Source organism: Azolla caroliniana, unplaced genomic scaffold, assembly GCF_043228905.1.
Source record: "Azolla caroliniana isolate FFs.n. ecotype wild unplaced genomic scaffold, voAzoCaro1.0.p SCAF_8, whole genome shotgun sequence".
Lineage (NCBI taxonomy): Eukaryota > Viridiplantae > Streptophyta > Polypodiopsida > Salviniales > Salviniaceae > Azolla > Azolla caroliniana.
Window position 1 is genome coordinate 10,615,700 of NW_028230443.1, and position 72,089 is coordinate 10,687,788.

General features: G+C 47.6%; 1 protein-coding gene across 2 annotated transcripts; it reads left to right on the forward strand.

Moving 5' to 3' along the window:
* The first annotated feature begins 21,363 nt into the window (after nt 1-21,363).
* Nucleotides 21,364-24,276, forward strand: LOC147861004 (14-3-3-like protein D). 2 transcript variants are annotated; one of them, XR_015530114.1, is made up of 8 exons: nt 21,364-21,498; nt 21,628-21,934; nt 22,472-22,559; nt 23,003-23,112; nt 23,200-23,339; nt 23,425-23,459; nt 23,960-24,035; nt 24,161-24,276. XR_015530114.1 is itself a non-coding variant. In XM_087323512.1 (7 exons), exons 1-7 carry the CDS (start codon nt 21,426-21,428, stop codon nt 23,960-23,962), a joined length of 756 nt encoding a protein of 251 aa, XP_087179638.1. In that variant the 5' UTR covers nt 21,364-21,425; the 3' UTR covers nt 23,963-24,276. The 2 variants fall into 2 exon arrangements, 1 of the variants encoding a protein (XP_087179638.1); XM_087323512.1 differs by having other exon boundaries at nt 23,960-24,276.
* The last annotated feature ends 47,813 nt before the right edge of the window (nt 24,277-72,089 follow it).

Below are 72,089 nucleotides of genomic sequence, written 5' to 3' on the forward strand. Positions count from 1 at the left end.
GATGTATGCCACATGGTTGTAAGAAATATTTGATTTGCTATTAGTATACCTACTAGCGAGAGCTGGGCAAAATTCCAATATTTCAGCTTGTTTCTTATTGAGCGATGCATCCCCTCTAGTTGCAAACTCTTGGGAAAGTTAATCATGATCTAGAAACCTAAGTATCTGGTTGCAACATTTTCTTGTAGTCAGCAAATGGAAGGGTTGGGGTGGGAATCGACAATGGTTCAATTTAGGCTTAACTAGTTTGGCCTTATCCAAGCTAAACCGGTTAAGCCTAAATTGGTTTGGGGGTTCTCAAACCTGGACCGAACCAAACCAAACCATTCTCTAAAACGATTAAGGCTTAATTGGTTTGGCCTAAACCGGTTAAGCTGAAACCGATTTGGGAACTATTTGGGACAAACCGGTTAAGCTCTATATGGTTGGTTGATGTCTCCAATTTTCTCTTTTGGCTCACAAAACTAAGAATGCAGGATTAATGTTGAAGAAGTGAGCAACAAAAATATCTGGCTTTAATAACTAAAGTAGAAGGATCAACATTGAGGAAGTGAGCCACAAAAATACTTGGTTGTAATAACTAAAGCTTAAGGATGAACATTGAGTAAATGAACCATAAAAGCATTTGTCTTTAATAGCTAATGTTAAAGGATCCTGTTGGGATTTCGGTCCCTCCGGATGGGATGTCCGGAGATGAATGACGGCAATCCCGGTTACGGCTACGGAGCCGGATGATGAAGACCCCGGCTACTGAGCCGGATGATGAAGACCCCGGCTACTGAGCCGGATGATGAAGACCCCGGCTACGGAGCCGGATGATGAAGACCCCGGCTACGGAGCCAGATGACGAATGTACCCGGTGAGAGATCCGGATGCGGGGACATATTTGTGAATATGTTTGCCAAGGGCCCTTGAGGCTATATTTGTAAATAGCCCGAAAGTCATATGTTGTATAAATATGACTTAGGGCAAACAGTTTTATGTTGTTGCTCATTTTTTTATGTTTTCAGCCGAGAGAGCGAAGTGAGAGCAGCCGAGAGAGAGAGAAAAAGGAAGAGGTCGACGCCTCTGTGTATTACCGCCGCCTGTGGCGAAGACAGTGAGCTCAAGGTTGTTGCCTTGTAGCTTCACCCTTGTACATCTCTGTGTATAGTGATAGTTGGAGTTTGAGGACTCCCGTGGTTTTTCCCATTTAGGGTTTTCCACATAAAACACCCTGTGTACTCTTCTCTCTATTGTCCTCGTGCATTTTGTATTTCCTGTTTTCTGTGAGTTGATCCTATTCCTCGGTTGTGGCCGAGCACTGTTTTGCAACAATTTGGTATCAGAGCACGGTTAACACAGAAAATGGAAGGCGGCGGTAGTGGGCCTCCGGGCATGATGGTGTTGAACTCACAGAACTACGCCGACTGGAAGATAAAGATGGAAGACCTTCTCATCGTCCGAGACCTGTACGAACCGATCGACAATGCCAAGATACCCAAGGGGGTAATAGAGTCGGAGTGGAAGCTCCTGAACCGGAAAGCCGTAGCGACGATCCGGCAATATGTCGATGTAAGTGTTCTGCAACATGTGGCGAACGATACGAATGCCTATGAGATGTGGCAGAAGCTGTCCGGACTGTATGAGAGGAAGAATGCTCTGACCCGGACCTCCCTGATGAGGAAGATAGTGAATCTTAAGTACCGGGACGGCGAGAGCATGGTCGAACACGTCAGCACGTTCATGGGATTCGTGAACCAGCTTGCGGCGATCAAGTTCCCGTTGGATGACGCAATGCAAGCCATCATGCTGATGTGTACCCTTCCGGAGAGCTGGGAGAACTTGGTAGTTACTCTCAGCACCTCCTGTAAGGAAGAGAACTTGTCTTTACTAACGGTAAAGACAAGTATTCTAAATGAAGAAGCGCGTCGGAGAGATAAAGAACCGGCCTCTGACTCGAAGGCGTTGCTTACCGAATCGGAACGGGGAAGACAACGGAACCGGAGTCCGCAAAGACGGGAGAAGTCGGGGACACGGTCGCAGTCGAGGGGAAGACCCACATGCTTCTACTGTGGGAAGCCGGGGCACTTCCAGAAGAACTGTCGGCATTTCCGGAAAGACAACGGAACCGACAGTACCGATTCGAAGAAGTCACCGGAGCGAAACGGTGCATACCGGGGAGCCACGGACCGGAGAGGTCCGGATCGGCGAGGGCAGGACCGGAAAGGAACGACGGCACTCGCGGCAAGTGAAGAAGAGATAATGCTCATTACCGAAGAGAGGGAGCTGAACCTTGCCGGTGAAGAGATGACCTGGGTGGTCGATTCCGGAGCGTCTTTCCACCTGACCCCGGAGAAGAAATACTTCTCATCCTACACAGCCGGTGAGCACGGCTGTGTCCGGATGGGAAATGAAGGTACATGCCGGATTGCCGGCATAGGAGACGTGTGGCTGATGACATCAACCGGATGCAAGATGCTGCTGAAGGATGTTCGACACGTTCCGGAGGTTCGATTGAACCTGATTTCGGCCGGGAGGCTAGACGATGAAGGCTACACGGGTAGCATCCGGAACGGTGTCATGAAGTTCAACAAAGGGAGCCTGATAGTGGCTCGGGCCCGGAAGGTCAACACACTGTACCTGATGAATTCACGGCTATGTCCGGAGGAGCTGAACGTGGCAGCTGACACTGCCGGTGAGCTGTGGCACAAGAGACTGTGCCACATGAGCGAGAAGGGGATGAAGAGGCTTGCTGAAGACAACCTGATACCGGTAAAGCACGTACACTTAGGGAAGTGTACCGATTGTCTGGCCGGTAAGCAAAACCGGACCTCCTTCCACTCAAGGCCACCGACGAGACGTAGCGCACCTTTGGAGTTGGTGCACACTGACGTGTGTCAAGTAGAAACGAAGTCACATGGCGGAGCCCAGTACTTCGTGACATTTATTGATGACCACAGCCGGAAGCTGTGGACTGCACCGTTGAAGACAAAGGACCAAGTGTTGTGCGTCTTCAAAGAACTCCACGCGAGAGTGGAAAGGGAATCCGGCCAGAAGCTGAAAGCGATACGAGCTGATAACGGAGGGGAATACCGGGGGCAGTTCCAGGAGTACTGTCGCTCGAAGGGAATCCGGCTCGAGTTTACTATGCCGAAGACGCCGGAACTGAACGGGCTGGCCGAGAGGATGAACCGGACCATAATGGAGAGGGTCCGGAGTATGCTGGCGCATGCGAAATTACCCAAGGGGTTTTGGGCTGAGGCAATGTCGACGGCGACGTATGTGATAAATAGATCACCCTCAGTACCTTTGGACGGAGACACGCCGCAGAAAGTGTGGACCGGTAAGGAAGTGTCCTACCGGCATCTGAAGGTGTTCGGGTGTCTCGCATACGTGCATGTGGCAAAGGACCGGAGAGGAAAGTTACATCCAAAGACCCGGCCATGCATATTCCTCGGTTACGGCGACGACGAGTTCGGCTACCGAGTATGGGACCCGGTCGACAAGAAGATATTCAGGAGTCGAGATATCATCTTCATGGAGGACAAGACACTCGCCGACTGGGAGTCGGAGAAGAAGATGAAGAGCTCCAAGTCGACCGGTGAGGATCAACTCTACGAGGAGCAGTCCCAACCGGCAAGGGACCGGTTAGCACTCGAGGATCCGGCCGAAGACAGTGAAGAAACAGAACCGGCCGAGGAAGACGAAACCGATACCGGAACCGGCCCCGATCCCGAAATGGATTCGGATGAAGAGGAAATGGAGGAGCCGGTTACCGAAGCTCCGGAACGGAGATATCCTCTAAGAGAGAGAAGGGCCCCCCGGAGATTTCCGGAACCAGAGCACGTGCTGCTAACCGACGAGGGGGAGCCGGAGAGTTTTGAAGAAGCAAAGCTTTGTCGAATACAAGTGTATAATGGACGTATTCACACTATCCCTTTGTATAGATCAAGTTTGGGCCATTTGTGTAATTAGCATAAATGGTAGTTGCCCTAAGTCGGTCACTATATATAGTGACCTTGTAACCTTTTTGTAAGGTTTGTTGTATTATTGGTTGTATTATTGTTTCTATCTAATAGAAAGACTCTTTGTGCCTCTCTCTCTCTCTCTCTCTCTCTCTCTCTCTCTCTCTCTCTCTGTGTGCACGATCTCAGAAACTGTCATACGCAGGTTTCAACTAGAATCGAATGCTTCCTGATCTTCCGCATTGACGGCCTTGTCTCTCCAACATTTGGTATCAGAGCTTGGTTCCTCAACCCGCTGTCGGCCGTCATCACCGCCTGCACAGCATTCGGTTTCTTGCGTCATTCGAAGAAGAGAGAAGAAGAAGAAAAACGAGGCTTGCATCTCATCGCGTTAGATCATCTTCGCTTGGAGTAAGCCAGCCGGTTGTACTCTGTTCCTTGTGATCGTAACCGCTCGAGGTGAAATCCCCTTGTGCAACATTGACACGATCGTGCTCCACTCGGTTAAACGGCATCCGAAGAGGTCATCAAATGCTGCTCGCAGCTCATTGTAACCACTCGGTGCAGATCGGTCTCAAGACAACAACCCCAATTCGTGCTTCATCCGGCTGATCGACATTCGGGAGGATCAGTTGGATCCGTCTCTCTCGTCGCTGCAGTCACCCGAAGCAGAATCGGTCCAGACAATCGGTTTCAATAATCGGTACTTCGCATATATATTCGGAAGCGAACCGGGCTCACTCCGACTCGGCAACATTCGGGAAGACCAGTCGGTTCCGTCCCTCAAGTTACCGGAGTCAATTCGAGCAAGTTCAACAATACATATATATCCGAAGCCGAACCGACTCGGGTTCAAATCCGACTAGAACGATATCGGGTGAGCCAACCGGCTGCACTCCAACAAGATTCGTAGTCAAATCCGAACCGAGCTTCGTCAACCGAAACCAAATTTGATGGCATCAACATCCGGCTCGTCAGAAATGAGTCTACGAAAGTTCGATGGATCGAACTTCAACTTCTGGAAGGAGCAAATGCAGGACTATCTCATAGTCAAGGGGCAAATCGATCCCATCGAAAATGAAGAACCTCTAGAAGGATACAAACCAATTGAGTGGCAGAAGCTGGACAGAATCGTCCGTGCCACGATTCGGATGCACCTATCGGAATCGGTATACTTTACGGTGCAATCGTGTACGACAGCATTCGAACTGTGGAAAACACTGTCGGACACCTACGAAAAGAAGGTCGCCGCAACGAAGATGTTTCTGATCCGGCGCCTCTACAACTTGCGGATGAAAGAATCAGATTCGGTTCAAGCACATCTCAATGAGTACGAAAGCATAAGCTCCCAAATCTCATCTCAGGGGACGACAATCGAGGATGAACTCAGAGCAATGATACTCATGAGCAGCCTTCCCTCATCATGGGAAACTTTCGTCACAACCGTGTGCAACGCGTCAACCACGGCTGTTAAATACTCCGAAGTCACGAGCGCAATCCTGACCGAAGCAGCTCGGAGAAAGTCTTTCGCCAAAGACTCAACAGACGACGCTTATGTAGTACAAGGTTCGACAGACCGATCGAACATACGAGGAAGAGATTCCTCACGGCAGCCGAACAATCAGCGAAGACGGAGCCAGTCACGGGATAACCGAATCTGCAACTATTGCAAGAAACCCGGACACATCAAAGCCGACTGCCGCGCACTCAAGAACAAGAACGACAAGTCTCAGAAATCAGACAAGAAGAGTGGCCGGCATGAGGAGATCAATTACGTCAGCTTCTCAGCTGACGTGCTACCAAACGACCCGAATATACTATCAATCGAAAATCCAGTCGGATCAGAAGTTCTCCTCACGACTGAAGAATCGAGCACATGGCTCTTAGATTCGGGTGCGTCATTTCACGTGACTCCTCATCGATCCCAATTTCGGCAATATACGATCCGTCACTCCGACTCAGTTCGAGTCGGCAACTCGCAACACTGCGACATCATTGGAATCGGCACAGTAGAGCTCAACCTTGCAGGTGGCTCTACACTTGTACTTCACAATGTCCGACATGTACCCGAGCTCTCAAGGCCATTGATCTCAGTCGGACAACTAGATGAAGACGGCATTCGTGCCGGTTTTTCTTCGGGAGGGTGGACACTCCACAGGGGGAACCTCCTGCTTGCTAGAGGACCCAAGATACACTCACTGTATCCGTTACATGTTACGCTCAGAGAGGGTAACCTGTTTTTGGTGGATATTCCTGTGTCATCACTATGGCACAGAAGATTAGGACACCTCAGCAAGGCCGGCATCACGCACCTATCTAGAGCCGGATACATCCCTAAACTCTCCTTCTCGGACCATCAATTCTGCGAACATTGCCAGTATGGCAAACAAGCAGCCGCATCACACCCGACATCAGCACCAAGAGAAACGAGACCTCTCGATTTAATCCACTCGGACGTCTGTGGCCCAATGCCGCATCAGTCTCTCGGCGGTGCCTCTTACTTCGTCAGTTTTATTGACGATTCGACTCGAAAGGTGTGGGCTTATCCAATTCGCACCAAAGATCGTGTCTTCTCGATCTTCTCCGATTGGCTCGCTATGGTGGAAAATCAAACTGACCGAAAACTGAAATGCTTTCGGACCGACAATGGGGGAGAGTTCAAATCCGAAGAATTCGTCAAATTCTGCCGACAACGCGGCATCCGACGTGAATTTACGGCACCACACAGTCCGGAGCAAAACGGGATTGCAGAACGCATGAATCGGACAATCCAAGAACGGATAGTTTTCATGCTCCAACACTCCAGACTGTCGGATGGCTTCTGGGCAGAGGCTCTACTCACGGCAGTACACATAATCAATATGTCGCCAAGTAGACCTCTAGGACTTCAAATTCCTCAGGAACTATGGATCGGCAGTAAGCCGAATTACGACAAGCTGAGGATCTTCGGATGCGAGGCGTACGCCCTTATTCCGAAAGATGATCGCCGAAAACTTGCACCTCGGTCCAGGAAATGCATTTTCCTTGGATATGGATCAGACGGCGAAATGGGATACCGACTCTGGGACCCCGAACGCAGACAAATCGTTCGAAGTTCGGACGTTGTGTTCAACGAGTCGGCTATGAATCCATCAGTCGAAAAACCGATCGAAGTCCGAAGGGTAACATTTTCCGATGTGCCGACCCTTCAAGAAGGCCCTGCTCTTAACACATGGTCAGCTTCACGGGTAGCTGAACCTTACACTACCGACTCGGACAACTCCGACTTGGCACAGCAGAATAATTCGCTTTCGGACCATCCGACCTCGATACCCGATACGACCAGTCCAATCATACCTCGACGATCCGAGAGACTGTCGCAACCTCCGGAGAGGTATTCTCCTGGAATTTTCTTCACCGACGCCGGCGAACCGACGTCTTACGAAGAAGCATCGACATCTGTCGATTCAGCCACCTGGCATCTGGCGATGGAGTCGGAAATGCACTCCATTCGGGCAAACAAGACTTGGGATCTGGTCGAATTACCTAAGAATCGACGTGCTCTTCCTTGCAAGTGGGTTTATCGACTAAAAGAGACGTCTGATTCGACCACCCCAAAGTACAAGGCCAGATTAGTTGCGAAGGGCTTCCGACAAGAATATGGCGTCGACTTCGACGAGATTTTTTCACCAGTGGTGAAAATGACAACCCTTCGTTTTCTACTCGGCGTAGTGGCAGCCGACAACTTGGAGCTGATTCAGCTAGATGTCAAAACAGCCTTCCTCCATGGTGATCTTGACGAGGAAATTTATATGGAGCAGCCAAAAGGCTTCGTGGCAACTGGCCAAGAACATCTAGTCTGCCGACTCAGGAAGAGTCTATACGGCCTGAAACAGGCACCGCGACAATGGTACAAGAAGTTCGACGACTTCATCCAATCGATCGGCTTCTCAAAAAGCGATGAGGACCATTGTCTCTTTACCACCACAGCTCAAGATGGATCACCCATCTTCCTCATCATTTACGTGGACGACATGCTAATTTCTGGACGCCACGCGGGCGAACTTGCCGAACTCATTCGGCAACTGCGGTTGAAGTTTGCCATGAAGGACCTCGGTCCGGCACGACACATACTCGGCATGAAGATTAGTCGGCATCGCGATAAACGATATCTTTTTTTGTCTCAGACCGACTATATCGGACGTGTCTTGGAACGCTTCAACATGCAATCAGCCAAATCTGCTTCAACCCCGCTCCCCATGAATCTTCGGCTCTCTCAGCGAGACTGCCCGACATCCGGTTCGGAGGGGGAAGATATGAAGTCGGTACCGTATGCACCGGCAGTCGGCTCCCTTATGTACCTGATGGTCGCGACACGGCCTGATATCTCTCATGCCGTAGGAGTCGTTAGCAGATTTATGCACAATCCTGGCCGATCGCATTGGAACGCAGTCAAGCATGTGTTCAGATATCTGGCTGGCACAAAAGACCACGGCATTCTTTTCGGTCCGAACCGAACCTCAGGCGTAGTCGGTTACACCGACTCGGATTTCGCCGGCTGTATAGACAGTCGGAAATCAACAACCGGATACTGCTTCAAATTCGGCAATGGAGCAATTTCGTGGAAGTCGAAACTTCAGGAGTGCACAGCGACCTCAACGACCGAAGCAGAGTATGTAGCTGCGTCCGACGCTGCAAAAGAAGCTTTGTGGCTCGGCCGGCTGGCGCACACGTTTCGACAAGTCGACCATGACTCGGCCCCAGTTGTCTATAGCGACAGTCAAGGTGCTGTTGCCTTGTCGAAAAATCCGGTTCACCACAACGCCTCCAAACATATCGACGTTCGATATCACTTCGTTCGGGACTGCGTCATTTCAGGGAAAATCGGTCTAGAGAAAATATCCACAACCGACAATGTCGCAGATGGAATGACCAAGTGTCTTTCGGCAGACCGCTTTCGGTCTCTTCGGCATCAGATGGGCGTAACAACAAACCAGTCCGGTTAGAGCCGGACACAGCGCAGGATGGTTTCCGACAAGCGACATCAGTTCCTTAATGATCGGCTTCAACTCTTCCGACCCGACCAGTCCGGTCTTCTGCCTTCGGACCCTGCCGACTCGAACAAAAACTGATATGTCCGAGAACCTAGGTTTATACCTGTAATCTTAGATAACCCATGTATACGCCCATTACGGGGGAGTGTCGAATACAAGTGTATAATGGACGTATTCACACTATCCCTTTGTATAGATCAAGTTTGGGCCATTTGTGTAATTAGCATAAATGGTAGTTGCCCTAAGTCGGTCACTATATATAGTGACCTTGTAACCTTTTTGTAAGGTTGGTTGTATTATTGGTTGTATTATTGTTTCTATCTAATAGAAAGACTCTTTGTGCCTCTCTCTCTCTCTCTCTCTCTCTCTCTCTCTCTCTCTCTCTGTGTGCACGATCTCAGAAACTGTCATACGCAGGTTTCAACTAGAATCGAATGCTTCCTGATCTTCCGCATTGACGGCCTTGTCTCTCCAACAAGCTTGACATCCATAGCCGCAGGTGGTTAAGTGCCATGCAGGAGGAGATGGATTCCCTGCATGAGAACCACACATATGAACTAGTGGAGTTGCCGAAAGGAAAGCGGGCACTACGAAACAAGTGGGTGTTCAAGCTGAAACCGGGAGATGCCGGAAACCCCCCGAGATACAAAGCCAGGATCGTGGTGAAGGGGTTCCAGCAGAAGAAGGGCGTCGACTTCGACGAGATATTTGCCCCGGTAGTGAAGATGACCTCCATCCGGACGGTGCTGAGCATAGCGGCAAGCATGAACCTCGAGGTAGAACAGATGGACGTGAAGATGGCATTCCTTCACGGTGACCTCGAAGAAGAGATCTACATGCAGCAACCGGAAGGATTCGAGAAGAAAGGAAAGGAGCACCTGGTATGCCGGTTGAAGAAGAGCCTTTACGGACTGAAGCAGGCTCCCCGGCAATGGTACCGGAAGTTCGACTCTTTCATGACCGACGAAGGGTACCACAAAACGCAGTCCGATCACTGCGTGTTTGTGAAGAAGTTCGAAGGAGGAGACTTTCTAATACTCCTCCTGTACGTGGACGACATGTTGATCGTCGGACGGGACCAGGTCAAGATACGGATGTTGAAGAAAGCGCTTCACCGAACCTTCTCAATGAAGGACCTGGGTCCGGCGAGGCAAATACTAGGGATGCACATCATCCGGGACCGGAAGAAGAAGCAGTTGTGGCTGTCACAGGAGAAGTACGTGACAAAGGTGCTTCACCGGTTCAACATGTCGGAAGCAAGGCCGGTCGGGTCCACCCTCCCGGCAAACTGCAAGCTGTCCAGCAAGCAAAGCCCCAAGACAAAGGCTGAGAAGGAGGACATGATGAAAGTACCATATGCCTCTGCCGTCGGAAGCTTGATGTACGCAATGGTGTGTACAAGACCGGACATAGGATATGCAGTCGGAGTGGTGAGCTGGTACATGAGCAATCCCGGCAAAGAGCACTGGAACGCGGTCAAGTGGATACTCCGATACCTGAAGGGCACGGCAGACGTGTGCCTCCGATTCGGCTCCGGTAAGCCCGAACTCGACGGCTTTACCGATTCGGATATGTCGGCTGATGCAGATACCAGCCGGTCCACATCAGGGTATGTGATGACGTATGCAGGGGGAGCTGTTTCGTGGCAGTCGAGGCTGCAGAAGACGGTTGCATTGTCAACCACGGAGGCGGAGTACATGACGATTGTTGAAGCCGGCAAGGAAATGATATGGATGAAGGACTTCATTAGAGAGCTCGGTATCCGGCAGGAGGAGTACCGACTCTACTGCGACAATCAGAGTGCCATCCACCTTGCGAAGAACGCGGCCTATCACTCCCGGACGAAGCACATCCAGCGAAGATATCACTGGATCCGGGAAAGGATAGAAGACCAGGAGTTCGTGCTGACGAAGATCCACACGGACGAGAACGGGTCGGATATGCTGACCAAGGTGCTCACACCCGACAAGCTGGAAGCATGTCGGAAGAGGATCGGATTGGAGAGACATCCCATGCCGAAGTGAAGGGGGAGTTTGTTGGGATTTCGGTCCCTTCGGATGGGATGTCCGGAGATGAATGACGGTAATCCCGGTTACGGCTACGGAGCCGGATGATGAAGACCCCCGCTACGGAGCCGGATGATGAAGACCCCGGCTACGGAGCCGGATGACGAATGTACCCGGTGAGAGATCCGGATGCGGGGACATATTTGTGAATATGTTTGCCAAGGGCCCTTGAGGCTATATTTGTAAATAGCCCGAAAGTCATATGTTGTATAAATATGACTTAGGGCAAACAGTTTTATGTTGTTGCTCATTTTTTTATGTTTTCAGCCGAGAGAGCGAAGTGAGAGCAGCCGAGAGAGAGAGAAAAAGGAAGAGGTCGACGCCTCTGTGTATTACCGCCGCCTGTGGCGAAGACAGTGAGCTCAAGGTTGTTGCCTTGTAGCTTCACCCTTGTACATCTCTGTGTATAGTGATAGTTGGAGTTTGAGGACTCCCGTGGTTTTTCCCATTTAGGGTTTTCCACGTAAAACACCCTGTGTACTCTTCTCTCTATTGTCCTCGTGCATTTTGTATTTCCTGTTTTCTGTGAGTTGATCCTATTCCTCGGTTGTGGCCGAGCACTGTTTTGCAACAGATCCTTGGTGAAGAAATGGTGCACAAGACTATGATACAATCGTATCCCTTCGTGACATTATTAGTTTACTTGTGCAAATCTAAATTATGAAGAAACATGAGGTTATAATTTATAGACCTCAAGTCCAACACCTATTCGGTAGGGACAAAGGCTTTGTCGTGATTGTTAGTTCCATGGGTCATGTTGGTCCTTTGTAGATATATTGTTGTCATCATTGGCTTTTGGGACATGGGTTTTGTTTAGCTCAAACTAAAATAGCTAGCAAAATTCATATTCAATTTTAGGACTAATAAGAAAAGTTGATTTTGGTTTTGAGGGATTAACAAGTCCTTACAAGTATTTAGGTAGCAATGGAAGTTTGTCAAGTGTGAGCTCGCAAGAAAATTTGGAAGTAAAACAGAAAAGATGAAAGAAGGATTTGATCTTATAGACCTAAAAAAATATGATGCTACAAGGGTAACCTCTCATCTCAATTGGCACATTGGGTGCCATGCATTTAAATCCTTTCTCTTCATTGAGATTTTTGTGATGAAATTGATACAGTAACAATGATATAAGATGTTATGGGTTTTGGTGCTTCATTCTTTGGTGTCAATCCACTAGTAAAGATAATCCACCCCCACCCCCCTCAAAAAAATAAAATATAAAAAATAATCATGAATTTTTCATCTTGAAGCTAGGAGATAGAGAAATGCCAAGGAATAAATCAAAATGAACAAAATACTACTCTTCATTTGTATTGCAATGCCGCCAAAATTAGGCCAAAACTCCAACATTGATTACTCACAACGTAAGAACACATGATCGATCTCATAAGCCAAGGAAGTTCAGAGGTAAGCTAACACGCTTCTATTGTGGAAAGCCTGGACACTTTCAGAAGGAATGTCGACACATGAGGAAGAACAAAGGTGTCGGTAATGATGTCGAACCTAGGAGGATTCCTGATGAAAAGGGCACATCGGCCACAACTACAAGTGCAGAGGAGATCTTGTTCATTTGTGAGCAAGCAAGCACAAATCTTGCAAATGAAGAGTGCACTTGGGTAATTGACTTGGGTGCATCTTTCCACATAACTCCATCGAGAGAGTGTTTCTCGACTTACATAGTCAAAGATCATGGCTATGTAAAGATGGGAGATAATGGGGAGTGCAAGATAGCAGGCATAGGAAATGTATGCCTGACGACGTCGACTGGTTGCCGACTGATGCTGAGGGAAGTTCGACATGTCCCTGATATCAGATTGAATCTAATATCAACTGGAAGGTTGGATGATGAAGGCTACGGTGGTAGCTTCCAAAATGGCAAGTAGAAGTTCTGTTGAGGAAACCTCATAGTGGTCCGAGCACAGAAAGAGGGCACATTATATATGATGCATGCCCGACTGTGCAAGTCGAAAGTGAATGTGATCGCTGACTCGAGTGGAGAGTTATGGCATAAGAGACTCGACAACATGAGTGAGAAGGGAATGCATCTACTAGCTGACCAGGAACTTCTCCCAGAAGTGAAAGGAGTGCACTTGGAGAAGTGTGTCGACCGCTTAGTCATAAAGCAAAACAGAGCTGCATTCCACACAAGACCACCGAGAAGAAGAGAAGTGCCGCTGGAACTAGGGCACACCGATGTGTGCTATGTAGATGCTCCATCACATCCCGGTGGACACTACTTTGTGGCTTTTATTGACGACTACAGTCGAAAGTTGTGGTCTTTCATACTAAAGTCGAAAGATCAAGTACTGTCGTTCTTTAAAGAGTTCCAAGCTAGAGCCGAAAGACAGTCAGGTCAGAAATTGAAGGTTGTTTGAACTGACAATGGTGGCGAATATAGAGGGTAGTTCGAAGAATACTACAAGGCCCAAGGTTTTTGAATCAAATACACTATACCGAAGACCCTTGAGTTGAACGGGCTTGTAGAGAGGATGAATCCAATGGAGAGAGTAAGGAGCATGCTAAACTACAAAAAACCTATTGGGCTGAAGCGATGTATACAACTGTTTATTTGATCAATAGGTATCCTCAGTGCCATTGAGAGGTGATGTTTCATAGAGGGTGTGGACAGGCAAGGATGTTTAATGTATATGCATGTTGCTAAGGATCAAAGGATGAAGCTCGACAGTAAGTCAAAACCATGCATATTCATGGGATACTCAGAAGGATGAGTTCGATTATAGGCTGTGGGACTTAGTCAACAAGAAGGTAATGAGGAGTTGGGACATAGTCTTCTTGGAAGAAAAGACAATTGAGGACTAGAAGCAACAGAAGTCAGAATTGACTTCCCAGTCGACTCCCACTACTACCGACTTAAATCCAGTCGAAGCGACATAGTCGGCTGTTCGAAGACGGCCAGTTAGCACAACCGAATTGAGTCGGCCGACTTGGAGCAACCGACCAATACTAATGAGTCAGAGTCAACAGACATATTGAAGTCAATCGAGGAATACGAGTCAGAATCGGCTAACCCTCAATGACCGATCAACACATATGAACTTGAGCCGAGAGAAGAGTCAATAGAGACGTTCGAACCGAAGCCGACAACGAGCGGAAGGAGATACCCACTTAGAGAAAGGAGAGCACCGACAACATATGCTAGTTAATACATCCTCTTGACTAATGAAGGTGAGCCTAAGTGCTATGATGAAGTCGTTGTTGACGAGCACAAGGAGAAATGGCAGAGTGCAATGCAAGATGAGATGGACTCCTTGCACAAAAATTATACCTACGATTTGGTGGAACTACCAAAGGTACAGAGCACTCAGAAATAAGTGTGTCTATAAGGTAACAACTGGCGAAGTCGACAACAAACCTAGATATAAAGCCTGCATAGTGGTGAAGGGGTTTCAGCAGAAAAAGGGGGTCGATTTCGACGAGATTTTCGCACTAGTCGTGAAGGTGACATCCATCTAAACAGTTCTGAGCATTGTTGTGAGCATGGATCTAGAGATTGAACAGTTGGATGTCAAGACAACATTCTTGCACGGGAAGTTGGATGAAGAAATGTTGAGCGGTCAAGCTCAACCGGGTCCGGATTGGCTAAACAAGCCAGAGCCGGATTGGAGTCTGGAATGAAGAACCGGATCGGTGTTCAGATGGTATCCGGACCCAAGAGCCGGATCGGAGAGCCGGATTAGATTGTAATCGGTAGGCCATTACAGGCCTACAAATCTAGCCTAGTATGTAGGCATATTTTTGGGAGTCAATGTCAGTCGCTCGTATGAGCATTGAAGTACATGTCAATACTTTTGTTAGTCTGTGTAAGGACTTGTATAAAAGTGCTCACAGAGCACATTGTATCTACAGAGTGTTATTATTTTGAAATTGAGTTTACTATTCTGCTCTCTTTGTCTCTCCCATGTAAGGTTTCCATTAAACCCATGTCTATATTCTTTACCTATTCGGATGAGTTGGTTTTGTCTTAGCTTTCGCAATCATATTCTTTTACATGGTATCAGAGCACGAGGGTTGAGAACCTCTGTAGCTGACATGCATTTTCTGAAGACAAACCCTAACACCTGGTAAAGAACAGATAGAAGAAAAATATGGATCGAGGAATGGCTAGCTCGCTCCCGACGGAGAAGCTCGACAAATCCACCTATACATCTTGGTTGTACAAGATGCACCAGTACCTGCTCAGGCATGGTTACTGGAGTTATGTCGATGGAACTAATGATACGATACCTGATGCGGCAAATAAGGACTTCTTGACTTGGGAACAAGCAGCAAGTAGAGTTATGTACTACTTTGCGTCCAGTGTCGGCGATCAACTGCTGAGCCATATCCAAGATGCCAAGACGCCAAAGGAAGCTTGTGGAAATCTGAAGAAGGTCTTCCCTGCAAGCACCACGACCTGGAAGTTGCAACCCCGATAGGAGTTGAGAAATGTCTGACAGAAGGACATGTCGGTGGCCGACTATATCGCTCGGATCAAAGACAACGACGACTCACTTGCTTCTATCAATGTAACCGTCGAGGAAGATGAGATGGTGTAGGTTTGTCTTGGGGGCCTGGCGTCAAAGTTCGGAGCATTCCGGACAACAGTTTGTACATGGGAGAATACGCTGTCGTGAAGATCCGTCACTACGCGCGGATCGTGAGGCGGAACCGCCGGGGTTCTGGACCAGAAGGATTTAGAGTCGATACAAGCTTTGGCGAGAAAGTATTTAAGATAGATTGGGAAAGAGAGAAGATGAGATTACACGATTGATTTCAAAACGAATTTCTTCCTCTTAATTTTCATAAAAAAAAACCATGTTTTTCTCCTCCCCCTTCCCTCTTTTATAGATGCTCTCATGCATATGATGCATGTGAGGGTACAAGACATGCATAAATTGCATGTTTGCCATTTGGCGCTTAAGTATTACATGTGGTGCATGCTAACCATGTCACTCATTTTAGCACTCATGGATGAGAATTTACATGTAAAAGTACAATGATAGAAATATAATTTCAACTAAATACTATGGCTTAATGGTAAGCCATTTGACTCCTAACTTGGAGGTGCAAGGTTTGAATCCATACTTGCCCTCCTAAATATGTATATATTTTTATATATTTATTTTATCTAGTCGCCGGTTCGCCGGATGCCGTCGCCGGATACCGGTGCCGCCGCCGGATACTGCCGTCGGATATCGCCGTCGGATACTGCCGTCGGATATCGCCGTCGGATATCGACGTCGAATACCGACGCCGGATGCCGTCGGATCACCGGCTCCATCGCCGGTCCGGTTTTGGTTGGCCAAAACCCTTTTCGAGTAGCTAGCCACCTCCACTCTAAGTTCAAGTTACCTTGAACTCTCTATGCTCCACACATAAACACAAAGATAATAACTTTTGATCCACATTATATATGATGAGAGCCGTATTTGTCGTGCCTATGTGGGATATCTCACAATTTTCTCTTTTCTTTTCACAAACTTTATACCCTCATATCTTGACATTTAGTTGTCCATTTCTCGTGTAATAAAGTGCATTCGAAACCTCCATCATTTTGTACTTAGATATTAAAAATGTTATCTTCACAATTATTGTATTACATGATTCATACTCGATTTTGTACGTTTTATGGGATTTTCACACTATTGCCGAAAATCTTCATGACAACGCCCTCATTTTTTGACTTACAACCGATGCTCCTAGTAGAGGAGAACCACACGGGTGCGTCAACAAGCACACACACCAACAATAGGATGTTGTACACGGAGGCGGATCGGCCTCGTGGTCATGGCGGACGAGGGGGATTGGCATGCAGTGGATGGCCGACAAGAACAAAATCGAAGGCACAAGGATGGTGCCAACAACAATTCTGGACTCTTCGGATGCAGGGGGAGTCAAAGCGGCGCTGGAAACCGTCCAGAGAAGACCGCGACAGATAGTTGGTATTGTGGTCGGAAGGGCCATAGAGAGCGTGAGTGTTGGAAAAAGCGTGCTGATTCGGACAAATCCAGTTCCAACAAGGCCGGTCAAGGAAGCCGATAAAGCTCGCACTACGCTGAGGAATCGGAAAAATCCGGTTCCGAAAATGGAGCGGGCGAACTCGATGAAGAAGACCACTTCCGGATGAGAGGAAGTGTGGTACGTTGACTCTGGAGCCTCTAATCACATGATGAGTCACAAAGAGTGGTTCTCGTTTCTAGAGAAGCCGGAGCAACTGGGAGTTGTTGAGACCAGAGACAACACTCATCACCCTATCGTGCATGTCAGAGAAGTTCCCTTGAGTCATGTCGGACAAAAGGGGACATTGATGAACGTCCTACACATCCCGACAATCACCAAGAATCTTGTGTCAGTTGGACAGATTGTCGATCAAGGGATGCAGGTTCGGTTCATGCACCTCGGGTGCTTCATCGAAGAAGAGGGCAAAGTCATCGTGCAAGGGCATTGAGACGGGAGGATGTTTATCCTCGAAATGAATGATGTGGGCACCCTTATGTTTGCGAAAGGACAGAAGGTTGAGTCGGACATAGACTTGTGGCACAAGCGGATCGGCCACATCAATTTTTGGAAGCTTCAAGAGATGTAGTCGAAACACGTGGATGCCGGATTGCCCAAGTTTAGTGGCCGGAAAGGCCAAATATGTGAAACTTGCCAACTCGGGAAGCAACATAGGCTTCCCTTCCCCAACAAGAAGAATCAGAGCCAGAATCGGCTTGATCTAATCCATTTGGATGTTTGGGGACCGGCACAAAATGTGAGCATCGGTGGGGGTCGGGATTTTGTCTCCTTCATCGATGATTTCACCTGACACACTTGGATCTATCTAATCGAGAAGAAAAACGAAGTCTTCTCGTGTTACTAGAATTTGAAGAACCTTGTCGAACATGAGACCAGAAGAAAGATCAAGTGTTTGAGATCGGATGGCGGAAAAGAGAACTTTTCTGGCCAGTTCATGAGCTATCTGCAGACAAAGGGAATCCGACGGGAATTCTCTTGTAGATACACGCCGGAGCAGAACGGTGTGGCCGAGCGTTGGAACAGGACGCTAGTAGAAGTAGCAAGGGCGATGCTTGAAGACAAAAGCATACCCAAAATTTATTGGGCCAAAACAATTCGGACAACCGTCTACATTCAGAATCGGATATCGGCCTCAAGGGCAAAGGTGTCGCTACACGAACTGTATTTTGGGTGGAAGCCAAACTTGGCACACCTTCGGGTGTTCGGTAGCATTACATATGTGCATGTACAGAAGGAAAAATGGAGGAAGTTAGATGTGAAAGCTGAAAAGTGCATTCTTGTCGGCTACTCGGATGAACAGAAGGGTTGTAAGTGTTATAACCCCCCGATCAAAAGCGGTCTGAGTTAGCCGAGATGTGGGTTTTGATGAATCGACATCTTGGTACTTCTCTCCACCCAAACCTGAGCCGATTGTTGTAGATGATCCGGTGGAATCCGGAACAGAGAGAAGTGTTGCGGAATCCAAACAATTGGATAGTCCGACTTCTCTCAGGATGTGTGGACCAAATCCGGACTGGTTGAGCCGGAGTGGTCAACCGGATGATGAGCCGGCGAGTGGCGAAGACTCAGCCATGCTCGCCCCATGCAATGAACCAAGGAGATTGTTTACACGCAAAGAGAAGGGGAAGAAGAAGATGTCAGAGTAACTAGAGTAAGACACAAGCCAAGCCGAGTCGGATCAGAGCGAATCCGACTCCAACAAAACCAAAAAGGAACCTTTGAGGAAGAGGTCGTAGTTAGCTGAGAAGGCCACGAACTCGACGAATCTGGAATTACGCCGATCCACCTGCTAGAAAAACCTCGTGAAGAGGTACATGCACAATGAGTATATGGCGTATCATTATGTGTACATGGCAAAGGTGGCAACCGTGCATGAGCCAGAGAGCTACATTGAAGCGGCAAAGGATTTGAACTGGTAGAAGGCCATGGAGGAAGAGATGCACACACTCACGTAAAATGAGACGTGGGATTTAGTGGACGTACCGAAAGGAGTGAAGCTGATGGGTATACAAGGTTAAATACAACACCGACGGCTCTGTCAATGGGTACAAGGTCTGATTAGTGGCCAAAGGCTACGCGCAACAACATGACATCGACTACGATGAGACGTTCGCGTCGTTCGTGAAGATGACGACCATTTGTGTCTTGCTTGCGGTGGCAACGGTGAAGGGGTGACATCTACATCAGATGGATGTGAAAAACGGATTCTTGCAAGGTGATCTTGAGGAACAGGTGTATATGGTTCGGAGTCAACACATCGGTCGTATGTTGATTGAAGAAGTCCCTCTACGGATTCAAGCAAGCCCCGCACACCTAGAATGCGAAGATCACACAGAGACTACGTCAGATGGGGTGTGCTCCGTCGAAATCATACTCTTCTCTCTTCATCCTGTAAGGTCGGAATGTACCGGTTAGTATTTTATTTTGTGTTGATGATTTAATCATCGCCGGCGCCGACTTGGACGAAATCGACCGCATCAAGTTCGAACTCGCGACATCATTTGAGATGAAGGATCTTGGGAACCTTCATTACTTCCTCAGGATCAAAGTGATCCGCACCCTAGAAGGCATATTGATCAGTCAACGCCAATATGTGTTGAGTATGCTCTTCAAATTTGGTATAACGGAATGCAAATCCATCTCGACTCCTCTGGATCGGAATGTGAAGCTTCGCCCCAACTCCGAAACGACATGCAACTCGAAAAGGTTCTGACAAATAGTTAGAAGTCTTATATATCTGAGCATCACCCGACCGAACCTCAGCTATCCGGTTGAACTGATTAGTCAATTCATGGCACATCTGACTGTGGAGCACCTTTAGTGCATGCACCGAATACTCGGGTATGTTAGTGGCACTAAGGAAAGGGGGTTGCTGTATCGGACCGGTGTTGCCGTACAACTTGTTGGCTACACTGATGCTGATTGGGCCGGAAATGCCGACGACCGTAGGTCTACATTCGGATATGCGTTTTCACTTGGGAGTGTCGCGGTTGCCTGGAGCAGTAAGAAGCAACCGACAGTAGCACTGTTGAGCACCGGGGCTGAGTACCGAGGAGCGGCTGTTGCGACATGCGAAGCAATCTTGCTCAAGTGGCTTCGAAAGGATCTATATGTGGAGGTATCCGATCCGATGGTGATCTATTGCGATAGTCTCAGCAACATCCAGTTGGCTAAGAACCCCATCTTTCACACCTGGACTAAGCACATCGAGGTGCAATATCATTTTGTCTGAGAGCACGTTCTCTCTGGTGAAGTGGAATTGCTACATGTTCCGACGGATCGGCATGTGGCCGATATCTTCACCAAACCCCTCGGCTTAGACAAGTTGCGGCAATTTTCCGGTGCATTGGGTGTGCAGTACCTCGATATGCCGAACTTGAGGGTGTGGAATGAGAAAGACAATCAAAAAGCTGAGTCGGAAATCGATTTCAACTTCGGCCTGACTAAAGAAGTCAGAGTGCACAGAACGACCGAGAAAGCCGAGACCGGACGTAGGGGGAACCACCGAAATGGAGAGCCCAAGTCGGAGCCAACTGAAACAGGGGGAGACAAGAAGAAAAAGGAAGTTGAGTTGACTAAAGAAGTCAGCACATGTGATAAAGTCAGAACAAGCAACGACGGCAGCATAGTTGACCGGAAGAAGAAGGCCAAGACCCAGACATGGTCTTGTGTGGTAAAGGGCCTGAAGATTGATGACGAATTGGAGACAACCAATTCGGACAAGAGCTGGAGCGAATTGGATGGACCTGATTTGGAAGAGGTGGTTGATTCGGATGAGCCGGATGAACTCAAGGCCAAAGGACGAGGAGGCAGTGGAAATCGACACCGATACGGAGGAACCGACAAGTTGAGGAATGTCGAAGTCGCAACAATGAAGGAGTTGTGAAGGGCCTAATGAGCAGACAAGTCGACCGAGAAGGTCGAGGACCGCGGAACTTGACGGGTCGAGGAAAGTAGGACCAGATCGGACGAGGAGTGCGAGCCAAGCGAGAGGATGACAGACACAAACACTAACACCGTGATCCGACCTCAAGTTGACCTTGAGGGGAAGTGTTGAGCGGACAAGCTCAACCGGATCCGGATCGGCTGAACAAACCAGAGCCGGATCGGAGTCCGGTCATCAAGATCCCTCTTGCATCGTCAGCGATTGCGATTCTCTCACTAGGATAGTACACTCTTTTATGATTTAGTAGCAAATAGTGACGAGCAAATACATACATACATACATACAAACATTTATTACATACATACACACATCAGTCACACCAACGACGCAGACAGAGAAGGAAGCAAAGCATTATGTATGTACCTTTTAGATAGATAGACAGACAAGTAGGCGGACAGAGACAGACCGCCACGCCATGACATCTGAGAAGGAGAGAGAACTGCAGGTTTATGTAGCCAAGGTTGCTGAGCAGGCTGAGCGCTATGAAGGTAAGAGTTCTCTCTCTCTCTCTCTCTCTCTCTCTCACTCCATATCCTAATATTTGTGTCCAAGGATGTATTGCTTAGTTTTCTCTGTCTCTAACCCTAATTGTATTTTTCGATCTTTGGAGGAAACAGAGATGGTTGAGGCCATGAAGAATATTGCCAATCTTAATGTTGAGCTCAGCGTTGAAGAGAGGAATTTGCTCTCTGTCGGATACAAAAACGTGATTGGTGCACGCCGAGCGTCGTGGCGTATCTTGTCATCCATTGAGCAAAAGGAAGAGAGCAAAGGAAATGAACAGAATGTGCAACGTATCCAGGATTACAGAAAGAAAGTAGAAGCAGAACTGACAAACATTTGCAACGATGTTCTCACTGTCATCGATGGTCATCTCCTCCCATCTTCGAGCTCTGGAGAGTTTGCTGTCTTCTACCATAAGATGTATGTCTCTTGTTTCTTTGCTGACATTGGTTACATCTTATTTCTAGATTATGATAATGTTTCCTTTTGTTGCATTCTGTATAGTGTATATACTCTTGTGTGCTCAGGCCCTTTTTTGTCATATCCTATGCGTAGTTATGTTGAAAATGTTTGTACTCTCTTTTCTCCACATTGAGTGCATTCTTTTATCTACTTAAATATATTTTTCTATGTTCATTTTAGTCCACATTGAGTACGTTCTATGTCTGGGTTTGTATGCCTCTTGCTTGTCCACATTTAGTGCATTCTATTTCTGGGTATGTTTGTAAAATTCTTCCTCGTCCATATTGAGTGCATTCTATGCCTGGGTACGTTTGTACATTTCTTCCATGTTCATATTGTGTGAATTCTATGCCTCGGTATGTTTGTTTGTTCAAGTTTGCCTATATTGAGTGCAACCTATGCCTAGTTATAATTGTACTCTTCTCTCTTGACCACATTGAATACACTCTATATACCTAATTATGCGGTATTTCTCTTATGGTCATGAGTTTTCAGGAAGGGTGATTATTTTCGGTATCTGGCTGAATTTAAAGCAGGAGAGGAAAGAAAGCATGCTGCAGATCAATCATTGGCATCCTACCAGGTAAACGCTCATTTTTGTTTCAATGCTCAATGCTAGTAGTGAAGTTAACTATGCACAAACTAAGGTCATGCATATTGAACTTTAGGTATTAACGAGGGAAATGTTTTCCTAAGCTTCTATAGCCAGATATCATGTAATTGATCTCTTTATCTTCAGCATTGCATATTTTCTAGCATTTATGTACCCAGACCCATTTTCTTAAGAACTTTATGAGCTAAATTGAACTAACCATGGGGATCAATGCTTCTAATTTCCTAAACTTCAAATTCTTGCCCTGATCTTGATGCTATCATTTATGATAAAAGCATGTTTGCAGGTGTCAATATTATTAGAGTGCCACATTTCCCCTATTAATACTTCCACTGGTTTCCTAATCTGAACATATAGGATTTAGGGGGTCTATCTTCAGTGATCTCCTAATCTTTGAAGATTGACATTGGCAGGCAGCCTCTAATGTAGCGGCTACTGACTTGTCTCCAACACATCCAATTCGGCTTGGCTTAGCACTGAATTTTTCAGTGTTTTATTATGAGATTGTGAACTCACCTGAACAGTAAGCTTTTTTCCTTCTAAACAACCAAGGTTGGGCACATATTGTTTTGTCCCTTCCATCATATGAGACTGGTTGGGTATGTATCAGGGCTTGCCAACTTGCGAAACAAGCATTTGAGGAAGCAATTGCTGAACTTGATACCCTCAATGAGGAGTTTTATAAAGACAGTACTTTGATAATGCAACTTTTGAGAGACAATCTCACACTTTGGACATCGGATTTGCAAGGTAATGAGGTTGGTTATAGAATGGTAAATGTATTACTTGATAATACAGATATATTTTTTTTACTTTTTGCTCCTAGTGGATATAGGTGATGATCAAATCAAAGTTGAAGAAGATAAAGAGGTAATGCCACCTTTCAAATTACAACATCTAATTCTCATTTTTATGAAGCCTCCTTATAACTCTCATGATAGGGATTGCTGCTGCATGTAGATACCTCCTATGCTTGCAGCTATTTATGCCTTTGCACGCTATTGTATATCTGAATGAAGGACTGCTGGTGCATGTAGATCCCTTTTAAGCCTGCAGCTATATACGCTTTTCAAAGTTATTGTATTATTGATATGTATAAAGGCTGGAGGCTAGTGACAGCGCCTCCAATGACATCCAATTGGGCTTGGCTTAGCAACACGAAAATGATTTAGAATAAGATTCTATTAGGATCTATTACATTTGATGCATACCAAATTGACATGACCATCTTTTGTGATTATTTCTAATTTTCCCTTGCAGCTAGGTTCTTAATTATGTTTGATTATATTAGCATTATATTTTTGCATGTATGCTTTTTCTAAGCTTAAAGCTTGTGATTGTATTTCACACTTGATTATGGCGTTGTGCAGTAGCAAGCTCTGAAGGACTTTGTTGAGATCACCAGTGGAAGTAACTCATGGAGATAATCCAGTGGAAGTAACTCAAGTTAGTCTATTGTAGTTCCTTCATTAAATGGTTGGTATTTTGTAGTGATCGTTATCAAATTCAAGATTTAAATGCCAAATTTCGTTTGGCCTTTAACTCTTATGTGTCAGGATGTGTTTTTACAGACACTATTATGGAAAGACCATATACGATTGAAGCTCAATCAAATGTCAGATACTGCATTTCTATAGCATTTGAATGGGATACGTTTATTTGGAAATAAATACTTTTTTTAAAAACATTTTATGCCATTTCTGATAGAGATTAGAATCTTGTAATTTGAAGATATTCCAATTTTATATTTTGTTGCCCTTCAACTTGATCTTCAGTACCCTGATAACTCATATATGTTAGAAGGTTCTAAAATAATTCCAATTTGATCATGTGGACTTCACAACTTTTTCTTCAGTGAGATCTTCACCTGTCTCCCTGATTCTGGACGTGGTCATGGCACAACACTATGGATACCTCTTGATTTTGAGTCTTAAATGTAACAATAATCATGCTCTTATAATTCCATAAAGTACTAGCGTAACTTCGGAACATTTTTGTCCTATTTGGAGAAGTTAGCATAGCATCATTATGCTGTTTTGTGATTGTCGAAGGGAGCATACTGGGATAAACCAAGAATTATTCTACAAACATGTGTATGTAGAAGGGGATTAATGAAGGTCGAGGTCTAAAGTCAAGATGAAAGCTGCTTGTATTTAAGCATTCCCTTGAAAACATGTAAATTTTTTACCCCTATTTTATTTTCAAACATCTGATCACAAAGGCTGTTAAAAATTAAAAATTTAGTAATCAATGCTTGCTGTAATATATTTCCCACCAGAATTGCACAGTTTTAGCTTTTTTGTGGTAGTGGTTAAGATTCATCCACACCACATATATACATATAGGGCGTGACTTATAACAAACATCAAGGTACTTCATAGTATCACAACAATTTAAATATATTATTAGATGCTTTATGCTTAATAAATATAAGGGTTTTGCTGACAATAGAGTGAAACTGCTCTCAAGTGTTCTTGTGATGGCCACCCAAAGTTCACAATGATTGCCCCAAATATATTAACAAATTACCAATTGAATAGGTCTTGTTATAGCAAATAAATAATTTATACAAGTTTTGTTATATCATGATAGGAAATAGATTATAACCCCATGACATTGTGAAGGGCATTGTCTTTTGTCAGCATGTGGTATGAATTGGTCTCTAATAGAGAGTCCAATAAGAAGCAAACATCGAATATGGTATCCCTCAAATCCACTATGTGTAATCATGTGTTTGCTTGAGGATGAACTATATAAGTTACTTTGAGAATATATGCACTATGATTAAATTTCTCTTTTGGAGGGATTTTTAATGGAAACATTTATGTTTTATAGATCACAAAAATGGTAAAATGCTATATCTAGGAAAATGAAGAACAACTTTGGAGTGGTGAATGTGGGCAAGTGGTTACAATTTTTTATAATTAGTGTTAACTGTAGATAAGTGGTCAATTTATTATTATTATTTCAAAGCATATGTGCTTGTAGTTTATCAAGATCTACTTTGAATCTTAGCCCATTGGTTTGCATTTAAGTTGAGTTCAACGTAGGGTCTTGTAGTTTATCGAGATTGTTAGAGATTTATTCTAATGTAAGCATAAATTAAGGAAAAAGATAAGATAATAAAGAGAAAGAAGGGTGCCAATCCATCCGATTCCTTGTAAGAGAAGGATTGAGACGGGTTTGAGCCTTGAATGACGTCCCATACTACTACCACTATGTCTTTGTTGAGCGGCAAGCTCAACCGGAGCCGGATCGGCTGAATAAGCTTGAGCCGGTAAGCAGTAAGGAACGGTGAGCTGGGGAGCCGGTATGCCGGATCCAATCCGTAACTGGAAGCCTAGTATAGGTTAGACTACTAGGCAGTTATAGTCTCGTAGTTAGTGTCAGATGCTCGTGTGAGCATTGAAAGTACATACACCGTACTTCTAACAGTCCCGTGCAGACTTGTATAAATATCGCTGATGAGCACGTTGTAGATACAGAGCACAGAGTATTCATATAATTTTGGAAAATAGTGTGTTTTGCTCTCTCTCTGTCGCTCCCGCGTACTCTCTCTCTCTCTCTCGCTTTGTGTATTGTTCTTTCTAACGCTTCCACAAGCAATCTTTTACATGGTATCAGAGCGCGTGGGTTGAGAACCTCTGCTGCAGACATCTACGCTTGTGAAGGAAACCCTAACAGATCGGAAAGCAGACACAAAAGGAGAAATGGACAGAGGTATGACTACGCCGCTCCCGATGGAGAAGCTCGACAGAACCAACTACGCATCTTGGTCATACAAGATGCACCAGTACTTGCTTGGGCATGGCTACTAGAGTTATGTTGACGGAGTGAACGACTCAGCACCGGAGACGACACACAAGGACTTCCCAGTGTGGGAACAAGTGGCAAGCAGGGTGATGTACTGCTTCGCGTCCAATGTCGGTGACCAACTGCTCAACCATATCCGTGACGCCAAGACACCGAAGGATGCTTGGGGAAACTTGAAAAAGGTTTTCGCTGCAAGCACCACTGCCCGGAAGCTGCAACTCAGACAGGAGTTGAGCAGATTACACAGCCCGGATCAAAGGGATCTGTGACTCGCTTGCCTCTATTAACGTTACCGTAGAGGAAGACAAGATGGTGTAGGTCTGTCTTGGAGGCCTCGCGTCCAAGTTCGGAGCTTTCCGGACTGCGGTTTGTACAAGGGAGAATACGCCCTCATTTTTCGACTTACAATCGATGCTCCTTGTAGAGGAGAACCACGCCGGTGCATCTACCAGTGCATCCCCCATATAGCTGGATGCTGTACACGGGAGCGGATCGGTCCCGCGGGCGTGGTGGACGAGGCAGGTCGGCACGCAATGGAGGTGGCCGGCAAGAGCATGAACGAAGGCAAAGTGAGTGTGCCAACAATAGTTCTAGGACTTCCACAAGCAGAGGGAGTCAAGGTGGTGCCGGAGGCCGGCAAGACAAATCCGCTACGGAATGCTGGTACTATGGCAAAAAGGGCACAGGGAAAGCGAGTGCTGGAGAAAGCGTGCCGATTCAGACAAATCCGGATCCGGCAAGACCGGTAAGGAAGGCCGACAAAGCTCGCACTACGCAAACGGATCGGGAGGATCCAAGAACGGTAAGGGGCCAGCCTTGGTGATGAAGCACAAGGCAAACTCAATGAAGAAGACCACTTCCAAATCAGAGGAAGTGTGGTACGTTGACTCCGGCGCATCGAACCACATGACGAGCCACGGGGAGTGGTTCTCCTTTTTGGAGAAGCCGGATCAACCGAGAGTTGTCGAAACCGGAGACGACACTCCCCACCCGATCGTGCACATCGGAGAAGTCCCTTTGAGCCACGTCGGACAAAGGGGGAAGCTGATGAATGTATTACATGTTCCGACGATCACGAAGAACCTGGTGTCGGTCGGACAGATCGTCGACCAGGGGATGCAGGTGCGGTTTACGCACCTCGGGTGCTTCATTGAGGATAAGGGCGAAGTTATTGCGCAAGGGCGCAGAGATGGGAGGATGTTTATCCTCAACACCAATGATGTCGGCACCGCACTGTTCGCCAAAGGACAAAAGGTCGAGTCGGATATCGACCTGTGGCACAAGCGGATCGACCACATCAACTACCGGAGGCTTCAAGACCTGCAAACGGAACAAGTCGTTTTTGGTTTGCCGAAGTTTAGCGGCCGGAGAGCCCAGATTTGTGAAGCCTGTCAACTCGGGAAGAAACATCGGCTTCCATTCCCCACCGAAAGAAATTGAAGCCATAACAAGCTCGATCTTATCCATTCGAATGTGTGGGGACTGGCACAAAATGTTAGCATTGGCGGGAGTCGATATTTTGTCTCCTTCATCGACGACTACACGCGGCATACGTGGATCTACCTCATTGAGCGGAAGAGCGAAGTCTTCGAGTGTTTTCGGAACCTCCAGAAGATGGTGGAACGGGAATCGGAGAGGAAGATCAAATGCCTACGGTCGGATGGCGGAAAAGAGTACTTTTCCGGCCAATTCAACAGCTATTTGCAACAAAAAGGAATTCGACGAGAATTTAGCTGCAGATACACACCGCAATAGAACGGTGTGGCCGAAAGGAAGAATCGGTCGCTGATTGATGCGGCTAGGGCAATGCTGGAGGAAAAGAGCATGCCCAAGTTCTACTGGGTGGAGGCAGTCCAAACGGCCGTTTACATCCAGAACCGGATCGGGGACAAGGTGTCAGCTCACGAGCTGTATTTTGGGCGCAAGCCGAATTTGAGACACCTCCGGATATTTGGCAACATAGCCTATGTACATGTGCCGGATGAGAAGCGGAGAAAGCTGGATGCAAAATCGGAAAAATGCATCCTAGTCGGCTATGCTCAAGAGCAAAAGGGGTATAAGTGTTATAACCCCCGAACGAAGAAGGTCCGAGTCAGCTGAGATGTCGAGTTTGATGAATCGGCATCGTGGTATTCCTTACCAACTCCGACTTCCGATCCCGATCCGATGTCGGAGGATGGGGCTAGTGAGCCTGAACCGGCCCAGGTAGAGAAAGATGAAGCCGAGACTCAAGATGAGAGTTCGGAATCATTCCGGTTAAGCGGACCGAATGAGAGACTGGATCAGTCCAACCAGTCGGATGATGAGACGGCGAGTAGTGGAGATTCTGTCGTGCTCTCCCCGCGCAAGGAACCGAGGAGACGGTTCACACGCAAAGAGAAAGGGAAGCAGAAGATGCCGGAATTCGAGACCGGCAATGGTGAGTCGGATCGGTGTGTATCTGACTTCGGCAAGGACATAGGCAGATCTTCGGGAACGAAGACCGAACCGGCCAAGAAGGGTCTCATACTAGGTAACGGTGAGTTACGCCGATCCACCCGCCAGAAAGATCCCGTTAAACGGTACAGGTATAACGAGTACATGGCGCATCATTATGCGTACATGACCAAGGTTGCGGAAGTGCGTGAGCCGGAGAGCTACGCAGAAGCGACAAAGGACACAAATTGGCGTGGCGCTATGGAGGAAGAAATGCGGGCACTCGATGCCAACGGAACTTGGGACCTGGTTGACCCTCCCCGTCACTGTAAACCGATCGGATGCAAGTGGGTGTACAAGGTAAAGTACAATGCCGACGGTACAGTTAACTGGTACAAGGCCCGGTTAGTGGCGAAGGGATATGCGCAGACCCACGGAATCGACTATGACGAGACCTTCGCTCCTGTAGCGAAGATGACGACGGTTCGTGTGGTACTGGCGGTTGCTACGGCAAGGGGGTGGCATCTTCATCAAATGGATGTGAAGAATGCCTTTCTTCAAGGAGATCTTGAAGAAGAAGTCTGTATGACTTAGCCCCCCAGATTTCAGTCGGAGGTGAACAAGTCAGCGGTATGCCGGCTGAGGAAGTCGTTGTACGGCTTGAAGCAAGCCCCCCATGCTTGGAATGCTAAGATCACGCACCGGTTGCGAAAGATGGGGTTTGGTGCCTCTAAGTCCGACTCTTCCCTGTTCATCCGTCAAGGCTCAAACGGTCCAGTATGTATCTTACTCTATGTTGATGATTTAGTCATCACTGGCCCAGGTCTTCCGGAAATCAACCGTGTCAAGTCCCAGTTGTCGGACGCATTCGATATGAAGGACTTGGGGGACCTTCATTATTTTTTGGGGATCGAGGTGATCCGCACCCCCGATGGCATATTGCTTTCTCAACGCCATTATGTGTTGAATATACTATACAAGTTCGGCATGACGGAATGTCGACCTGTCTCCACACCCCTGGACCGGAATCAGAAGATCCGTCCCAACTTCGGACCAGCCTGCGATGAGAAAAGGTTCCGACAAATAGTCGGAAGCCTGATCTACTTGACCATCACCCGACCCGACATTAGCTATCCGGTCGGAGTGGTAAGCCAATTCATACAGAAGCAGACCGTGGAGCACCTTCAATGCGTGCAACAAATACTGAGGTATGTAAGCGGCACTAAGGACCGGGGGCTCTTATATCGGCAAGGTATAACCGAAGAGCTTGTTGGCTACACGGATGCCGACTGAGCTGGCGATGCAACGGATCGTCGCTCAACTTCCGGCTTTATGTTTTCTCTTGGGAGCGCAGTTGTTGCGTGGAGCAGCAAAAAGCAGCCAACAGTGGCTCTATCCAGCACTGAGGCTGAATACCGGGGCGCGACCGTTGCCACCTGCGAAGCCATTTGGCTTCGGCGACTACTGCAAGACCTGCGGATCGAGGTACGGACCCCGATCCTGATCTACTGCGATAACCGCAGCAGCATGCAGCTCGCCAAGAACCCTGTGTTCCATGCTCGCACAAAGCACATAGAAGTGCATTATCACTTCGTGCGTGAGTGGGTCCTGAGCGGTGAAGTTGAACTACGGTATGTTCACACGGATCGGCAAGTTGCCGACATCTTCACCAAGCTGCTTGGGTCGGACAAGTTGTAGCACTTTACCGAAATACTTGGTGTTCAGCATCTCGACGTGCCGCACTTGAGGGGGAGACGCAAGGGCAAAGACACTACCGAAATGGGCAAAGGCAAAAAAACTATTGAACCCGTAGGTAAGAGAAGAACCGGTAGAGGTGGAGACAAGAAGAAAAAGGAAGCCGACTCGACGAAGGAAGTCGGCACATTCGAACAGGTCGGAGTGAGCGGCTGTGAAGAAGAAGTGTACACTTAGGAAGAGAAGTGCATGCTATGCGGAGGTCATCATGATCGTAATGGCCATGATGCGGAGTCGAATGAAGAATTCGACTTTGGTGAACCAACTGAAGAAGCCAAGGGAAGCACGGAGAAGGCCAAGACCCGGACGTGGTCCAATGTGGTGAGAGGCCTGAAGCCGAAAATCAAATCGGAGGATACCGATTCGGACAAGAGCTGGAACGAGTTGGAGACAGCTGATTCGGATCAACAGACGGATCCGGATGAGTCGGATCAACGAGAGGCCAAGGAGACACGGACGCAGCAGAAGTCGATGCCATCGCGGAGGAACCGACGGATCGGCAAGCGCCATAGTCATAGCAGCGAAGGAGCTGAGATGGGCCTATTGAGCAGACATGCCGAAGGATGAGGCGCGCAGAACCAAAGGGGTCGCGGCAAACGGGACCGGACCGGACAAGGAGCGCGAGCAAGGTGAAGTGACGCTAGGAGAAGTCGGCTGGAAGAACCGGCTGCCATAGAGGTTGACACTACGACCCTACCTCAGGTTGAGCTTGAGGGGGAGTGTTGAGCGGCAAGCTCAACCGGAGCCGGATCGGCTAAATAAGCCTGAGCCGGTAAGCAGTAAGGACCGGTGAGCTGGGGAGTCGGTATGCCGGATCCAATCCGTAACCCGAAGCCTAGTATAGGTTAGACTACTAGGCAGTTATAGTCTCGTAGTTAGTGTCAGATGCTCGTGTGAGCATTGAAGTACACTGTACTTCTAACAGTCCCATGCGGACTTGTATAAATAGCGTTGATGAGCGCGTTGTAGATACAGAGCACAAAGTATTCATATAATTTTGGAAAATAGTGTGTTTTGCTCTCTCTCTCTCGCTCCCGCGTACTCTCTCTCTCTCTCTCTCTTTGTGTATTGTTCTTTCTAACGCTTCCGCAAGCAATCTTTTACAGTCTTCAAGTTGTACATGGTACTGGCTACACACTTGCCACAAGATTCTGTTCACTGCAAGATCATAGGCTCAACTAATGCCCCCCAACGAGGATAGCTATGCCTCTTATTTATAGCTAAACTGAAGACCCCTAGACAAGTTCACACTTGACCCTTAAATGTAATGTTGTCTCGATCCCTAAGATTAAATGTAATGTTTCCTTCTTCACACTCTCAATTAATCATCACACTCTTATCCTTGTGTATAGAAAACTACGATCAAAATTACCACGAGATAAGCTATGAAAACATTGCATTCTAGCAATAAGAAGTTAGGAAAGATAGTTTTAATGGTGTTTTCCTATCCCCATGTAACATCTTTTATAGACTTATCCATCCATTTAATTGTGAGCTCTCAGATTGTTTTGGAATGTAAGTGTTTGGTATTAACATCGAGAATTTTCTCTTGTATATGTGATTTAGAAGCTAAATCCTCAGAGGAGCATCAAGTGTGTCGAGTCGCGTTGGTTTTCTACTTACGAGTAGTAAAACCAAACGTGCCTCTACCTTCCTTTCAAAAAGAATTTTAATACTAAGAAAAGACAAAATTAGTGGCCGAGTAAAGGTCACTTACCTTTAAGATAAGAGGCGCGGTTAAAGAAGAGCAAGCCATCGTTATCTAAGCTAAGAGGACAGATGCCTTAAAGAGGGCTAACTCTTGTAGAATAGGATAATTAAGGTATTTCATGGGTAGAATTCATACTCATAGCCAATCGAGTTTCCGCTTGCTTCTTTCCTTCCCCTAATGAACCTTTCAACCTCACATTATTCCGTTAACCAAAGTTTCAATTGTAACTGTATTATTGTAAAAACTAAGTTCTTTTAAACAACTTATAATCACTTGCATTGCTTTCAACCTAAAAAGGTTTTGAAGGATCTTGGCACACATTCCTTTAGTGACTTAAAGGTGATGTCAAATGTTACATTCCATGCTATCAACTTTGTAGACGTACACGTGTGACCATTAAGAAGATTAGTAAATGGCATTGTCAATTGGGAGATTTTCTCTAAAAACCCCACAAAACCAAGGAATGATTGAACTTCTCAAATATTCTAAAGAGTGGGCCAGATAAGACAAGAAAGTTCAGTTTCAACTCGGACTCTTTCGTTATGAGATGTTTGAGATATGTAATTAATTTTTTGAAGAATTCGTATTTTAAAATCTTTGCATGTAACTGTAAAACATGTTTACCATGTTCTTCCTATGTATGACTATATAAACTAGAATATCATCGAAGAAAATGACAAGAAATTTTCCAAATTGTTCCCAAAAGATGTCGCTCCTTGTTGAAATGTGGTTGGTGTATTGGCCAAACCAAAAAACATTACCAAAAACTCATTATGGCCATAGTGTGTATGAAATGTTGTTTTAGGAACATCATGCTCACTTGCACGAATCTGATTGTAGCTTGTATGAAGATCAATTTTGAGAAATATCGAGCTCCTTGGAGACGATCAATAAATTTGCCAACTCGGGGAATAGATATGAATTCTTGATCGTCAGTTTATTCAAACATATGCAACTAATACACAATTCATATGGGGGTAGACTTATTGGTGCAGCTCCAGGTAAAAAATCTATATGATGGTCTATAGGTCTAGGAGTGGTTGTTCAATGTGAGATAAATGATTCCAATACGTGGACCGTGAAGAATTTGTTCTCTGTCGGATACAAAAACGTGATTGGTGCACGTCGAGCATCGTGGCATATCTTGTCATCCATGGAGCAAAAGGAAGAGAGCAAAAGAAATGAATAGAATGTGCAACATATCCAGGATTATAAAAGGAAAGTAGAAGCAGAATTGACAAACATTTCCAACAATGTTCTCATTGTCCACAAACATTACAGAAAGAAAGTAAAAAATTGGGTCCCAATACATGGTGAGGGAAAGAGCATTTACAACTACTTAAATGATGTGTATAGACCTTAAGAACAACAAGAATTTGACCTTTATGGTCTATAGATTGTTGAGATCGAAGTCGGCCACAACCAGTTTATACTCTAGTGTATGCTGGTGCAAAGATTTGAACAAACAAAGACAGGAAGCAGAAATACATACGTACAGTGACACAATATGTTTTACGTGGAAAACCCTAACAAGGAAAAACCACGAGAGTCCACAAACTTTGAACTATCTCACAATGCGAAAGGAAATACAGAGAAAGACTCCTAGGCAACAACCTTGGGCATAGTAGAGATGCAACTGTTGCAAACTGAGGCCGTCAATGCGGAAACATCAACGCCACCTAGAAATGACAATCACCGAGTGCACAAGTGAAGGCAAGATCAAAGAACAAAAAGAGAGAAAGAGAGAGAGAGATCGAGGCACACAATGTAACAATTTTATTCAATAGTTACAATACAATGGAGGCAACAACTCTCTAACAATAGCAAACAACAACTTTTTGAGCTAGGTTACAAAGCCCGTTATATACTAACTGGGCTAGGGCAACTGCCCTTTGACATATTTACATAAAGGTCCTAAACCTAGACTCTCCAAGGGACAGTGTGAATATGACCATTAGTCACCCACAATCGACACTCCCCCATAATGGGTGTATAAACAATAAGGAGAGACTGGTAATATAAAGTAGAAGATACATGTTATACAAGGAGATGCTCAAAGCTATCTTTGTTGTCCAACTTCATCAAACTGATTGCTCCTTAACCCCATCTAGTGCCGACGTGACCGAAATTGGTGGGCTGCGAGGCACTTGGTCATCCCATCTAATATATTGTCGGCCGTGGAGATCTTCTCAAGGTCGAGCTTCCCTAAAGTTACACCATCCCAAACAAAGTGATGCCGAACATAGATATGCTTGGAGGAGTTGTGATGCACCGCATTCATTGACAGGGCAACAACACCTTGACTATCGCTGTAGACAACTGGAGCCGAATTGGGTTTGGCTTGTCGAAATGTACACGCCAATCGACCGAGCCATATACCCTCTTTTGCCGCATTAGACGTGGCTACGTATTTAGCCTCGGTTGTTGAAGTGGTTGTGCACTCCTGAAGTTTTGATTTCCACGAAATTGCTCCATTGCCTAATTTGAAGTAGTATCTCTGGTTGTTCATTTTGACTTGAAGAGAATAGCGCGGAATATTGTTTGGCCACAACTGAGTCTTGAATCACTTCAATGAGAATGAAACACAGAAATGGGAAGTAGAGAGTACACAGAATGTTTACGTGGGAAACCCTAATGGGAAAAAACCACGGGAGCCCATAGACTCCAAGCTATCACTATATATAGGAAAGATACAATCAGAGACTCGGAGGCAACAACCTCGAGCTCTGTATCTTCGCCAACCAGCGGTTACAATAGAGTATAACTCTGTATCTCCTCTCTCTCTATACAATAGTTATATCAACAACAATATGACAACAACCTCATAAAGTGATTGCCCTAAGTCATATTTATACTTATATGAACTTAGGGCTATTTACAAATATAGCCTCAATAGGCTTACTCAAAACATATTTACAAATATGTCTTCTCTTCTAGTTGTCACTGGGTCCATCCAATCTGGTTTCCAGATCTCTTCCAGTTCTCATCGGGTCCCTTCGATCCGGTTTCCGGATCTCTTCCGGTTCTCACTAGGTCCTCTTCATTCATAATCGGATCCCATCCGGAGGGACCGACTTCCCAACAATCCCCCCCTTCACTCCGGCATGGGATGTCTTGTCAGCCCGATCCGCTTTCGGCATGCGTCCTGCTTGTCGGTCATCAACACCTTGGTCAACATATCTGACCTGTTCTCCTCCATGTGGATCTTCGTCATCACGAACTCTTGATCTTCTACTCTCTCCCGGATCCAGTGGTACCTCCGCTAGATATGTTTCATCCGGGAATGGTAGGCCGCGTTCTTTGCAAGGTGGATGACACTTTGACTGTCGCAATAGAGCCGATATTCCTCCTGTTGGATCCCTAGCTCTCCGATGAAGTCATTCATCCAGATTATCTCCTTGCCGGCTTCCACAACTGCCATGTACTCCGCCTCCATGGTTGACAACGCAATGAACTTCTGCAGCCTCGATTGCCACAAAACAGCTCCCCTTGCATAAGTCATGACATATCCGAATGTAAACCGGCTGGTATCCGCATCAGCCGACATATCCAAATTGGTGGATCCGTCAAGTTGGGGATTACTGGAGCCAAACCGGAGGCACATACTCGAGGTGCCTTTCAGATACCGGAGCATCCACTTGACTGCGTTCGAGTGCTCTCTTTCGGGATTGCTCATGAACCGGCTCACCACTTCGATTGCATATCCGATATCCGGCTAGGTACATACCATCACGTACATTAAGCTTCCGACGACAGAGGCATATGGAATCTTCATCATATCCTTCTTCTCCGCCTTTGTCCTCAGGCTTTGTTTTCCGGATAGCTTGCAGTTTGCCGGAAGTGTCGATCCGACTGGTTTCACCTCCGACATGTTGAACCATTGAAGCACATTTGTCACGTACTTCTCCTGTGACAACCACAACAGTTTCTTCAACCGGTTCCGGATGATGTGCATTCCTAATATCTTTCTTGTCGGACCCAAGTCTTTCATTGAGAAGGTCCGGTTCAAAGCCTTCTTCAACATCCGAATCTTGCCTTGGTCTCGTTCGATGATCAACATATCATCCACATATAGGAGAAGTATCAGGAAATCTCCATCGTCAAATTTCTTCACAAACACGCAGTGATCGGCCTACGTCTTGTGGTACCCTTGGTCGGTCATGAAGGAGTCGAACATCTGGTACTATTGCCGGGGAGCTTGCTTCAATTCGTATAAGCTCTTCTTTAACCGGCACACTAGGTGCTCCTTCCCTTTCTTCTCAAATCCTTTCGGTTGATGCATCTAGATTTCTTCTTCAAGGTCGTAGGATGCCGTCCTGACGTCTAGTGGTCCATGCTTGCCGCTATCCCCAATAATGTCCAGATGGATGTCATCTTTACTACCGGGGCAAAGATCTTGTCGAAATCCACTGCTTTCTTCTGCTGGAACCCCTTCACCACGATCTGGGCTTTGTACCTTGGTGGATTTCCGACATCTCCCGGTCTCAGCTTGTACACCTAGTTGTTCCGGAGTGCTCTTCCCTTTTGGCAACTCCGTCAGTTCATATGTGTGGTTCTCATGCAGGGAATCCATCTCGTCCTGCATGGCACTGAACCACTTGTGGCTGTGGGTGTCTTTCTTTGCTTCTTCGAAGCTTTCCCGCTCCCCCTCATCGGTTAGCAACACATGCTCTGCATCAGGAAATCTCCGGGGGGCTCTTCTCTCTCGAAGAGGATATCTCCATCCCTGGTTTATGACCACAGGTTCCTTCGTTTGTTCCAAATCCAAATCCGATTTGGGATCTTGTCCAGTTCCAGTGTCTTCTTCTTCTTCTTTGGTCGGTTTGGTTCTTGTCCATATCCGACTGATTCGTCGAGTGTCATCTGGTTACCCGCTAACATCCGGTTTTCAACCGGGTAAGTCCTTGTGTCCTCAAACCGGTTTTCATTGGATAATCCGGAGTTCATCATCTTCTTCTCTGACTCCCAATCGGCAATGGTCATGTCTTCCATGAAGACTATGTCCCAACTCCGGAACACCTTCTTGTCGACTAGATCCCACACCCGGTAACCGAACTCATCATCGCCGTATCCAAGGAATATGCATGGCCTGGACTTTGGATCTAGCTTTGCTCTCTTGTCCTTTGCACCATGCACATATGCGAGACAGCCGAACACCTTCAAATGCCGGTAAGACACATCCTTACCGGTCCATACTCTTTGCGGTGTGTCTCCGTCCTAGGGTACTGAGGGTGATCTGTTTATCACGTAAGTCGCCGTCGTCAGCACCTCAGCCCAAAACTTCTTGGGTAACTTGGCATGTGCTAGCATGCTCCGGACTCTCTCCATTATGGTCTAGTTCATCCGTTCAGCCAGCCCGTTTAGTTCTGGCACCTTCAACATGGTAAATTTGAGCCGGATTCCCTTCGACCGGCAATACTCCTCGAACTGCCCCCAGTATTCTCTTCTGTTGTTTGTTCAAACCACCTTCAACTTCTAGTCGGTTTCTCTTTCTACTCTCACGTGAAGTTCCTTGAAGACGGATAGCAGTTGATCCTTCGTCTTCAATGGTGAGACCCACAACTTCTGGCTGTGGTCATCTATGAATGTCACGAAGTACTATGATCTGGCATGTGACTTCGTGTCCACTTGACACACATCGGTATGTACCAGCTCTAGTGGTGCATTCTATCTCATCGGGTGTCTTGACCGGAAGGAGGTTCAGTTTTGCTTGCCGGCCAAGCAATAGGTGCACTTCTCAAGTTGCACGTCCTTCACCGAAATGAGATTGTCTTCGGAGAGTCTCTTCATCCCCGTTTGGCTCATATGACACAGTCTCTTGTGCCACAGCTCACCGGCAGTGTCGGATGCTACGTTCACTTCTTCCTGGCGTATCCAAGCATTCACTTGATGTCATCAACAACACATCTCCTATGCTGATAATTTGGCATGTACCTTCATTCCCCAATTGGACAAAACCATGATCACCCACTATGTAGGATGAGAAGCATTTCTGATCTGGTCTCAGGTGGAACGGCGCTCCGGAATCTATTACCGTACGAGATGTACGGGTGATTGATAAGTGTGATAAGTAAGGGTGAAAGATGTAACATGTTGATATGTATGTGTAATTTTATACGATTATGAGTGTGAATGTAAGTGTGAGTGTGGTGGATACAAAGAGGTGTGAGTAGTGACAAGGTGTGAATGCCAAGGGGGCTTGCACCCTTGTGTATCTACCCCTTTGTACCTAGTTAACCCCTTATGGGGAATGAATGAACACAAGGAACATTTTCTCTCTCTCTCTCTCTCTCTCTCTCTCTCTCTCTCTCTCTCTCTCTTGTCATCTTTCTCTCTCTCTCTCTCTCCCCCCCTTAATGTTGAACCCCCTTGGGAGGGGGGTGGAGCCATTCTAAGCACCACCCCCACCCCGCAATGCTTCTCAATGCTTGTCTTGTTCTTCATGTTCTCTCTCACCATCATACCATTCATCATCTCCACCATTACACCATGCCTATCTTCATCATCAATCATAATCATTATCATAAATATTAACCCTAACCCTAAAAACCTATAACAGAATCGACAACTCACGTTGTCTCGTCGCCGACAACGTTTAACTCATTCTCCTCGGTAATGAGCATCGGTTCCTCTTCACTTGTCGTGATTGCCGATGTTCCTTTCCGATCTGGGCCTCTCTGGTCCGAACTGTTTCGATCTGAACTATTCTTCGAATCGGTAGTGCCGGTTTCTTTCTCTTTCAAGGAATGCTGGTAGTTCTTCTGGAAATGCCCCGGCTTCCCATAGTAGAAGCAAGTAGGCCTCCCCCTTGACTTTGACCTCATCCCCGATTTGTCCCGGTTTTGGGGACTCCGATACTGGCCTCTTCCCCGGTTGTGGGCATCTTCCATGAATAAGGCCTTCGGATAGGTTCCGGACTCCCAGTCCTTCCGGCGAGCTTCGTCATCTAGCACGCTTGAGAACTAGTAAATCCTAGGGACAACTGTTTTCCTTCCGCCCTGGCGTTGCCCAACATGACAACTAGCGTCTCCCAACTATCCGGGAGGGAACCGAGCATGAGTAATGTGAGTACCTCATCGGCGAGAGGTACTTCCAACGAGGTTGCTTGGTGTATTAGCCCCTGGAAGGCATTCATGTGCTCCATCATCCTGGAGTCATCCTGGTACCGGAGCCTCACTAGCTTCCAGAATACCGAAACTCGATTAACGACATTCTTGTTCTAGAACAGGATGTCGATCTTCTCCTAGAGTTCATGAGCCTTGCTCTCTTCATTGAAGTTGTTGTACATGCTCATGTCGATGAAGCACCGGATGTATGCCATCGTCTTCATGTGCATCACCTCCCACGTTGTGGCGTCGATCTTATCCGGTCTCTTGTCCCCAAACTGAACCGGCAACCAAAGATCTTTAACCACCAGCATATCCCTCATCTTCGACTTCCACACTGTGTAGTTAGAGCCGGTGAGCTTGAACATGCTGCCGAACGATTCTTCCATTTCCTGTGTTGTTCGCTCTGATACTAGATTGAAGAGAATAACGCGGAATATTGCTCGGCCACAATCGAGTCTTGAATCACTTCAATGAGAATGAAACACAAAAATGGGAAGTAGAGAGTACACAGAATGTTTACGTGGAAAACCCTAATGGGAAAAAACCACGGGAGCTCACAGACTCCAAGGTATCACTATATATAGGAAAGATACAGTCACAGACTCAGAGGCAACAACCTTGAACTCTGTATCTTCGCCAATCAGTGGTTACAATAGAGTCTAACTATGTATCTCCTCTCTCTCTATACAACATTTATATCAACAATAATATGACAACAACCTCATTGTGAATGTTAAGGTGCGGAAGCGTTAGACAGAACCGGCTCAGGCGGGTAGCAATAGAGAATAAGATGAAGGTTTAATGGAGAACTTAATACACAAAGAATATGCATGGGAGAGACAGAGAGAGCAGAATGTAAGCATAGATTCAAGAAATAGAAAATACTCTATAACTCTGTACAAACAACGTGCTAAACAGCACTATTTATACAAGTCCATAGAGGACTGACAAAAGTACTGACAGGTACTTCAATATTCCTACGTGAGACTGACACTAACTACGAGACAATGATTACCTAGTAGTCTAGGCTACTACTAGGCTTTCGGTTCTCGCTCAAATCCGGTGCTGATCCGTCTCCCCGGTACGGCCGGTTGATTCCGGATACCGATCCGGCTCATCCTTCTGGATGCCGATCCGGATCCGCTTGAGCTTGCTCGCTCAACACTCCCCCTCAAGCTCAACTTGAGGTCGGATCGTGGTGTTAGTGTCTGTGGCAACCGGTTCTCTTACGCTGCTCCTTCTGGCGTTGCTCCGCCTTGCTTGCGTTCCTTGTCCGGTCCAGTCCTGTTTGTCGCGACCCTTCTGGTTCTACGCACCTCAACCTCCTCGGTCGGCTTGTCTGCTCAAGAGGCCCATTTTAGCTCCCTCGATGTTGTAACTCCAACGCTTGTCGACCTATCGGTTCCTTCATGTTGGCGTCGACTTCCGCTGCCTCCGTTTGGCCTTTAGTTGATCCGTCTTCTCCGAATCTTGAACCGAATCATTTTCCTTGGATTCGTTCCAGATCTTGTCCGAATCGAAGGAAAGCATATCAGACCATGTCCAGGTTTTGGCCTTCTCCTTCCGGTTGGCTGTGTCCTTGATGACTCTGCCGCCGCTGCCGCTCATTTCGACTTGTTAGGATGTTCCGAATTCCTTTGTTGATTCGATTTCCTTTTTCCCTTTGTCTCCCCCTTTGTTGGTTCTTTCTTCCTCTCCGGCTCCTTGTCCGGTGCCATCTGTATCCTTTCCTTTTCTCCCCCTGAAGTGTGGCACGTCAATATGCTGGCCACCAAGCATTTCGGTGAAGTGCTGCAACTTGTCTGATCCGAGCGGTTTGGTGAAGATATCGGCAACTTGCCGATCCGTCTGAACATATCGAAGTTCAAGTTCACCGCTCAAAACCTGCTCACGCACAAAGTGATAGTGGACTTCTATGTGCTTCGTCGGAGCATGGAACACGGGGTTCTTGGCGAGCTGAATGCTGCTCATGTTGTCACAATAGATCAGGATCGGGGTTGGTACCTCAATCCACAGGTCTTGCAGCAGTCGTCAAAGCCAGATGGCTTCATAGGTGGCATTGGTAGCGTCCTGGTATTTAGTCTCAGTGCTCGACAGAGCAACTGTTGGCTGCTTCTTGTTGCTCCACGCAACAGCTACGCTACTTAGAGAAAACATGCAACCAGAGGTGGATCGATGATCCGATACATCACAAGCCCAGTCGGCATCTACATATTCAACTAGCTTCCCAGCTATATGACAGGAATGCACGCTCCCTTTCCACACCGCTCGGCCACAACCGAGTCTAAAATCGAACACAGAAACCGGATAATGAAATGCACGACACAAAGGAGAGAAGAGTACACAGGATGTTTAACGTGGAAAACCTTGAGATGGAAAAACCACGGGAGTCCACTGACTCCAAACTATCACTATATCACAATGATTACGATAGTGAGCTCACGGAGGCAACGACCTCGTGTTCATGATCTTCACCACAGGCGGCGATTACAACAGAGGCAACGACCTCTTCCTCTCTCTGTCTCTCTGTACACAGTTGCGCTCTAATCTTTCGCCAACAAGAATGACAACAACCTTATTCTCTGTTTGCCCTAAGTCATATTTATACTAATATGACTTTTTGGTTATTTACAAATATAGTCCCGATGGACTCTCAGAAACATATTTACAAATATGTCCCTTCATTCGGTGAGCGCTTCTCACCGGGCCTTCACCATCCGGCTCTTGCCGGGTACTCCTCATCCGGTTCTCAATGGGTCTTCCGTAGCCGGGGTCATCCGGTTCTCACCGGGTCTTCCGTAGCCGGGTACAACTCACTTGCCATCCGGAGAGACCTGTTTCCTAACAAACTCCTCCTTCACTCCGACATGGGATGTCGTACTAGTCCGATCCGCTTCCTACATGCATCCAACTTGTCGGGTATTAGTACTTTGGTCAGCATATCTTCGTCAGTGCGAACTCCTGGTCATCTACTCTTTCCCGGATCCAGTGATACCTTCGCTGGATATGCTTCGTCCAGTAATGGTAGGCCGCATTCTTAGCAAGGTGGATGGCACTTTGAATGTCGCAATAGAGTCGGTATTCATCTTGCCGGATACCGAGCTCTCTGATGAAGTCCTTCATCCATAATATTTCCTTGCCGGCTTCCACAGCCGCCATGTACTCCGCCTTCGTGGTTGACAACGCAACCGTCTTTTGCAGCCTCGACTGCCACGAAACAACTCCCCCTGCATATGTTATTACATACTCGGATGTAGACCGGCTGGTATCCACATCAGCCGACATGTCTGAATCGGTAAAACCGTCAAGTTGAGGTTTACTGGAGCCGAATTGGAGACACATGTTCGAAGTGCCCTTCAAGTACCGGAGTATCCATTCGACCGCGTTTCAGTGCTCCTTGCCGGGATTGCTAATAAACCGGCTCACCACTCCGATTGCGTATCCTATATCCGGTCAGGTACACACCATTGCATACATTAAGCTCCCAACGACAGAGGCATATGGAACCTTTATCATATCATCCTTCTTTGCTTTCGTCTTCGGGTTTTGCTTACTAGATAACCTGCAGTTTGCCAGAAGTGTCGAACTGACCAGTTTCGCATCTGACATGTTGAACCGCTGAAGCACCTTTGTCACGTATTTCTCCTGTGACAGCCACAGTTGATTCGGTGGCCCGTTCCGGATGATATGCATCCCCAGTATCTGTCTTGCCGGACCCAAGTCTTTCATCGCAAAGGTTCGGTTGAGAGCCTTCTTCAGCATCCGTATTTTTGCTTGGTCCCGTCTGACGATCAACATGTCATCCACGTACAGAAGGAGTATTAGGAAGTCGCCTTCTTTGAACTTCTTCACAAACACGCAGTGATCAGCCTGCATATTGTGTTACCCTTGATCGGTCATGAAGGAGTCGAACTTCCGGTACCATTGACGGGGAGCCTGCTTCAGTCCATACAGGCTCTTCTTCAACCGGCATACCAGGTGCTTCTTCCCTTTCTCCACGAATCCTTCCGGTTGCGGCATGTAGATCTCCTCTTCGAAATCACCGTGAAGGAATGTCGTCTTCACGTCCAGCTGCTCTACCTCGAGGTTCATGCTTGCCACTATACTTACCACTATCCGGCTGGAGGTCATCATTACTACCGGGGCAAATATCTCGTCAAATTCCACACCCTTCTTCTACTGGAAACCCTTCACCATGATCCTGGCTTTGTATCTCAGGGGGTTGCCAGCATCTCCCGGTTTCAACTTGTACACCCACTTATTTCGGAGTGCCCACTTTCCTTTGGCAACTCCACCAATTCGTACGTATGGTTCTAATGCAGGGAATCCATCTCATCTTGCATGGCACTTAACCATTTGTGGCTATGGGTTTCATCCTTCGCCTCTACGAAGCTTTCTGGCTCTCCCTCATCGGTCAGCGGCACATGCTCTGAATCCGGAAATCTTCGGGGGCCCTTCTCTCTCTGAGAGGATAGCTCCATCTTTGGCCATCGGCAACCGGCTCCACTATTTGACCTTCATCCAAATCCGATTCGGGGTCTTGGCCGGTTCTGGTTTCAACTTCCTCTACTTCTTCTTCTGCCAGTTCGGTATCGTCACCGTAACCGGCTAGTTCCTCGAGTGCTAACCAGTCTCTTGCCGGTTGGGTCTGCTCATCGTAAAGTCGATCCTTACCGGTCGACTCGAAGTTCATTATCTTCTTCTCCGACTCTCTGTCAGCGAGCGTCTTGTCCTCCATGAAGATAATATCTCAACTCCGGAATACCTTCTTGTCGTCCAGGTCCCACACTCGGTAGCCGAACTCATCGTCGCCATAACCGAGGAATATGCATGGCCGGGTCTTTGGATCTAGTTTTTCTCTCCGGTCCTTAGCTACATGCACATACGCAAGACACCCGAATACCTTTAGATGCCGGTAGGATACTTCCTTACCGGTCCATACTCTCTGTGGCGTGTCTCCGTCCAAGGGTACTGAGGGTGATCTGTTTATCACATATGTCGTCGTCGATAGTGCCTCAGCCCAAAACTTCTTGGGTAATTTTGCATGCGCCAACATACTCTGGACCCTCTCCATTATGGTCTGGTTCATCCTCTCGACTAGCCCATTTAGTTCCGGCATCTTCGGCACGGTAAATTCGAGCCGGATTCCCTTGGAGTGACAGTACTCCTCGAACTGCCCCCGGTATTCACCTCCGTTATCTGCTCGAATCGCCTTCAGCTTCCGGCCGGTTTCTCTTTCCACTCTCGCGTGGAGCTTTTTGAAGACGGATAACACTTGATCCTTCGTCTTCAACGGTGTGGCCCACAACTTCCGGCTATGGTCATCGATGAACGTCACGAAGTACTGCGATCCTGCATGTGACTTCGTGTCCACTTGACACACATCAGTATGCACCAACTCCAGTGGTGCATTACGTCTCATGGGTGGCCTTGGTCGGAAGGAGGTCCGGTTTTGGTTACCGGCCAGACAATTAGTGCACTTCTCCAAGTGCACGTTCTTCACTGGAATGAGGTTGTCGTCTGCCATCCTCTTCATCCCCTTCTCGCTCATTTGACACAGCCTTTTCTGCCACAACTTACTGGTAGTGTCGGATGCCACGTTCACTTCCTCCGGACATAACCGGGCATTCATCAGGTACAGTGTGTTTACCTTCTGGGCTCAAGCCACAATCAGGCTCCCTTTGCTGAACTTCATAACACCGTTCCGGATACTACCCGTGTAGCCTTCATCATCTAGCCGACCGGCTGATATCAGATTCAGACGAACCTCCGGAACGTGTCGGACATCCTTCAACAACAGCTTGCATCCGGTTGGTGTTGTCAACTACATGTCTCCTATGCCGACGATTTGGCATGTACCTTCATTCCCCATCCGAACACAGCCGTGATCACCGGCTGAGTAGGATGAGAAGCATTTCTGGTCCGGGGTAAGGTGGAACGACGCTCCGGAGTCGACCACCCAGGTCATCTCGTCACCGGCAAGGTTTAGCTCACTCTCCTCGGTGATGAGCATCAACTCTTCTTCACTCACTGCGATTGTCGTCGTTCCCTTCCGGTCCGGCCCCCTCCGGTCTTTACCGTTCCGGTCCGGTGTCCGCTTCGAATTGGTACCGTCAGTTTCCTTGTCTTTTCGGAAATGCAGACAGTTCTTCTGAAAGTGTCCCGGCTTTCTGCAATAGAAGCAGGTAGACCTTCCCTTTGACTTTGACCGTGTCCCCGACTTTTCCTGGTTCTGGGGACTCCGGTTCCTTTGGCTTCCGCGTTCCGATTCGGTAAAGAGCGCTTTGGAGTCGGAGCTCGTATCCTTATCTTTCCGACGCGCCTCCTCATCTAGCAAGCTCAACTTCACTCTTGCTAGGGATAACCGTTTTCCTTCCGGCCCGGCGTTGCCCAAGGTGACAACCAACGTCTCCCAGCTATCTGAGAGGGAACCGAGAAGGAGTAGTGCTAGTACCTCATCGGCAAGAGGTACTTCCAATTATGTTGGCTGGTGGATCAGCCCCTGGAAAGCATTCATGTGCTCTGCCATGCTGGAGCCATCTTGGTACCGGAGTCTTACTAGCTTCCGGAATACCGAAACCTGATTAACAACATTTTTTGTTTTGAAACATAATGCCGATCTTCTCCCAGAGCTCATGAGCCTTGCTCTCTTCATTGAAGTTGTTGTATAGACTAATGTTGATGAAGCACCGTATGTAAGCCGTTGTCTTCATGTGCATCACCTCCCATATCGCGGTGTCGATTTTGTCCGGTCTCTTGTCCCCGAATTGAACCGGCAGCCAAAGGTCTTTAACCACAAGCATGTCTCTCATCTTCGACTTCCACACCGAATAGTTGGAGCCAGTGAGCTTGAACATGCCTCCCAACGAATCGTCCATTTTTCTGTGTTGCCTCGCTCTGATACCACTTTGACAGGAATGCACGCTCCCTTTCTACACCGCTCGGCCACAACCGAGTCTAAAATCGAACACAGAAACCGGATAATGAAACGCACGACACAAAGGAGAGAAGAGTACACAGGATGTTTAAGGTGGGAAACCTTGAGAGGGAAAAACCACGGGAGTCCACAGACTCCAAACTATCACTATATCACAATGATTACGACAGTGAGCTCACGGAGGCAACGATCTCGTGCTCACGATCTTCGCCACAGGCGGTGGTTACAACAGACACAACGACCTCTTCCTCTCTCTCTCTCTCTCTGTACACAGTTGCGCTCTAATCTTTCGCCAACAAGAATGACAACAACCTTATTCTCTGTTTGCCCTAAGTCATATTTATACTAATATGACTTTTTGGCTATTTACAAATATAGCTCCGATGGACTCTCAGAAACATATTTACAAATATGTCCCTTCATCTGGTGAGCGCTTCTATCGGGCCTTCACCATCCGGCTCTTGCTGGGTACTCCTCATCCGGTTCTCACCGGGTCTTCCGTAGCCGGGTACTCGTCATCCGGTTCTCACCGGGTCTTCCGTAGCCTAGTAGTCGTCATCCGGTTCTCACCGGATCTTCCGTAGCCGGGTACAACTCACTTGCCAACTGGAGAGACCTGTTTCCTAACACGTTTTGCTCTGATACCAGTTTGACAGGAATACATGCTCCCTAAGCGCAACACTCAGCCGATCCGCTTGTGCCATAGGTTGATGTCTAACTCGACCTTTTGCCCTTTGGCAAATATGGTGGTGCCAATGTCATTAGTGTTGAGGATGAACATCCTCCCTTCTCTGCGCCCTTGCGCAATTATCCAGCCTTCTTCCTCGATGAAGCACCCTAGGTGCGTAAACCGCACCTGCATCCCTGGTCGACGATTTGTGCAACTGACACTAGGATCTTTGTGATAGTCAGAACGTGTAGTACGTTCATCAACTTGCCCTTTTGTCCAACATGGCTTAAAGGGACTTCTCGGACATGTACAATCGGTTGAGGGATGTTGTCTCTGGTTTCGACAATCCCCGGTTGTTCTGGCTTCTCCAAAAAAGAGAACCACTCTTCATGGCTCGTCATGTGGTTGGACGCTCTGGAATCAACATACCATACTTCCTCCAGAAGTAGTCTTCTTCATCGAGTTAGCCTTGTGCTTCATCACGAAGGCTGGCCCTTTATCGGTTTTCCTGGTTCCGGATCCTTCCGATCCTTCTGCGTAGTCTGAGCTTTGCCAATTCTCCCGACCGGTTTTGCCGGATCCGGATTTGTCCGAATCGGCGTGCTTCTTCCATCACTTGCTTTCCCTGTGGCCCTTTTGCCACAGTTCTAGGATTCCGTGTCGGCTTTTCCTTGCTGGTTCCCAGTGGCGCCTTGACTCCCCCTTCTTGTGGAGGGTCCAGAACTGTTGTCGGCACCACCTCTGTGCCTGCGGTCCTGCTCTTGCCGGCCGCCTCCATTGCGTGCCGACCCACCTCGTCCCCCACGTCCATGGGGCCGATCTGTCTCCGTTTACAGCATCCGGCCGTCCGATTGAGTGGTCCTTGACCCACTCGCGTGGTTTTCTTCTACCATCAACATCGATTGCAAGTCGAAGAAAGATGGTGGTTTCTCCCGGGTGCAGATCGCTGTCTGGATTGGCCAGTACCTTTGCGCAAGACCATTGAGGCAGATTTGTACCATCTCGTCTTCGTCCACCATCACATTGATGGACTCGAGTGCATCGCAAATCTCCTTTAACTTGGTGGTGTAGTCCATAACCGACATGTCTCTTTGCCAGATGTTGTTCAACTCTTGCCAAAGCTGCAACTTATGGGTTGTGGTACTCGCGGCGAAAATCTTCCTCAGATTTCCCAGGCCTCCTTTGGCGTTTTTGCATCATTTATGTATTCGAGCATTTGATCGTGCACACAGGATGCGAGGCAGTACAATACTCGGCTCGCTCCTTGCTCCCATACCGAGAAGTCATTGTGTGTTGGCTCCGGCGCTACCTCGTTTGTTCGTTCCATGAAACTCCAATATCCATGCCCTAGCAGGTACTGGTGTATTTTATATGATCAGGACGCGTAGTTGCTCCAGTCGAGCTTTTCTGTGCGAAGTGAACTCGCCTTACCTCTGTCCATATATTTCTCTATCTATCATTACCGGGTATTAGGGTTTGTCTTCGAAAGCATTTGTCGACTGCAGAGGTTCGCAACCCTCGTGCTCTGATACCATGTGAATGTTAAGGTGCGGAAGCATTAGACAGAACCGGCTCAGCCGGGTAGCAACTGAGAATAAGATGAAGGTTTAATGGAGAACTTAATACATAGAGAATATGCGTGGGAGAGATAGAGAGGGCAGAACGTAAGCGTAGATTCAAAAAATGAAAATACTCTGTAACTCTGTACATACAACGTGCTAAACAACACTATTTATACAAGTCCATAAAGGACTGACAGAAGTACTGACAAGTACTTCAATATTCCTACGTGCAATTGACACTAACTACGAGACAATGATTACCTAGTAGTCTAGGCTACTACTAGGCTTCCAGTTCCCGCTTGAATACGGCTCTCTGATCCGTCTCCCTAATCCGGCCGGTTGTTTCCAGATACCATCGGGATACCGATCCGGCTCAGGCTTGTTCAGCCGATCCGGATCCGGTTGAGCTTGCTTGCTCAACACTCAGAAAGTGATTGCCCTAAGTCATATTTATACTCATAGAATGAAACATACGTAGCATACGTGCATTCGCATTCGAGAATGATTCAATCAAACGTGGATGGTAAATCATCTCAAAGTTGGATTGGATTGACTAGGGTCTATATTATATATTGATTCACTCTCAATCCTCATAAGTGGACTCTAATCCATTGTGAACCACCAACATAAGTATGGTTGCAATATTTGCATTGTATCACATGCATACTTTTGGGATGCGTATCAAGACATCTCTATCATCCTCACTTTAGAACTTTACAAAAAAATGAGTATCAACTATAGAGATTGAATCAAAATATGTCATTATAAATTATAATCAAACATTGAAAAACTCATAAAACGTATATTCGAGAATATGAAGAAAACATGACATAGGCAGTATTAGCATAACAACTTACCAATAGGGTGACCTAATTTCTAATAACAAAGAAAGAAAGAAAGAAAGAAAGAAAAAGGAACATGACACTAACATAAAATTTTGCCATGACATAGGCAGTAGTAGCATAACAACTTACCACTCGGGTGAGCTAATTTCTAATAACAAAGAAAGAAAGAAAAAGAAGAAAAAGGAACATGACACTAACATAAAAAATTTCCATGACACTAACAAGAGGATATGAGAAAATTAGGAATTGAACCCAAAACACAAGTAATAGTAGCACAACAACTTACCACTAGGTTGTGCTTAGTTGTAATAATAAAAAAATAAAAGGAAAAAAACTATTATAACACTAAGATAAAATTTTGCAATGATATGGTACTAATGAGAGAGAGAAATAGATGAGAAAATAGGGAATTGAACCCAAGACATAGACAACAATAGCATGAATCCTTACCACTAGGGTGAGCTAAATTGTAATAATAATTAAAGAAAAAAAACTTATTTGTTTCCAAATGTTTCCAAACGTTGGAATGCTTGCACGAACACGAATATTACGTTCTATGTTTATACTTATATGAACTTAGGGCTATTTACAAATATAGCCTCAATAGGCTTACTCAAAACATATTTACAAATATGTCTTCTCTTTCGGTTCTCACCGGGTCCATCCGATCCAATTTCCGGATCTCTTCCGGTTCTCACCGGGTCCATCTGATCCGATTTCCGGATCTCTTCCGGTTCTCACCAGGTCCTCTTCATCCATCCAGAGGGACCGACTTCCCAACATGACTGTCCACACATGCAACAAAATCTAAGTCGATGTAACCGACTACGCCTAGGTTCTTGTTTGGACCTAAGAGGATGCCAAGGTCTTGTGTGCCCACCAGGTATTTGATTACATGCTTAACTGCATTCCAATGCATTCGGCCTGGGTTGTGCATGAATCTGCTAACGACTCCTACGACATGAGCAATTTTAGGCCGTGTTGCGACCGTCGTGTACATCAAAGAGCCAACTGCCGGTGCATATGGTACCAACTGTTACAAATAATGCTCGGCCACAACTGAGTCTTAATAACAATGGAAGAATCAGAACAGACGTAAAGATCAATGGACTTACACTCAAAATAGGTCGACACAGAATATTAACGTGGAAACCCTATTTGGGAAAAAACGATAGGAGTTCTCTAGCTCCGAACAGGATCACTATAGAGGAGGAGTACAAACAGTGTGAGACTCAGAGGCAACGACCTTGAGCTCTAGCTTCGCCAACTGGTGGTTACAACAGAAAAGTTTTAGTACGCTCAGGTATTCCAGACACACAGTAGATTAGCCATAGCTATACACAGACTTTCAGAGAAGATAGAATTCTATTACAATACGCTTCTTTACATTCCCAAAATTACATGCTCCCTCTATCAGAGGTTTTCTGCCCTTTATATACGCAAGGTCTATTTAGCCGTTCACGCTTCCTGCGTGAACCGTTACATGTGTTATGATCTTATATTATTTCTTATTCCTACGCTCTTGTCCGTCGGTTATTATTCCGGCGGACAACATACACACCGTTGTGTACTGTAAAGAATCGAGAGTGATTCTGTGCAGAGAAAGGACTATGTGTGTGTGTGTGTGTGTATGTGCACGTGAGACAAGAGAGAGAGGGAGGGACAGAGCTCTTAAGACAAGAAACAGTATATTATTTCAAACAGTAACTAGGTTACAAGAGGTTGGTTTAAATACCATTTGACCTAGGGCAAGTGCCCAAGTTTCTACTAATCACAAAACTATCCTAGTACGATGTCCACTGACTAGTGTGAACACTCTCTCTATGGGAAGTTGAGTTCGATTCTTGTAAACGTGACTGTTTGCGGAAGCGTAAAACAGAGAACAACACACAGAGAGAGAGAGAGACAGAGGGAGAGACAGAGAAAGCAGAACACAATTTCAAAATTATTTCAAGACTCTGTATACACACTGTGCTAAGTAGCACTATTTATACAAGTCCTCTTGGAACTGACAGAAGTACCATGTACTTCAATGCTCGCACGAGCATCTGACACTTACTACGAGACTATAGCTACCTAGTAGTCTATCCTATACTAGGCTTCCGATTGGACTTCCAGTTACGGATTGCACTCAGCCTCCACTGCTTGCCGATTCGGTTGCTCACCGTCATACCGATCCGTTTCGCCCGATCCGTCTCGCTTACCGGCTCCGGCTTATTCAGCCGATCCGGCTCCGGTTTGAGCTTGCCGCTCAACAATTCTCAACACGCCCCTTCGAACACAACTTCCATATGTCGAAGAGTCATTTTAGTTTGGTCTTCAGAATACTTCGATTCCGATGAATCGGCTTCCGACTTTCGAAATCTTCGAACTTGGTTGTTCGGCTTTTCAGCTTCATGCTCATTGTTTGTCGTACTTTGACTCCTCTGGTCGGTTACTTCTGATTCTCGGCTGCTTCCGTGTCTGTGTCACCTGTCCGTCTGAGTCACCTTCTGTATTCCCCCTCAAGCTTGGCAATGTAGAGATCCTGAGACCAAGGTCCGATGTGAATTGTTTGAGCTTGTCTGATCCTAAGGCCTTCGTAAAGATGTCAGCAATTTGAAGGTTGGTACTGATGTGTTGGAGATCGATTTCACCGGTAGTGCACTTTGATGTGTTTAGTTCGTGCATGGAATACCAAGTTCCGAGCGAGGTAGATGCTACTCATGTTGTCATAGAAGAGGCGAATTGGATCCATGATGGGAACGCCCAGGTCTTTCAAGATGCATTTGAGCTAGACAGCTTCGCACACTACGACTGTTGCACCCCTGTATTCAGCCTCTGTGCTCGACAATGCGATTGTTGGTTGCTTCTTGGTGCTCCAAGAGATTGCTCCGCTGTCGAGGAAGATCGCTCTATTGTCTATCATCCTTATAACCGGCCTAGTCTACGTCCGTGTACCCTTTGAGTTGAATAAGCATATTTGACTTATCCATGATGTCGTAATCCATCATCATACTGACATACCTATCCTCTTAACGCAATCGAGATGATCATTTCGTGTGTTCTACATAAATTGTCTAAGTAGGCTTACTAAATAGCTGAGGTCGGGTCGTGTGATGGTTAGATAAATCAGGCTGCGATCAGTTGTCGATATTGAATTGGATCGCACTTGGTTGTGCCCGAATCGACATCGAGCTTGAGATTTCGGTCGATAGGGGTAGACACGGGTTTGCACTCGATCATTCCGAACTTGTAGAGTAAGGTGAGAACGTAGTGCCGTTGAGAGATCAATGTCCCGACTTGTGTTCAAATTACTTCGATGCCAGGGAAGTAATGGAGCTCGTGCATGTCTTTCATTTCGAATCTACCAGACATGAATGATTTGACCTTGATGATCTCGGCGAGATCCTTTCCTCCGATTACTAGATCATCCATGCATAGGATAATGACAATCGGGTAATGTGTCTCGTTTCGGATGTACAGGGAGTTGTCCGATTTCGACATTCAAAAATCGATTTGGTGAATATACTAGGTGATCTTCGAATGCCAAGCATGCAGTGGTTTTTGAGTCGGCACATGACTTTTGGATGAGTACGCGCTTCGAAGTTGGGTGGTTGTACCATATACACCTCCTCCTCCAATTCGCCTTGAAGAAAGGCGTTCTTGACATCCATTTGGTGGAGATGCCACGCTTTCGCGGTTGCGAATGCAATTATGGTCCGCACAATTGTCGTCTTTGCCACCGGGGCAAAGGTCTCCTCGTAATTGACTCTGTGCGATTTCGCGTATCCTTTTGTGACAAGTCCTGCTTTGAAGCAATTTACGGAGCCATCGGCATTATATTTGACCTTCTAGATCCATCTGCAACCAATTGCTTTCCTATGAGGTGAATGGGGAACAAGATCCCACGTCTCGTTTTTGCACAAGGCATGCATTTCTTCATTCATCGCGTCGACCCATCACGGTTCCTTCACGGCTTCGAAAAGTGTTTTCGGTTCTCGGACAATAGCTGTCTTCATCATAAAGGCGTAATGATACACCATGTACTCATTATAGACGAATCGGTTTACGAGGTTCTTTTCACGGGTGGACTGGCGTAGCTTCTCGTTTGTGGAGTCTAATGCTTTCTTCGCTCCATTCGTTTGGTTCAGGCCTTCAGACTCATTGTCAAGGGAGTGAGTCGACTCGTTGTCGATTGGATCTTCATAGTCAGACATCTTGACCTTCCCTTTGTCGAGTTTCGGACTCGGCCGAGATGTGCTTTGGTCACTCGGGGTCCTGTGGTCTACTAAGCCTTGTCGTAATCAGACTTTCTTCGAACATGTGTTCAAGTCAAAATTCTTCTTCTATCACTTGTGTGGCCAATTCTGGGCCAATTGGAGTAGAGATTAGAGTCGTCTCTGGATCATACCAGGATGCCGACTTGTTGAAAACGATGTCTCGACTTACTCGAGCTTTGCGGGTAGATGGATTGTAACATTTGTACCCCTTCTATTCGAGCGAGAACCCTACAAGGATACATTTCTCCGTCTTCGGGTCGAGATTTTGTCGCGTCTCATTGGGAATATGGACGTAGGCGATTGAGCCGAAAATCCGGACATGTGATAAATTTGGCTTCTTTCCAAAAAACCTCTCATGAGGGGTTATGTCATGTACCCTAGAGGTTGTACACATGTTCATGAGATATAAGACCGTGTTCACCGCTTCTAGCCACTACAATTTCGGAAGATTCTTCTCATTCATCATTGCCCGTGGAACCTCTACTATGTGCCAATTCTTCCATTCGGCTACACCATTTTGGTGAGGTGTATGTTGAGACAATTCTCGTCGTATTCCTTCCTTTCAGAGATATGCCGTAAACTCGTGCGAGAAATATTCTTTGCGTCCATCCGATCGAAGGCAGCGTACGTGCCGACCTGTGGCTTTTTCGACTTTGTTTTTGAACCTTTGGAAGTGGCTGAACACTTTGCTCTTCTGTTTCATCGGGTAGAGCCAGATATGCTTGGAGAAGTCATCAATGAACGTGACATAATATCGGCAACCACCGAATGTTGCTTTCGGGGCTGGTCCCCACATATCTGAATGTACTACATCCAGGATCCCTTTGCTCACATTCCTCTCTTTCGGGAATGGATGTTGACGTTGTTTTCCGAACTGGCATGCCTTGCATACACCTGTAATCTCCTTCTCAATAAATGTCAGGAGTTCAATTACGACTCCTTTTGACTGCATGTTCTGGAGCTTTTGAAGATTGATGTGGCCAATTCTCTTGTGCGATAGTTTCAAGTCGGTTTCGATTTTGAAACCTTTTGCAAACATAGCCGATTTCACCTCTGATTCAAGGATGAACATTCGGCCTTCTCAGCGACCGTGCGCTATAATTCGATCGTCCTTTTCGATGAAGTAGCCTTCATTGTTGAATCGTACTTACATACCTTGTTCGACAATATGGCTGACCGAGACCAAGTTTTTTGTGATGGTTGGGACATGCAAGAAGTTCTTGAGGTAGGTTTGTTTGCCGTTATTTCCAAATCGAACATTCCCGACATGCTGAATTGGGCGAGTCGTATCATCTGCAGTTTCGACATGGCTAGGTCGATCTGGGTTTCATAATTCTTGGAACCAATCTTCATGGGACGTCATGTGATTGGATACTCCCGAGTCGACAAACTATATGCTATCTGAAGAAGAGGCGCTAGTCAGGGCTTGTGCTGACATCGAGGTGTTAGTTTATGAGTTGTCGATGACAGGAACTCTACGCTCCCTATACGCAACGCTCGGCCACAACCGAGCTTAGAATCATACACAAAAAACAGGAAATGCAAGCACAACACAATGGACAGAAGAGTACACAAGATGTTTAACGTGGAAAACCCTGAGAGGCAAAAACCACGGCAGTCCACTGACTGCTAACTATCACTATGTCACAGTAATTACAACGGTGAGCTCATGGAGGCAACAACCTCATGCTCACGATCGTCGCCACAGGCGGCGATTATAACAGAGGCAACAACCTCTCTCTCTCTCTCTCTCTCTCTCTCTCTCTCTCTCTCTCTCTCTCTCTGTGTACACAGTTAAGCTCTCTCTCTCTCCTTGCACCAACAAGAATGACAACAACAACTACAAAAGTTTGCCCTAAGTCATATTTATACTAATATGACTTTTCGGCTATTTATGCGGCTCCTTCTGGCGTTGCTCCGCCTTGCTTGCGTTCCTTGTCCGGTCCAGTCCTGTTTGTCGCGACCCTTCTGGTTCTACGCACCTCAACCTCCTCGGTCGGCTTGTCTGCTCAAGAGGCCCATTTTAGCTCCCTCGATGCTGTAACTCCAACGCTTGTCGACCTATCGGCTCCTTCGTGTTGGTGTCGACTTCCGCTGCGTCTGTTTGGCCTTTAGTTGATCCGTCTTCTCCGAATCTTGAACCGAATCATTTTCCTTGGATTCGTTCCAGATCTTGTCCGAATCGAAGGAAAGCATATCAGACCATGTCCAGGTTTTGGCCTTCTCCTTCCGGTTGGTTGTGTCCTTGTTGACTCTGCCACCGCTGCCGCTCATTTCGACTTGTTAGGATGTTCCGAATTCCTTTGTCGATTCGATTTCCTTTTTCCCTTTGTCTCCCCCTTTGTTGGTTCTTTCTTCCTCTCCAGCTCCTTGTCCGGTGCCATCCGTATCCTTTCCTTTTCTCCCCCTGAAGTGCGGCACGTCAATATGTTGGCCACCAAGCATTTCGGTGAAGTGCTGCAACTTGTCCGATCCGAGCGGTTTGGTGAAGATATCGGCAACTTGCCGATCCGTCTGAACATACCGAAGTTCAAGTTCACCGCTCAAAACCTGCTCACGCACAAAGTGATAGTGGACTTCTATGTGCTTCGTCGGAGCATGGTGTTGAGAATCGACGCTCCGATTCACCTTCACCTCTCGGCCACAACCAAGGAAACACACGAATCGTTGTTGCAGAAAATGGGAAATACAGAGAAAGACACAATAACACAGGGATTAACGTGGAAAACCCTATACGGGAAAAACCACGGGAGTCCTCAAACTCCAACTATCACTATAAACAGAGATGTACAATGGTGAAGCTACAAGGCAACAACCTTGAGCTCACTGTCTTCGCCACAGGCAGCGGTAATACACAGAGGCAACGACCTCTTCGTCTCTCTCTCTCTCTCTCTCTCTCTCGGCTGCTCACTTAGCTCCCTCTAAGTGGAAAAACTAGAAAACTGAGTAGGTCAGACAAACAGTTTGCCCTAAGTCATATTTATACACATATGACTTTCGGGCTATTTACAAATATAGCCTCAAGGGCCCTTGGCAAACATATTCACAAATATGTCCCCACATCCGGGTCTATCTCCGGGTACCTTCGTCATCCGGCTCCGTAGCTGGGGTCTTCATCATCCGGCTGCTCCGTAGCCGGGGTCTTCATCATCCGGCTCCGTAGCCGGGGTCTTCATCATCCGGCTCCGTAGCTGGGGTCTTCATCATCCGGCGGCTCCGTAGCTGGGGTCTTCATCATCCGGCTCCGTAGCCGGGGTCTTCATCATCCGGCTCTGTGGCCGGGGTCTTCATCATCCGGCTCCGTAGCCGGGGTCTTCATCATCCGGCTCCGTAGCCGGGGTCATCATCATCCGGCTCCGACCATCCCATCCGGAGGGACCGTAATCCCAACAAACTCCCCCTTCACTTCGGCATGGGATGTCTCTCCAATCCGATCCTCTTCCGGCATGCTTCCAGCTTGTCGGGTGTGAGCACCTTGGTCAGCATATCCGACCCGTTCTCGTCCGTGTGGATCTTCATCAGCACGAACTCCTTGTCTTCTATCCTTTCCCGGATCCAGTGATATCTTCGCTGGATGTGCTTCGTCCGGGAGTGATAGGCCGCGTTCTTCGCAAGGTGGATGGCACTCTGACTGTCGCAGTAGAGTCGGTACTCCTCCTGCCGGATACCGAGCTCTCTAATGAAGTCCTTCATCCATATTATTTCCTTGCCGGCTTCAACAGCCGCCATGTACTCCGCCTCCGTGGTTGACAACGCAACCGTCGTCTGCAGCCTCGACTGCCACGAAACAGCTCCCCCTGCATACGTCATCACATACCCTGATGTGGACCGGCTGGTATCTGCATCAGCCGACATATCCGAATCGGTAAAGCCGTCGAGTTCGGGCTTACCGGAGCTGAATCGGAGGCACACGTTTGCCGTGCCCTTCAGGTATCGGAGTATCCACTTGGCCGCGTTCCAGTGCTCTTTGCCGGGATTGCTCATGTACCGGCTCACCACTCCGACTGCATATCCTATGTCCGGTCTTGTACACACCATTGCGTACATCAAGCTTCCGATGGCAGAGGCATATGGTACTTTCATCATGTCCTCCTTCTCAGCCTTTGTCTTGGGGCTTTGCTGGCTGGACAACTTGCAGTTTGCCGGGAGGGTTGACCCGACCGGTCTTGCTTCCGACATGTTGAACCGGTGAAGTACCTTTGTCACGTACTTCTCCTGTGACAGCCACAACTGCTTCTTCTTCCGGTCCCGGATGATGTGCATCCCTAGTATTTGCCTCGCCGGACCCAGGTCCTTCATTGAGAAGGTTCGGTGAAGCGCTTTCTTCAGCATCCGTATCTTGACCTGGTCCCGTCCAACGATCAACATGTCGTCCACGTACAGGAGGAGTATTAGAAAGTCTCCTCCTTCGAACTTCCTCACAAACACGCAGTGATCAGACTGCGTTTTGTGGTACCCTTCGTCGGTCATGAAGGAGTCGAATTTCCGGTACCACTGGCGGGGAGCCTGCTTCAAACCATAAAGGCTCTTCTTCAACCGGCATACCAAGTGCTCCTTCTCTTTCTTCTCGAATCCTTCCGGTTGCTGCATGTATATCTCTTCTTCGAGGTCACCGTGAAGGAATGCCGTCTTCACGTCCATCTGTTCTACCTCGAGGTCCATGCTTGCCGCTATGCTCAGCACCGTCCGGATGGAGGTCATCTTCACTACCGGGGCAAATATCTCGTCGAAGTCGACGCCCTTCTTCTGCTGGAACCCCTTCACCACGATCCTGGCTTTGTATCTCGGGGGGTTTCCGACATCTCCCGGTTTCAGCTTGAACACCCACTTGTTACGGAGTGCCCGTTTTCCTTTCGGCAACTCCACAAGTTTATATGTGTGGTTCTCATGCAGGGAATCCATCTCCTCCTGCATGGCACTTAACCACCTGCGGCTATGAGTGTCATGCTTCGCTTCTTCAAAGCTCTCCGGCTCCCCCTCGTCGGTTAGCAGCACGTGCTCTGGTTCCGGAAATCTCCGGGGAGCCCTTCTCTCTCTTAGAGGATATCTCCGTTCCAGAGCTTCGGTAACCGGCTCCTCCATTTCCTCTTCATCCGAATCCATTTCGGGATCAGGGCCGGTTCCGGTATCAGTTTCATCTTCCTCGGCCGGTTCTGTTTCTTCACCGACTTCGGCCGGATCCTCGAGTGCTAACCGGTCCCTTGCCGGTCGGGACTGCTCTTTGTAGAGTTGATCCTCACCGGTCGACTTGGAGCTCTTCATCTTCTTCTCCGACTCCCAGTCGGCGAGTGTCTTGTCCTCCATGAAGATGATGTCTCGACTCCTGAATATCTTCTTGTCGACCGGGTCCCATACTCGGTAGCCGAACTCGTCGTCGCCGTAACCGAGGAATATGCATGGCCGGGTCTTTGGATCTAGCTTTCCTCTCCGGTCCTTTACCACATGCACGTATGCGAGACACCCGAACACCTTCAGATGCCGGTAGGACACTTCCCTACCGGTCCACACTCTCTGCGGCGTGTCTCCGTCCAAAGGTACTGAGGGTGATCTGTTAATCACGTATGTCGCCGTCGACATTGCCTCAGCCCAAAACCCCTTGGGTAATTTCGCATGCGCCAGCATACTCCGGACCCTCTCCATTATGGTCCGGTTCATCCTCTCGGCCAGCCCGTTCAGTTCCGGCGTCTTCGGCACAGTAAACTCGAGCCGGATTCCCATTGAACGACAATACTCCTCAAATTGCCCTCGGTATTCTCCTCCGTTATCCGCTCGTATCGCTTTCAGCTTCTTGCCGGATTCTCTTTCCACTCTCGCGTGGAGTTCTTTGAAGACGGACAATACTTGGTCCTTTGTCTTCAACGGTGCCGTCCACAGCTTCCGGCTGTGGTCATCAATGAATGTCACGAAGTACTGGGCTCCGCCATGTGACTTCGTTTCTACTTGACACACGTCAGTGTGTACCAACTCCAATGGTACACTACGTCTCGTCGGTGGCCTTGAGTGGAAGGAGGTTCGGTTCTGCTTACCGGCCAGGCAATCGGTGCACTTCTCCAGGTGCACATGCTTCACTGGAATGAGGTTGTCATCTGCAAGCCTCTTCATCCCCTTCTCACTCATGTGGCACAGTCTCTTGTGCCACAGCTCACCGGCAGTGTCGGCTGCCACGTTCAGCTCTTCCGGACATAACCGGGCATTCATCAGGTACAACGTGTTAACTTTCCGGGCCCGAGCCACTATCAGACTCCCCTTGCTGAACTTAATTATGCCGTTCCGGATGCTACCTGTGTAGCCTTCATCATCTAGCCTCCCGGCCGAAATCAGGTTCAATCGAACCTCCGGAACGTGTCGGACATCCTTCAGCAGCATTTTGCATCCGGTCGAGGTTGTTAACCACACGTCTCCTATGCCGGCAATCCGGCACGTACCTTCATTTCCCATCCGAACGCAGCCATGCTCACTGGCTGTGTAGGATGAGAAGTATCTTCTCTCCGGGGTCAGGTGGAACGATGCTCCGGAATCGACCACCCAGGTCGTCTCATCGCCGGCAATGTTTAGTTCACCTTCTTCGGTGATGAGCATGATCTCCTCTTCACTTGCCGCGAGTGCCGTCGTTCCTTTCCGGTCCTGCCCTCGCCGATCCGGACCTCTCCGGTCCGTGGCTCCCCGGTATGCACCGTTTCGCTCCGGTGACTTCTTCGAATCGGTGTCGTCGGCTCCGTTGTCTTTTCGGTAATGCCGACAATTCTTTCGGAAGTGCCCCGGCTTCCCACAGTGGAAGCATGTGGGCCTTCCTCTTGACTGCGACCGGGTCCCCGACTTCTCCCGTCTTTGCGGACTCCGGTTCCATTGTCTTCCCCGTTCCGATTCGGTAAGCAGTGCCTTCGAGTCGGAGGCCGGTTCTTTATCTCTCCGACGCGCTTCTTCGTTCAAAATACTTGTCTTTACCGTTTGTAGGGACAAGTTATCTTCGGTGCAGGAGGTGCTGAGAGTCACCACCAAGTTCTCCCAGCTTTCCGGCAATGTACACATCAGGATGATGGCTTGCATTGCATCCTCCAACGGGAACTTGATCGCCGCAAGCTGGTTCACGAATCCCATGAACGTGCTTACGTGTTCCACCATACTCTCGCCGTCCCGGTACTTGAGGTTCACTATCTTCCTCATCAGGGAGGTCCGGTTCAACGCATTCTTCCTCTCGTAGAGGCCCGACAGCTTCCGCCACATCTCATATGCGTTGATGTCGTTCGCCACATGTTGTAGAACGCTCACGTCGACGTATTGCCGAATGGTTGCAACGGCTTTCCGGTTCAGAAGCCTCCATTCCGACTCAAGTACCCCCTTCGGTATTTCCGACCTGTCAATCGGTTCGTACAGGTCCCGAACAATCAGAAGATCCTCCATCTTGATCTTCCAGTCGGCGTAATTCTGCGCATTCAGCACCATCATCCCCGGCTGCCCGCTGCCGCCGCCTTCCATTTTCTGCAGTAGTTCGCTCTGATACCACTTTGTTGAGAATCGACGCTCCGATTCACCTTCACCTCTCGGCCACAACCAAGGAAACACACGAATCGTTGTTGCAGAAAATGGGAAATACAGAGAAAGACACAATAACACAGGGATTAACGTGGAAAACCCTATACGGGAAAAACCACGGGAGTCCTCACATGGAACACGGGGTTCTTGGCGAGCTGAATGCTGCTCATGTTGTCACAATAGATCAGGATCGGGGTTGGTACCTCAATCCACAGGTCTTGCAGTAGTCGTCAAAGCCAAATGGCTTCATAGGTGGCATTGGTAGCGTCATGGTATTCAGTCTCAGTGATCGATAGAGCCACTGTTAGCTGCTTCTTGTTGCTCCACGCAACAGCTGCGCTACTTAGAGAAAACATGCAACCAGAGGTGGATCGATGATCTGATGCATCACCAGCCCAGTCAGCATCTGCATATTCGACTAGCTTCCCAGCTATATGACAGGAATGCACGCTCCCTTTCCACACCGCTCGGCCACAACCGAGTCTAAAATCGAACATAGAAACCGGATAATGAAACGCATGACACAAAGGAGAGAAGAGTACACATGATGTTTAACGTGGAAAACCTTGAGAGGGAAAAACCACGGGAGTCCACAGACTCCAAACTATCACTATATCACAATGATTACGACAGTGAGCTCACGGAGGCAACGACCTCGTGCTCACGATCTTCACCACAGGCAACGGTTACAACAGAGGCAACGACCTCTTCCTCTCTCTCTCTCTCTCTCTCTCTCTCTGTACACTGTTGCGCTCTAATCTTTTGCCAACAAGAATGACAACAATCTTATTCTTTGTTTGCCCTAAGTCATATTTATACTAATATGACTTTTCGGCTATTTACAAATATAGCTCCGATGGACTCTCAGAAACATATTTACAAATATGTCCCTTCATCCGGTGAGCGCTTCTCACCGGGCCTTCACCATCCGGCTCTTGCCGGGTACTCCTCATCCGGTTCTCAATGGGTCTTCCATAGTCGGGGTCATCCGGTTCTCACCGGGTCTTCCGTAGCCGGGTACAACTCACTTACCATCCAGAGAGACCTGTTTCCTAACAAACTCCCCCTTCACTCCAGCATGGGTTGTCGTACTAGTCCGATCCGCTTCCGACATGCATCCAGCTTGTCGGATATTAGTACTTTAGTCAGCATATCTTCGTCAGCGCGAACTCCTAGTCATCTACTCTTTCCCGGATCCAATGATACCTTCGTTGGATATGCTTCGTCCGGGAATGGTAGGCCGCATTCTTAGCAAGGTGGATGGCACTTTGACTGTCGCAATAGAGCCGGTATTCATCTTGCCGGATACCGAGCTCTCTGATGAAGTCCTTCATCCATAATATCTCCTTGCCGGCTTCCACAGCCGCCATGTACTCCGCCTTCGTGGTTGACAATGCATACGTCTTCTGCAGCCTCGACTGCCACGAAACATATCTTCGTCAGCGCGAACTCCTGGTCATCTACTCTTTCCCGGATCCAGTGATACCTTCGTTGGATATGCTTCGTCCAGGAATGGTAGGCCGCATTCTTAGCAAGGTGGATGGCACTTTGACTGTCGCAATAGAGACGGTATTCATCTTGCCGGATACCGAGCTCTCCGATGAAGTCCTTCATCCATAATATTTCCTTGCCAGCTTCCACAGCCGCCATGTACTTTGGTCAACATATCTTCGTCAGCGCGAACTCTTGGTCATCTACTCTTTCCCGGATCGAGTGATACCTTCGCTGGATATGCTTCGTTCGGGAATGGTAGGCCGCATTCTTAGCAAGGTGGATGGCACTTTGACTGTCGCAATAGAGTCGGTATTCATCTTGCCGGATACCGAGCTCTCCGATGAAGTCCTTCAACCATAATATTTCATTGCCGGCTTCCACAGCCGCCATGTACTCCGCCTTCGTAGTTTACAACGCAACCGTCTTCTGCAACCTCGACTGCCACGAAACAACTCCCCCTGCTTATGACATTACATACTCGAATGTAGACCAGTTGGTATCCACATCAACCGACATGTCCGAATCGGTAAAACCGTCAAGTTGAGGTTTACCGGAGCTGAATCGGAGACACATGTTCGAAGTGCCCTTCAAGTACCAGAGTATCCATTTGACCGCGTTCCAGTGCTCCTTGCCGAGATTGCTCATCAACCGGCTCACCACTCCGATTGCGTATCCTATATCCGGTCGGGTACACACCATTGATACATTAAGCTCCCGACGGCAGAGGCATATGGAACCTTCATCATATCATCCTTCTTTGCTTTCGTCTTCAGGCTTTCCTTACTAGATAACCTGCAATTTGCCAGAAGTGTCGAACCGACCAGTTTCGCATCTGATATGTTGAACTGCTGAAGCGCCTTTGTCATGTATTTCTCCTGTGACAGCCACAGTTGATTCGTTGGCCGGTTCCGGATGATATGCATCCCCAGCATCTGTCTTGCCGGACCCAAGTCTTTCATCGCGAAGGTTCGGTTGAGAGCCTTCTTCAGCATCCGTATTTTGGCTTGGTCCCGTCCGACGATCAACATGTCATCCACGTACAGAAGGAGTATCAGGAAGTCACCTCCTTCGAACTGCTGGTACCATTGCCAGGGAGCCTGCTTCAGTCCGTACAAGCTCTTCTTCAACCGGCATACCAGGTGCTCCTTCCCTTTCTCCACGAATCCGGTTGTTCCATGTAGATCTCCTCTTCGAGGTTGCCGTGAAGGAATGTCGTCTTCACGTCTAGCTGTTCTACCTCGAGGTCCATGCTTTTTGCTATACTCAGCACCATCCGGATAGAGGTCATCTTCACTACAGGGGCAAATATCTCGTCGAAGTCCACGACCTTCTTCTGCTGGAACCCCTTCACCACAATCCTGGCTTTGTATCTCGGGGGGTTGCCGATATCTCCCAGTTTCAACTTGTACACCCACTTGTTTCGGAATGGCCGCCTTCCTTTCGGTAACTCCACCAATTCGTACGGATGGTTCTCATGCAGGGAATCCATCACGTCTTGCATGGCACTTGACCATTTTCGGCTGTGGGTGTCATCATTGCTTCTTCGAAGCTTTACGGCTCCCCCTCATCGGTCAGCAGCACATGCTCTGCATCCGGAAATCCGGAATACCTTCTTGTCGTCCAGGTCCCACACTCGCTAGGCGAACTCATCGTCACCGTAACCGAGGAATATGCATGGCCGGGTCTTTGGATCTAGTTTTTCTCTCCAGTCCTTAGCTACATGCACATACGCAAGACACCTGAATACCTTCAGATGCCGGTAGGATACTTCCTTACCGGTCCATACTCTCTGTGGCCTGTCTCCGTCCAAGGGTACTGAGGGTGATCTGTTTATCACATATGTCGCCGTCGATAGTGCCTCAGCCCAAAACTTCTTGGGTAATTTTCCATGCGCCAACATACTCCGGACCCTCTCCATTATGGTCCGGTTCATCCTCTCGGCCAGCCCATTTAGTTCCGGCGTCTTCGGCATGGTAAATTCGAGCTGGATTCCCTTGGAGTGACAGTACTCCTCGAACTGCCCCCGGTATTCACCTCCGTTATCTGCTCGAACCACCTTCAGCTTCCGGCCGGTTTCTCTTTCCACTCTCGCGTGGAGCTTTTTGAAGACGGATAACACCTGATCCTTCGTCTTCAACGGTGTGGCCCACATCTTCCGGCTATGGTCATCGATGAACGTCACGAAGTACTGCGATCCTGCATGTGACTTCGTGTCCACTTGACACACCTCAATATGCACCAACTCCAGTGGTGCATTACGTCTCATCGGTGGCCTTGGTCGGAAGGAGGTCTGATTTTGGTTACCGGGCAGACAATTAGTGCACTTCTCCAAGTGCACGTTCTTCACTGGAATGAGGTTGTCTTCTGCAAGCCTCTTCATCCCCTTCTCGCTCATGTGACACAACCTCTTGTGCCACAGTTCACCGGCAGTGTCGGATGCCACATTCACTTCCTCCGGACATAACCGGGCATTCATCAGGTACAGTGTGTTGACCTTCCGGGCCCGAGCCACAATCAGGCTCCCCTTGCTGAACTTCATAACACCGTTCCGGATACTACCCGTGTAGCTGCCTTCATCATCTAGCCGACCGACTGATATCAGGTTCAGACGAACCTCCTGAACGTGTCGGACATCCTTCAGCAGCATCTTGCATCCGGTTGGTGTTGTCAGCCACACGTCTCCTATGCCGACAATTCGGCATGTACCTTCATTCCCCATCCGGACACAGCCGTGATCACCGGTTGAGTAGGATGAGAAGGATTTCCGGTCCGGGGTAAGGTGGAACGACGCTCCGGAGTCGACCACCCAGTTCATCTCGTCACCGGCAAGGTTTATCTCACTCTCCTCGGTGATGAGCATCAACTCTTCTTCACTTGCCGCGATTGCCGTCGTTCCCTTCCGGTCCAATCCCCTACGGTCTTTACCGTTCCGGTCCGGTGTCCGCTTCGAATTGGTGCCGTCGGTTTCCTTGTCTTTACGGAAATGCCGACAGTTCTTCTGGAAGTGTCCCGGCTTGCCGCAATAGAAGCAAGTAGGCCTCCCCCTTGACTTTGACTGTGTCCCCGACTTTTCCCGGTTCTGGGGGCTACGGTTCCGTTGTCTTCTGCGTTCTGATTCGGTAAGGAGCGCTTTGGAATCGGAGCTCGTATCCTTATCTTTCTGACGCGCCTCCTCATCTAGCAAGCTCGACTTTACTCTTGCTAGGGATAACCATTTCCCTTCCGGCCCGGCGTTGCCCAAAGTGACAACCAACGTCTCCCAGCTATCCGGGAGGGAACCAAGCAAGAGTAGCGCTAGTACCTCATCGGCGAGAGGTACTTCCAATGATGTTGCCTGGTGGATCAGCCCCTGGAAGGCATTCATGTGCTCCACCATGCTGGAGCCATCTTGGTACCGGAGTCTTACTAGCTTCCGGAATACCGAAACCTGATTTACAACATTTTTGTTTTGAAACATAATGCCGATCTTCTCCCAGAGCTCATGAGCCTTGCTCTCTTCATTGAAGTTGTTGTATAGGCTCATGTCGATGAAGCACCGTATGTACGCCATTGTCTTCATGTGCATCACCTCCCATATCGTGGCGTCGATTTTGTCCGGTCTCTTGTCCCCGAACTGAACCGGCAACCAAAGATCTTTAACCATGAGCATGTCCCTCATCTTCGACTCCACACCGAATAGGTTGAGCCGGTCAGCTTGAACATGCCTCCTAATGAATCATCCATCTTCTGTGTCGTTTCGCTCTAATACCACTTGACAGGAACTCTACGCTCCCTATACACAACGCTCGGCCACAACCGAGCTTAGAATCATACACAAAAAACGGGAAATGCAAGCACGACACAATGGAGAGAAGAGTACACAGGATGTTTAACGTGGAAAACCCTGAGAGGGAAAAACCACGGCAGTCCACTGACTGCTAACTATCACTATGTCACAGTAATTACAACGGTGAGCTCACAGAGGCAACGGCCTTGTGCTCACGATCTTCGCCACAGGCGGCGGTTACAAAAGAGGCAACAACCTCTTTCTCTCTCTCTCTCTCTCTCTCTCTCTCTCTGTACACAGTTGCGCACTCTCTCTCTCCTTGCACCAACAAGAATGACAACAATAACTACAAAAGTTTGCCCTAAGTCATATTTATACTAATATGACTTTTCGGCTATTTACAAATATAGCCATCCGGTTCTCACCGGGTCTGCACCATCCGGCTATCCATAGCCAAGTTATCGTCATCTGGTTCTCACCGGGTCTGCACCATCCGGCTGTTCGTAGCCGGGTTCTCCTCATCCGGTTCTCACCAGGTCTGCACCATCCGGTTGTCCGTAGTCGGGTACTCCTCATCCAGTTCTCACCGGGTCTGCACCATCCAGCTATCCGTAGTCGGGTACTCCTCATCCAGTTCTCACCGGGTCTACACCATCCGGTTGTCCGTAGCTAGGTACTCGCTCATCAGCACTGTTCTTCTCCCTTCCCATCCGGAGGGACCTATCTCCCAACACTCGACTAGTCGAAGTCAAGTCTCGTATCTTTTTCTGCCACTCCTCTTCATAATGGCCTTGTTTTCCACATTACCCCCATTCAATCGGGTTGTTATGATAGCTCGGTCCGGTGGGGGGGTTCCCCTTTCTGCCGAAATCTTTAGGATTGTTTCTGTCCTCTTGCCATTGGTGGAAGTTACGGTCTTGCATCGGCCAACCATGTCGCCCTCGTCCGAACCGACCTCTATGTCCACGGTCGAATCCTCTTGTGTCATCTGACTATGAGTAGAGCATCTGACCGTCAGGCGCATTGTTCCTTTATCGAACATGATTTTCTTCAACCAACAGAATCGTTTGAAGGTCGAAGAAAGAGGGAGGGTTCTTTCTTGCAAGAATGGCCAATCTGATCGTGCCGAATCCAGATGCAAAGCCTCTGAGGCATATTTATACCATTTCGTCATCGTCGATGACGACATTAATCGAACCGAGAGCATCGCACAGGTCCTTGATATTAAAGGTATAACCAGTGATCGACATGTCCCTCTGTTGCATGTTGTTTAGCTCCTGTCAATGTTGGAGCTTTTGTGCAACCATATTGGCCGCAAAGATCTTCTTGAGGTTTCCCCAAGCTTCTTTCGGTGTTTTCGAATATCGAATATAGTTGAGCATGTGGTCATGAATGCATGACGCAAGGCAGTACAACACACGACTCCTGCTCCCACACTAGGTGTTCGGCGTGTGTCGGGTTAGGTTGCATTTCGTGAGCTCCCTCGATGTAGCTCTAGTAACCTTGTCCGACAAGGTACTGATGCATCTTGTACTCCCAAGATGCGAAGTTTGTTCTATCGAGCTTCTCCGTGGGAAGAGCGCTTCCCATCTGGGTGTTCATTGTCGAACTTTTTCTACTCTTTATGTGAGCTATGTAGGAATCATTGCTACGACGATCAGTTAGTTCTCTGTGAGCTTGAGCACAACTCACATGAAAGGCGGTGGGCTTGGATCAAGCTACCAAGCGCTCTTACCATGTAAAGAATCGAGAGTGATTCTGTGCAGAGGAAGGACTCTGTGTGTGTGGTGTGTGTGCATGTGAGACGAGAGAGAGGGAGAGAGAGAGAGATCTTAAGACAAGAAACTATATATTACGTCTGTTGAGTGAGCAAGCTCAACCGGTTCCGGATCGGCTGAATAAGCTAGAGCCAGATCGGTATCCGGATGAGATGGATCAAGGAGACGGATTCAAATGAGAACCGGAAGGCTAGTAGTAGCCTATATGCATCTAGATTGCTAGGTAGTCAGAGTCCTCGTAGTTAGTATCAGTCCCTCGTATGAGCATCGAAGTACATGGTACTTCTGTCACTCCTCCAAGGACTTGTATAAATAGTGTTGTCAAGAATATTGTACAAATAGAGTTATTGAGTGTTATTTTTTAATAGAGTTTATGTTCTGCTCTCTCTTTCAATCTCTCCCATGCATATTCTCTGTGTTAAGCTTCCATTGAACCTGCCTCTCTACCTGTTGCTATCGGGTAGAGCTGGTTTGTAATACGCTTCTGCACGTTCACATTCACATGGTATATAAGAGTGCGAGGCTTGAGAACCTTTGCAACCGACAGACGCTTTCGAAGACACACCCTAATACCTGGTAGGGACATATAGACAAAGATATGGACAGAGGTATGGCGAGTTCACTTCCCACAGAGAAGCTCGACCGGGGCAATTATGCATCCTGGTCATATAAAATGCACCAGTACCTGCTAGGGCATGGGTATTGGAGCTATGTGGAAGGAACCAACGAGGTAGCGCCGGAGCTAGCACACAAGGATTTCCCGGCATGGGAGCAAGGAGCGCGCCGAGTATTTTACTGCCTCTCCTCCTGTGTGAATGATCATATGCTCGGCTACATCAAGGATGCAAAGATGACAAAGGAGGCATGGGAAAATCTAGGTAAAATTTTCTCCACAAGTACCACAACCTGAATGTTGCAGCTCTGACAAGAGCTGAACAACATTCGGCAAAGAGACATATCGGTTACGGACTACACCACCAAGATAAAGGAGATTTGTGACATGCTCGGGTCCATCAACGTGACGGTGGACGAAGAAAAGATGGTACAAATCTGCCTTGGAGGTCTAGCGCAAAGGTATGGGCCTATCTAGACAACTATCCTCACCTGGGAGAAGCCACCGTCCTTCTTTGAGTTGCAATCAATGCTGATGGTTGAAGAAAACCACGTGAGTGGATCCAAGATCACTCAATCAAACAACCAGATGCTATACACGGAGGCGAATCGGCCCCCTGGGCGTGTTGGACGCACTAGGTCGGAACGCAATGGAGGCAATCGGTAGGAGTAGGACAGAAGGCACCAAGGTAGTGCCGACAGTAGTCCCGGACCTCTACACGCAAGGGGAGTCAAAGGGGCGCCGAAAACCGGCAAGAAAAAGCCAACACGGAATGTTGGTAATGTGGAAAAAAAGGGCCACAGGGGAGTCAAAGGGCCAACAAATCCGGATCTGGCAAAGCCGGTTGGGAAAACCGACAAAGCTTGCACTACACAAAAGGATCTTAAGGATTCAGAACCAGGAAGACCGGTAAAGGGCTAGCCTTCGTGATGAAGCACAAGGCTAACTCGATGAAGAAGACTATTTCCAAATTGGAAGTATGGTATGTTGATTCCGGAGCATCCAACCACATGATGAGCCATGCAGAGTGGTTCTCGTTTTTGGAGAAACCGGAACAACCGGGGATTGTCGAAACCGGAGATGACACCCCTCACCCAATTGTGCATGTCGGAAAAGTCCCTTTAAGCCATGTCAGACAAAAGGGGAAGCTGATGAACGTACTACACATTCCGACTATCACAAAGAACCTGGTGTCGGTTGGACAAATCATCGACCCGGGGGATGCTGGTGCGGTTTACGCACCTCAAGAGCTACATTGAGGAAGAAGGCCGGATAATTGTGCAAGGGCGCAGAGAAGGGAGGATGTTCATCCTCAACACTAATGATGTCGACACCGCCATGTTCGCCAAAGGACAAAAGATTGAATCAGACATCGATCTCTAACATAAACAAATCGGTCACCTCAAGTACTGGAGGCTTCAAGATCTGCAATTGAAACAAGTTGTGTTTGGAATGCCAAAGTTTAGTGGCCGGAAGGCCCAAATATGTGAAGCCTGCCAAGTTGGGAAGCACCACCGGCTTCCATAACCCACTAAACAAAACCAGAGCTGTAACAAGCTCGATCTAATACATTTGGATGTATGGGGACCAACACAAAACGTTAGTCTTGGTGGGAGTCGGTATTTTGTCTCCTTCATCGATGACTACAACCGGCACACGTGGATCTACCTCATCGAGAAGAAAAGCGAAGTCTTTGACTGTTTCCGGAACCTTCAAAGCTTAGTCGAAAGGGAAACGGAGAGGAGGATAAAGTGCATGCGGTTGGATGGTGGAAAAGAATACTTTTCCAGCCAATTCAACAGTTATCTGTAACAGAAGGGAATTCGGAGAGAATTCAATTGCAACTACACACTGGAACAAAACGATATCGCCGAAAGAAAGAATCAGTCGATTGTCAACGCGACGACGACAATGATGGAAGAAAAGAGCATGCCAAAATTCTACTGGTCTGAGGCGATCCGGACGACCGTCTATATCCAAAACCGGATCGGTGACAATGTGTCAGCACATGAGTTGTATTTTGGGCGGAAGCCGAATTTGAGAGACCTTCGGATCTTCGGTAGCATAGGATATGTGCATGTACCGGATGAGAAGCAAAGGAAGCTGAATCCGAAGTCGGAGAAGTGCATCCTAGTCGGTTACTCACATGAGCATAAGGGGTATAAGTGTTATAACCCCTTGACTAAACAAGTCCGAGTAAGCCGAGATGTCGAGTTTGATGAGTTGGCATCATGGTACTCTGTACCGACTCCAACCTCCGATTTCGACCCGATTCCGGAAGATGAGGCTAGTGAGCCCGAGGAGGTCTGTTGTTCGGCTGACAAGCGACTCTATCGCCGACACACTGCGGAGTTCGAACCTTTCGTATTGAATGTTCTATCAAAGAATTGTGGTTTTGCGAATAGATACTAAGTTACTGTAATCTTATCGATCTTACATAGACATCGAGATCGTTACTTACGTAATACAATTATAGTAGGATAGATTGACAGGAAATAAACAATTGCACACCGAGATTTCCTACAACTAAGCTTAAATTACTAAAAGTAAAAATGATAGATTTTACAATGTCTTCGGTTCCTTTTTATAGGCAACCTGAAGGACTAACTCATCAAGAAATACATATTGCCCTATTGGCAGAACTACAAAACTTTTAACTAACTATAATTTTCAGTATTAACTATTATTCGGCAAAATGATTAGTCATCGATTCTCTTCCTCAATTCGACTTCGACTTCGATTCCGAACCTCTGACTCTGACGCTTCCCCATTATTTCCACCCGCCCCTTTGTCCGGGTAACACTTGGCACGCCCGTGGGCCAGGGCCTTGCCCGACAAACCCACGGTACCTTTCTATGCCGGCTAGTCGGGAGGAAGGTCCTCGTCCAATTCATCTTCAATGTCGTCCTGCAAAATATCAAACAGAGAAGCTTCATGTTGTTGGCTCTCCTTGTCATCATCGTTTGAATCTACAGGTTGTTGTGTATCCTCGGTCGATGGTCATGGTGGTGGTGGTGCAACTGGCTCTAGTGCGCCGAGCCTTGGAATTTGGCTTTGTTTTTCGGCTTCGAAGGCGTCCAACTGAACAACTGTATCGATGTCATGTTTATCGAATTCTTGCATGAGTCCACTAAATTCTTCGCAGTGACAAGCTGCCATGTCATACAAATCTTTAGCAATATCTTCTTGAACAGTTGATATTGCTTCTTCCGACATTTTGAAAAAGCCTTGTCCTTG

What these genes read in the sequence shown, in the direction of transcription:
- LOC147861004 (XM_087323512.1), top strand. Translation starts at nt 21,426, where the DNA reads ATGACATCTGAGAAGGAGAGAGAACTGCAGGTTTATGTAGCCAAGGTT. An exon ending in GCTGTCTTCTACCATAAGAT is followed by an intron (nt 21,935 to 22,471) that starts GTATGTCTCTTG and finishes ATGAGTTTTCAG; the next exon opens with GAAGGGTGATTATTTTCGGT. An exon ending in ATTGTGAACTCACCTGAACA is followed by an intron (nt 23,113 to 23,199) that starts GTAAGCTTTTTT and finishes GGTATGTATCAG; the next exon opens with GGCTTGCCAACTTGCGAAAC.